This window comes from Jaculus jaculus, chromosome X, assembly GCF_020740685.1.
Source record: "Jaculus jaculus isolate mJacJac1 chromosome X, mJacJac1.mat.Y.cur, whole genome shotgun sequence".
In the NCBI taxonomy this organism is placed as follows: Eukaryota; Metazoa; Chordata; class Mammalia; order Rodentia; family Dipodidae; genus Jaculus; species Jaculus jaculus.
The window spans coordinates 136510461-136582549 of record NC_059125.1 but is presented as its reverse complement, the minus strand read 5'-3'; the positions used below and the strand labels follow the sequence as shown (position 1 = coordinate 136582549).

The 72089-nt window shown below is 39.0% G+C and overlaps 1 protein-coding gene and 1 pseudogene across 1 annotated transcript; one reads left to right on the top strand and one right to left on the bottom strand.

Annotated features, from left to right (window-relative positions):
* Positions 1 to 21799: 21799 nt before the first annotated feature.
* LOC123456750 (cyclin-dependent kinase 2-associated protein 1-like) lies at positions 21800 to 22158 on the bottom strand. The gene has a single exon (XM_045141110.1). The coding sequence runs from the start codon at positions 22156 to 22158 to the stop codon at positions 21811 to 21813; it is 348 nt and encodes a 115-aa protein (XP_044997045.1). The 3' UTR covers positions 21800 to 21810.
* Positions 22159 to 28324: 6166 nt separating this feature from the next.
* LOC101613133 lies at positions 28325 to 36615 on the top strand (annotated as a pseudogene).
* The last annotated feature ends 35474 nt before the right edge of the window (positions 36616 to 72089 follow it).

The window sequence follows — 72089 nt, the reverse complement described above, 5'->3', positions numbered from 1 at the left end:
ACCCTCAAAAACATCAACTTGAAGAGAGCTTTCATGAAATAGTATTCAGCCTGCAGCACATTTATGATGTTTTAAACATAATCCAGCTCAAGAAAAACTTATGGCATATTATTTATCAAATCAGGGAGCCAACATCTTAAGGAGCAATAAGTGGCTTGCTGTAGATACCTAAGATATAAATAGTACTCTTTTCATAGGCTTGACCACAACTTAATCAGAAAATTGCTTCTGCATGTTTGGGGTTGGGATTGTTATGGGTATTGCTCATAATTATTTAGTCTTTTACTTATCCTCCATAAATGCCAATGCAGATGCATTTCAGCTTTCTCAATAGATCCCTTTCTAGTTATATGAAAATAAAATATTTCATATTTTACGTACACTAAGAACTTTAGCATTTCAAATGAACCTTTTGAAGAGACTCCCAGTAAAGCAAGACATTTTATCTATGTAGCCATGTACTACTTGGAAATTTGCCAGTTGGATACTCACTAATATCTAGTGCTTCTTTGAAACTTTGACCAGTCTATGAATGGCTCCTCCTCAACCAACCATTTTACCTTGTTTAAAGGACTCCATATTTTGCCCAGAGCATAAATCCCCTTTCAATTCATCACCTCTACCTATTTTCTTACAGGTTCTTTAAACGATTCTGATGAAGAAATAACCACATATCCATCCATGGAGAAAGAGGAGAAGTAGAGAAAGAGGGGAGAGGATGTACAGTTTGGGTCAATGGCTTATAAAAAATTAACTCCATTTGTATAGGTCCCTCTGCATGTCAAAAATTAGAATCATCATACAGAATGATGTACCTAGAATTATCTATGCCTAAATTCAGTTTACATAGTGTATCTGTTCTCTTATTTTCCACATCTGAGTTTAGTTGCTTGGTGCAATACTGTTGAAAACCAACGATCCCTATGCCTTTTGAAATCACCCCAATTTGGTATCTATGTGTATAAAGTCTTCCTGTTTAGTTACTCTGGATTCAACCATCATGGTTTGTCCTTCCTAATCCCACATACTAAGAAGTCATTATTTACATATTTCACATTGTACTAAAAGATTCTCTTATCTATGGATTTATCTCTACTGTCATCCCTTCATTCTCCCTGTATAATGGCATGTTACTCCCTTCAAAAAAGGGCAATTGCAACCTCCCTCCCCTCAGTAATATGACTTTATATATCTTCTTAGTAGAAGTAATCCTACCTACACAGGTTGGGAGCAAACCTGGGACATTATTCCATTATGAAGTATGACTATTCCTCCAGTTCCTGAAATACCACAAGCTTGTCAATGCCATATGGCTACATCCAAGGGACATTTCTTCCATCCTTTGACTCAGTTACCTACTTCTTTCTTGAAATGTTTCCTGTCATTATTTATGTCATTTTATTATTTATTTGATCTTTATATGCATTTTTCAATTTTTTCAGTCATCTTTCTTCTGTCTACATTTTAGATGTTTCTCTCAAGTGTCAAGTTTGGCTTACATTTCTTTTTTATACAAGGTCTATCTTTGTAGCCCAGATATACCTATACCTCACTAGGTATCAAAGACTAGCCATGAACTTCTGATAATCCTCCTGTCTCAGCCTCTTACATAATAGGATGATAGGCATGCATCACCACACCCAGCTAGCCATTTTTTTTAATTGAGAAATTTAAATAGGGTAATATGTCATGAACTACTATGATTTTATCTCTCACCAATATATTTATCATCCTAAAAACTGTACTTTCTGTCTAGACTCTCTCCTGAGTGGTAGACATACCCAAGTATGCTGCTGTATGTGCTATGTATCAACAGGACAAAATTTCTAACTTCATATAATAATCAACTCATCACCACCCCAACTTCTAATTTGGTCCTCTTGTTGTGCTATTCATTACCAAATCTACCTCTTCAGTAGATTTTTTTTTCTATTTCATTGCAGTATTTCAAACATTTATTGTTTCTCAAATAGACCATAAAATTACTTCAGTTACTTATCCTACTTTCTAATCTATTTACATAAACTAGATTATAATTTTGGCCATTTCAATCTACTGCTTAAAATGCTGAGGAAGAACTTAGGTGCTTACAAAATAAAGTCCAATTCCTTCAGCATGACATTTTAGACCCTTATTATTTAATCTGATTGCCTCTCCCACCCACACAATGCTCTACTCTTTTCCCAAATATGTTACTCTATTTTATTCTTAAGCTTTCCTTTCACTAGAGTATTTTATTCATTTTCTTCACTTGCTGAACATTAATTATTTTTCAAAAGTTGCTTCAGGAATTAGCTCCTCCAATATGCCCTTGTTTGGAACTCCATCCTAAATTTGTATTTTCATGGTATATGTAGGTACAACCATAATTTATATTTGTTGAATGCATTTATTAAGCATTTCTCATGAATTGTAAGTATTTTGTCAGAATGCAAGGATGCTGTATTGGTTAATTTCTTGTTGCTGGAACAAACAATTTGATCTAAAGAAACTTTTTCAAGAAACAAAGTTTAATTTGGATTAGCATTCCAGATAGTAGAGTCCATAATGGCAGGGAAAGTATGGTAGGCATGATCAGTAAACCTGTATCATATCAGCATATCATCATGGAGGAAGGAGACACACACACACACACACACACACACACACACACACACACACACACGGGGGGTGGGGGGGGGAAGTAGGGTCAGATTGTTATACTTCAAATCCTGTCCCGAGTGACACACTTGCTCCAGCAAGGCTCTAACTCTTAAGGCTCCACAATCTTCCCAAATAGTGTTACCTTGCTGGGGATCATGTGTTGGAATATATTAGTCTATGGAGAAGGCATCATATTCAAACTTCTACTAATGTTATACTTGTCAGGTTATATATCTGTCTTTAGACAGCTCTCTTTCTCTCTCTCTCTCTTTTGTTTATTTGAGAGAGAAAAAAAGAGATTTGACATGACAGGGTCTCCAGCTGGTGCAAAACAAACTCCAAACATATGCACCACCTTGTGAATATGGCTTATGTGGTTCCTAGAGTATGGAACCTGGGTCCTTGGCTTTGTAGGCAAGCACCTTATCCACTAAGCAATCTCTTCAGCCCTAGACTGTATTTTCTTAAGTCCAGAGCATTGTCTCATATGCCCTAAATCCTTAGCATCTTAAAAAGAGCCTGATAATATAACAGGAGGATTCATGTATATGTAGTTTAGTACAGTCCTTTTACACCAATTCATCTTTTTGTGCAGGTCAAGCTTAAGTACATCCTCAAATTGATAGGAAATATGGCAGTGATATAGGTAAACTAGTAACCATACCTACATTAGGAAATTTGTGAATTAAGAATATGAGAGAAAATATAGCATTTCAGTTTGTTTTCACAGCCACTGGTATAGCCATACCTTCTTCCATATCATATACAATTTCTCTTTCTGAATGACTTCAAACTCTTGTAAACAATAGAGTTACTTAAACTTAATTGAAGAAATGGGTTTATCAGACTTTATGATGGTGACTAGAATTAACAATAATTAATGGGGAATCAACATGTTGCTGTGCTCTATCAGGAGGGGAATTGTGTAGATCATATTACCAACAGAAACCTACCACAGGTCTAAATCTGCACCTTGATTTCCTGATCTATGCAGTGATAACTAATTTGGGTAAGAAAAGGAAATGGAAATAATTAAAATGTCCTCTTAATACTGCACTTGTTTCAGAACTATTGTTTGGCAGAACTAGAATGGAGACTGAATTTTAGCAGATTACCATAAACTTAATCAAGACATAGCTCTAATTACAGCTGTTCTTCCAGATGTGTTTTAGTTAATGAAGCAAACCAGCATATTCTTTGATGGTAGAAATGCAACACAGCAGACTTTGGATTCTACAGGCATTTAGATCTTTATTTTGGTTCTTATTTGGTTCCAATGCATCCAATTTTGAAAAGATTTAGTTAAAATAAGAGTATTCCTAAGGTCTTAACTCTTATACAAGTTACTTAGCCACTTAGGCTTTATGAACTAGCATATCTGACTGTGCTTGAAGTGTCAGGATCAGATACATATACATATACATATACATATACATATACATATACATATACATATATATATTGGACTTCTGTCAGACTCCTGTTCGTAAATCACAGCATGCACAATTTTTTTTCTCTTTTCTGGAAACCACATAGCCTATTTCTCCAGTTATGCTTGCCATTACCCAATATTGGTCTAAACATAGTGGCTGTCCTTGTAGAATCAGAGGCCATGCTTGGGTAATGCAACTTGGACTTCAATCCAAGAAAAGTTCATCTGATAACAGGCAATTATGAGTGCCCAACATACCTAATGCAGAAATCAACAGTGATCCCCTAAAATGGTGTCGTTTCTCAGAGGAATCTTTTATATTTCTGGTGGTATATTTGTTGCATTGGGTTATCTGCATTAATGCAAGATGCAGTATAAGTTTACCCTGGAATACTTTTCTGGATGTGGCTTTACCAATTTTATCTCTAACCACTACCTGTGTTTTCTTACTCCTGTTTGTTTGTTTGCTTGCTTTGTTTTTCTTTTTTAAACAAAGAATTGCTCTGACCAAGGATTTCATTTGGTAAATAATGAGGTATAGTGATGGGCTCATGTGGTGAAGTACTTGTGACTTATCTACATCATTGAACTTGTTGGTGATGAGAGAGATAAAAGTTTCAGTTTACTTCACTGTTTCCAGATTGTATTCACAAGTTCATTTGCTTTTGGGATTTTCAGTTGTGGCTTAACAAGACAATTTGATTTTCATACATTCTGGCTGAGTTTCATGGGTTCCAGTTTTTCTCTCCTCTCCAGTTCATGGCCATCTTTTCTCCTATTTTCCTATGTCTTCATGTCAAATATTAGAGGCAGAAGCAACAGCCTTCCAATGAAACTCGGCCACACTATAGCATGCCATAAATTTTTCAAAATGAATCTCTTCTTTTGCCTTATTTCTAGTAGTTCTGGTTCTCTGGTCAAACTTTGACTCAATATTCAAGCTTGTTAATTTTCCTATGTGTTTTCCCATTTTTTCTGATCAATTGGTTTATTTGAAAGAAAGCATGTCCTTTTGTTTTGTTTTCTTTACCTTTATGAAGGAAAGGGTCATTTCTGCTTGTGACAATATAAGGATTTTTGTTCTTATAATGTGCTGCTTTTGAGCAAAACTTAACATTTCAGGTTCTAATTAAAATGGAAATGGACTGAAGCTTAAAGCAAAACTGAAAAATGGTTTGTCCCTTTGGCCTAAGTTTTCACATGGGTCAAATCAGTTCATGGCTGTCTTTACATAAATTGCCACCTCTTGATGTCTTTGTGGATTTAGAAAAATAACTATTTTGCTTGTGAGTAAAAATGCAATAATTACCAAAATGGGCACACTGGACTCTGCTTAATTATGGGTTGCAAAATATACATTATAGAGAATTTGAAATTAATCCCCTCACAGACATTCTACATGGGCTTTGTCTTCCTCTTGAGCTCAGTTTAACTATCCCTTGGTGATTGTAGTCAGCAGGAGCAACCATAGCAATTCCACAGATCATTTGGTAAGATACTTTGCTCTAACACTGTTGTTTCATTTGAAGAGGAGAAAGTTAAAAGCTTAAGTTCTCATGGGATGTTAAAGGTATCTTCTCTCTCTTCTGCCAGGATGTGAAAAGATCTCAGGGGAGCCATGAGATCTCTAGCTCTGGAATTACAAAAATGTTACACTAACTAAATCTCTTGCATCCATCCACCTTTACTCTACAAGCGAGCACATAAGTTGAAAGATCAGTATTGAAGTTAAAACTTCTACTAACTAGTACTTAAAAGATGTCTCAGTACCAAGTTAAAGAATTCCAGGAACTGATGGGGAAATAAAGGTGACCGTCTCAGTTTTCTTTCACTGATCATGTCCTGGCGCTGCCATGGGCAGGTCATTTAACAAACTACTATCCAAAGATGTTTGCATTCTAATTTCTAAGACCTGCAAGTAGGTTACATGGCAAAGGGGAATTAATGTTGTAGAATGAATTAAGGTTGCCAGTCAGTAAGTGAGTTTATTCTAGATTATCCGGATGTACTGAATATAAAATTGGACTTTAAAGGTGGTGGAGGGCAATGAAATTTAGAGAGCAAGTGAGAATAAAACAAGAGAAGGACTTAAGTGAATGTTGCTGGCTTTGAAAGTGATGGAAAAGGCCAGGAGAAAAGGAATGTAGATAGCATGTAGAAGGAAGAAAAGACAAGAAAAGACATTCTACCCTAGAGGCCCAGAGAAGAAACCTGGCCCAGGCATTGATTTTTAACAGGCAGTGCCAGTTTGGAGATCTGAAAACACAAAATGTAAGAATAATAAACACCTTATGTTTTAATAACTATTTTCTGACAATTTTTTAAAATTATTTATTTATTTATTTGAGAGCAACAGACACAAAGAGAAAGACAGATAGAGGGAGAGAGAGAGAATGGGCACGCCAGGGCTTCCAGCCCCTGCAAACGAACTCCAGACGCGTGCGCCCCCTTGTGCATCTGGCTCACGTGGGACCTGGGGAACCGAGCCTCGAACCGGGGTCCTTAGGCTTCACAGGCAAGCGCTTAACCACTAAGCCATCTCTCCAGCCCCTTTTCTGACAATTTTTATGCAAACACTTAAAGCAACAAACTTATTTCAACCTCCAACTGTATCCTGACTATGTTAATCATGATAAGGGGACTTCTTTCTGACGTTTTCAACTCTATTTTGTGTCAAATCTTATTTTTCAAAGCACTTTTGTTTAGTTCAAACAATTTTACTTCAATATTCTAAGTATGCTGTAACATGTTGTCTTGCAATTTCACCTCACTGAACCCAGACAATGCTTTTTGTATATGTCCTCATGTCCACACTAAAGACCACTGAGATTTGCCCATTCCTTAGTTCTCATTCCACTCCAGTTTTACTCTCCCACTGTATTAAAATCCTATTTCCTTTGCTTAATTAGTGTTAGAAAAGCAAGTTGATTAATCTGGTTCACACTGAGAAGGTTTCCACCAGCCACCTGAAGAGTGATATGCTAAGGAAGAAGAAAGAAATGAGGCATGTGTTTAGTGGTGTTGAAGTATGGAATTAGAATAAAAACATTACTTCGTTTTAATTTTATAGCATGTATTTAGTGCTAAAAAAGATACTTTGTCAAATTGCAGGATTATCACTTCACATTATCTCCCTCTTCAATTTTTATGAAACCAAAAGTTTCCTCTGATTTGATAGACATCCTAAACTACAAGTTATTTACCCACTAGAGTGATTTCTCCATTCCTCTTCCTATTACACCCAAATTACATCAGCAACACTATGTATTCATAAATTTACTCATTCAGCCACATCCAATGAATGTCTCTTCCATGTGAGGAGCTATCTGGTTATAAGAACTACAATGTTTAACAAATACCAAATCTCTAAAATGAATGCTTTTACTTGGCTAGGGGAATATGCAGCAAAAGAAAAGTGTTTTAAGCAGAGGGATCTTCACTGTAAAATGTAGTATCTGGAAATAGATAGATGTAACTAGAGCAGTTCAGAGAAGAAACTTTTTTTTTTTTTTTTTTTTTTTTTTTTTTTTTTTTTTTTTTGGTTTTTCGAGGTAGGATTTCACTGTAGCCCAAGCTGACCTGGAATTCACTATGTTGTCTCAGGGTGGCCTCAAACTCACAGTGATCCTCCTACCTCTCCTACCTCTGCCTCCCGAGTGCTGGGATTAAATGCATGCACCACCATGCCTGGCAGAAGAAATATTTTATTGGTAAATTATTATAATTATACAACTTGGACAAAAGGGAAGATATTTATAGAAATCACTTAATAAGCAAAATTAGAAGAAGTGATTGAATGAGAAAAATAGAGGCAGTGAAGAAACAGAAGATTATTGCTTTCAACTCACTCTTTAGGTACCTGGGAACACTGAGATGAAATTTACTAAAAAGGGTAGTAAGTAATGAGCTCAGTTAGAGTTCTGTCTAGATTAAGATATAAAAACTATGAAATATAGCATTAGGAATTTGTATCTAGAGCTCATGAAAGATGTTTGAGCTGAATATCTTATTGGATATAACATCAGTCAAACAAGTTAAGGCAAGAACAGCCAGTAAATAGAGAGCAGTGAGCTAAGGAGGGATGCTGAGGCAAAGAAAGTTTTAAGGGACCAGAGAGTTCCAATCATGATTCTTGAGTTTACCTAGCCCCCCAAAAATGATTGGTGAGTAAGACTGCAAAGAAAAGTTCAGAAAAATGAGAAAAAGGCTTAAAAACTGGTATTATAGATGCCAAAGAAATTGAATATTTAAAATAAAAGGAAGTAAAAACTAATGTCAATCATTGAAGAGAGATCCAATCACTGACATTAGATTTATCTTGTTTAAATATGTTAGCCTTGCTGTAAGTGTTTCAACAACAAATGCATGACAGATGAGAAAAATTGAGTAAGCAAGTGTAGAGAACCATTTTAAGATGAAAACGAAGAAGAGAACAATATGATGAGGAAGAAATATAAATGCAAGGGAAATTTTATTTATTTTGCAAAGGAAAGTGAATATCCATGCATATATGTATGAATAAAGAGAAAGTTGGAAATGGCAAGGACAGACAGATTATGAGGTAATTAGTAGAGAGTAACAAGAACAGATAAAATAAAGAATAATTAGCCCCAGAATAGTAATTGATTCTAGTTGGAAACAAGAAATAGGATCCAGAAAATGTTTTTGATGAAAAGAAAGTTGTGGTCTAAATCCACAATGAGCTGATGATGAGAGGAACCTACTAGGTCTCCCAAAACAAACAAGAATGACTTCTGTCAGAGCACTTGATTGTCCACCAGAGATTAATGGTAAGACCCTACTGCTGAAGACAACAAATGCTGTTTTGCAGGGACCATAGAGAGACCTGGTTGGAATCTGGAGGAGAGCCAGTCCCCAGACAATTAGTCCATCTAGGGCTGGAAGGAGCTACATGAGCTACCAGGGAAAAGTGGGAAACATCTGTCCCAGAAACTCAAAGTCTAAGATACTCAGAAGAAAAGAACCTAAAGTGATGCTTACACATGCGCAATAGTGGCACACAGCCATTGTGGGTAACAAACTACTAACTGATTGGCTGACAGATCCACTCAGTGGAAAAGAAACCACATCTGGAACTGGAAAACAAGTCAGAATCATATCCAGATAATGATTCTGCTTTCCATTGTTAAGGTCCCACTAAGCTTAGACTATAAGAGTGTCTACACCCTTTTAACTCTCTCTAAATCAATAATGGTAACTACTCTTGATTTCATTCCCCCTTGGAGAATCTTCTTCTCTTTTTCAGATGGGAGCTGGACCTGAGGAGATAAATGACCAAGTGAACTCCATCCCGACCCCAGCTGAAACTGCAGAGGAATTGGGAAAATGAGCCAGAGACCTGCTTTCTCAATGAATCTGATATCAGCACAAGGGTGAAGAAGATAGACATTGAGGACACCCAACACCTACCAAACCAGAGATCCAAAGGCTCCTGAGTGCCCATAACCGAATTAGACTTAAAATTCTCCTAGAATGGCTCAGGGAATTTTGTGGAAGAGGAGGTGGAAAGATTGTTAGAGCTAAATGACCCACAATCCTTATGGGGTTGACTTGCATCCCCAACAAGGAAGGCTTCATTTACCATTGAAAATGAAAAAAAAGAAAGATTGGGGAAAGAGGAAGTATAGTACAGGAGAAGGAAGAAGAGACTGCAGAAGCTCATATCTGATACCTAAGTCTCTTGGTGAAATAGTATAGAAACATCTGCTTAGGCCTAGATTGGTAGATAACTTGGGATACTAAGAAAAATTTGGAAAAAATAGTGACAGTTTCCAGCACTTGGGAGGCAAAGGTAGGGGAATCATTGTAAGTTTGAGGCCACCCTGAGAATACAGAGTGAATTCAAGGTCAGCCTGAGCTATAGTGAGACCCTATCTCAAAACCCCATCCAAAAAAGTAGTGACAGAAATAACATGTAAAAATGATGTCCAAGGACCATGGAAAACCTACCAGAGATTAAGATATCTTTTGTAGAGCAAACATGATCTAGGGAAAGTCCAAAGTAATGCACTGGGGAATTAATGTCAGATAATGTCTCACCTGAAGAGTCAAAATAGGAATGCTGGTACTATTCATTCAGAGGAGTGATCCAACAGTTTCTTCAAGCAGACGCTTTGGAAAAGAAAAATAGCAGACAGAAATATCAGAGTCAATGATTCTAGTTCTAGCAGGTGCTAGCTCTGAGCCTTGGACAATGCATTCCTGTCTTTAGGTCTTAGTTTCTACATTTAACGAGGGGTTAGATAATTTCAAAAGTACCTTACAGCTGTTAAAGGCTATGACTAAAAATATATGATGATTCCTGGAATCAAGACCAAGGAAATCTAAAAGCTGTGTGTGTGCATACTTTATACAACCATACTCAGACAATTTTACTGAACAATCTCATGACTGCTCTACCCTCTTCATTGATACAGATCCCTTTAGTCTCTCAAATCTCTAAGCCCAAGGCTGTAAGTACGGTTCACCACAAAACAATATGCAGGTCCCCACAAAAAAGGGCCTTTTCAAGTTGTAGCAATTACATAGTCCATGACTAAGCATGGTTGACATATTATGGAAGGTCCCAACATACAGACATACAGAGGCCAAATGCTCCCTTCTGCTTCTGAATGAGTTGTGACTGTGCTGCCCCTAAAGCCCTTAATCCTGTGATTTCATAGACACTAAGTTTACCCCAAAAGTTTGTTTTACTGGGATATGGCTAAGTTTTAGTTATGAGAAGCAGAATATTTTTCAGGGTTTCTGGCCTCAGTAGAATTTATCAAGACATTTTCAACTTTACTTGAAATACTAAGCCAAGAATAAAATGATTATCTCTGAGGTCACACATCTCTTAAATTGTATAATCTCTTTGAAAGATTTGAAATATGAAATTTATCTTCCTTAAAGGGTTGAAGGACTAGATATTTTTGTTCACTACTGAAGTGCTAAGGAAAATTCCTGGATGCATGTCTACTACTAAAACAAGTCTGATGATCTGGGTTGGATTTCAGACTTTACTTACCTTAGATGAAGTATTTCCTGAGTGAACTTGTTATGTGTTATTCAAAATAAGATAATCATCTATAGTCTGCTTCAGTCAATATTTTGATCTATGGGTGTTAACAAACCTCTGCTTGGCTTTCCCATTCATTCAGTTATCTAACTTGATAGCATGCACAATAGCACCCTACTATGTATTAGGTGCTAGTCTAGATGCTGAACCTACTTTTATTAATAAGATATTGCCTTTAAGTAGTACACTAGGCACTGGTAACTACAAGCACAAACATATGTCTTTATATTATAAGGGAAATGATAATTGCATGTGGTTAATAATCAGACCAACCTAGGTTTGATTTTAATACAGCTATTATGAGTCATCTGACCCATGCTAGGTACTTATCTTCAGTTAGTCTTAAAATCTTACATACACTTAAAAAAAATAGTGTTAAGGTTTATGGTAGAGCCTTGTGTTGAGGATTAATAGTTGGCATATGTTGCAGTCAGGTTCATATTGCTGGTAGAAATCACCCAACCAAGAGCAGCTTGTGGGAAAAAAAAGAGGTTTATTTTAGCTTATAGGCTAGAGGGGAAGCGACGATAGCAGGGAAAAACCATGGCATGAGCAGAGGGTGGACATTATCCTCTGGCCAACATAAGGTGAATAATAGCAACAGGAGAGTGTGCCAAACACTGGCAAGGTGCAACTGGCTATAATAGCCATAAACCAGCCCACAACAATACACTGCATCCAGGAGGCTTTAATTCCCAAATCTCCATCACCTGGGAACCTAGCATTCAGAATGCCTAAATTTATGGGGGACACCTGAATCAAACAACCACATTCCTCCCCTGCCCCCATAAACTGATAACCATCCATGATTTAAAATGCAATGAATTCAGTCCAACTTCAAAAGTACCCATAGTTTTTTTATCAATCCCAATGATGTTCAAACATCCCCATAGTCCCCATAGTCCAAGATCTTTTAACTGAACCATAATACCAAAAAAAAGAAAACTTTCAAAAAATCCATAAGGACACAGAAAAATAAAAATATTCACAATGCAAAAGATGGCATTGGACATAGCACAGAAATACTCAAGCAATACATTATTTAAACAGGGAAAACACCAAACTCTGTAGCTCCATGTCAAATAACTGTAGCCAGTAACAAGTCTCCAAGTCCGATAACTCTAACCAGCAATAAGTCTCTGGAGTTTCAATTCCGCCCCTTTGGCTAGGTTACTCTGTCCTGAAAAACTTCATCATGGCGGACAGCTTTATTTAGCAGCCATCTTGTGGTCCCAGCATCTCCACTGGGTCTGTACTGCAATCCATGGTTCATCCTCATGGCCCCAGGGTTCTCTGTTTAGGCAACCAGTAAAACTGCTTCACACCTCCCATGGCCATTTCCAAAAATCAAGACCGTGTTGCAAACACAATGACCCTCTCTTTCCTGCATTTTCTATACTCCACAATACCAGGTAGGATGCCAATTACTTAATCCGGGGTGGGGGGGATAAAGCACACTGAAAAACAGGATACTTCTTGAACACTCAGGACCCTTCATAAGAGTCTACATTCTTCCTGTTGCCCCAGTGCAGGTCAGCTGGCCCAATCTCAAAGGTTGTAATCTCTCAATTGCAGCTGAACAGGCTGCAGTTCACCCAAAGATTTTTCTTTCTGTGCAGTATCCCTCTGTTCACACCAGTTCATTTCTCCACAAAACAACCCTGCACAACTTCTCAGGACACAGGCATAATAGCAAGCCTCACAGAAACTGCTAGCTGCTCTTTCTAACCCTCGTAAGTCAAACCTCACAGTCCATAGTTCTTACTGCACTCAGGTCTTTCAACTCTGGCCAGAATAATCCATCAAGCTGTACTTACAGCACTCTAAGGCATCTCTTGGGCCAAGGTTTCAAATCCTTCCACATTCCTCTTGAAAATATTCTCCAAAAGGCAAAAGCCACACAGTTAGTTTTCTAACAGCAACTTCACTCCTCAGTACCACTTTACTGTTGCAGTCAGGTTCTCATTGCTGGTAGAAATTACACAACCCAAAGTAGTTTGTGGGAAAAAGAGGTTTATTTTGGCTTACAGGCTCTAGGGGAAGCTCCAAAATGGCAGGAGAAAACCATTGCACGAGCAAAGGGTGGACATCACCACCGGCCAATATAAGGTGGATAATAGCAACAGGAGAGTGTGCCAAACACTGGCAAAGGAAAACTGGCTATAACAACCATAAGCCCGCTCTCAAAGATACACTCCCTCCAGGAGACATTAATTCCCAAATCTCCATCAGCTGGGAACCTAGCATTCACAACACCTAAGTTTATGGGGGACACCTGAATCAAACCACCACAGCATATAATACTATCTAATAAATGATAGCACTTCAATTCTTATTAATAATAATGGTAACAAAAAGAATACTGATTCTTCTATGAAGCATGACTGATGGTAATCTTTACCACTTTTGAGTATGCACAGACGACTAAATGAAGTTTTCCACAAAGACAAGAAAGCATAGGTATTTGAAGTTTTTGCAATGATGGATGAAAAAACTAAAAATAGAAGTACTGCATGATCTACTTTTACCATGGCTAAGTATATACCCAAAGTAAATGAAATTAGTATATCAAAGAGGCACCTGTGGTTGTGACTATTACAGCTCTATTCACAATAGCTAAGATAGAAAATCAGCTTGGATGACCATCAACAGATGAATGGATAATGTTGTTTGTATATACAATGAAATTTTATCCAACCATAAAAAGGAATGAAAGTATGTTGTTTGAAGCAAAATAGATGGTACTAGAAGATAGACACCACGTGTTATTTCTCATTTGAGGAAGTAAAATAGCAATTACTAGTAATTGAGAAGGGTATAGGGCTAAGAGGAAGGGAGGAAGAAAGGAGGTTGGATTTGATCAATACATATACTCAGATATCACAGGAATCACATTAATACAAGTAATTTTTGTGTCAATAAATAAACAAGAGTATTAAAATATATGTAACTGTATTCCATATATTCAAAAACTTTAAATAGAGACATGAATAATTTAAGTGACTCGTATATGATCTTCATGGAAAAATGACAATATCTAAAAAATAAAAATATGCTGAACAAGATTAACAGTAGAAAGAATAATAAATTTAAAGACATACCAGTAAAATATACCCTAAAGAAAACATATGGAAAATATATTGCAAACCTGAGAGTCAGATCTCTCAGTGGAATGGGGGTTTGCGAGATGGAACATAAGAGCAAAACCCAATGGTAATATGATCAATATACAGTATGTTCATACACTATAGTGCTCAATAAAAATAGGGCCTGATTGGACCTAAGAGTGCTCAACTTTGATTCCCCGGCACCATTAAACAGCTGAGCATGTCCATCCAACCTATTACCACAGGTCTGTGATCTGAAAGTGGGGAATGGAAATGACTGGGGCTCACTGACTAGAAAATCCACAAAATAAAGTGACAAAACAAGAGTTCTGTGTCTCTACACACACAATCTCCTTGTGTCTCTCTGTCTCCCTACAACCCTCCCTTTTTCTCTCATAAGTAAATAATCAATCAATAAATAAAAATTAAATGTAAAATATGACAGGGTAAAATTCTATATAAAGCCAAGTTATCATTGAAAAATGAAGATGGACATATTTCAAGATGGTCAGAAACACCCAAAACCCACCTGACCATGAAAAGCTATGAGAACACTTGCAAAAACAATCAATACAGCAACGGTTTCAGGACTCTGGAAATGGTAACAAAGGATTTCAGTTATCACAGAGAGAGATTTTTTTTAAATAAAATATACATAAATCTCAGTAAGAGCTAAGAACTTTCTAGCTTTCTCTTTTCCCAATTCCTATCCCTCTTTCCTGAGTTGAAAGCCAATCTCCTCATAAACATGGTAGTTATGAAAAAACTGGTAGCCTCTTCAGAGGATGAATTGTGTTTGGAGTTCCCCAAAATCCCTACACAAGAAGATTTTCATGAATCATCCTGGCTATAAAATGACTAAAAATATCTACATTGGGGTTTTAACTTATTCAACCTGACTCAAAGCTCTTTCTCTTAGGAAAATTGGATATCCACATGTAAAAGAAGGAGAATGACTTCTATCTTATAGTAAATACAAGAATGAACTCCCAGTGATTTAAGGAATAAACCATATAACCTCAAACATGAAACTCCTATAAAATCATAAGGGAAAATTTCCTCTATGTTGTTCTTGGCAATACTTTTGGGGATAGGGTAGAGAAAGCACAAGCTATAAAAGCAAAAATGAGCAAATCAGATTAAATCAAACTGAAAAGTTTCTACACAGGAAAGGAAATAATCAACATAATGAAATTCAATCTATAGATTGAAAGAAAAATTTAAAAGAATTTATAATAATGTATTATAACACTATATATGTATATATAACTCAATAGCAACAACAAAAAATAATCCTATAAAGAAATTGGCCAGTTACCCAGACACACTTCTAAAGAATACATACAAGGGCTGGAAAGGTGGTTTAGCAGTTAAGGGCTTGCTTGTGTAGCCTAAGGACCCTGGTTCGAGGCTTGATCCCCCAGGACCCATGTTAGCCAGATGCACAGGGGGCATACACCTCTGGAGTTTGTTTGCAGTGGCTAGAGGCCCTGGTGCACCCATTCTCTCTCTCTCTATCTGCCTCTTTCTTTCTCTGTTTGTCCCTCCCAAATAAATAAATAAAAATAATCCATTTTTTTAAAAGAATACATCCAAATACTCAACACATATGTGAAGGATAATGAATCTTGGGAATCATGAAAGAAATTCAAATCAAAATCAGAGTAAGATATTACCTTACACATGTTAAAATAGCTATTATTAAAATAAGAAAGGTAACAATAGTTTCACATGATGCAGAGAAAAGAAAACTTTTGTACACCTACACAATATATGGGTACGTAAAAATATAGCCATTAAAGAAAATGGTAAAGAAGACACTCAAAAAATTAGGCCCTGGAATACCTATTCTCTGTCTCTGTCTCTGTCTCTGTCTCTCTCTCTCTCTCTCTGTCTCTCACTCTCTCTCTTCCTGACTCTTTCTCTCTCTCAAATAAATAATAAAATACAATCAAAATATATTTAGTGTTGATATTATCATTCTCTTTTACAAGAAAGACTGAAATGTTTTTGAAACATTTAGATAATAAGAACAGTGATAACTAAAGCTGAGGGATTTGGGGAAGTTGACTAAAATCTGTCTTGTTAATGTACTTTATAATGTTTTTCTATTATTAAAACATCCAAATCTACCTGGTACACACAGGAATGGGGACATATTTTTAAAATATATATTGTATGTCTCTAAGATTTAAAAATGTCACCCAAACACAAGGTTTTGAAAGGAGCTATTTTCCTTAAAATAATTTTTTTACTCAGTTTTTATGAAGAAACACACACCATGCTAAGTGCTTTTCCTAGCTAGGTAAAATAAAGCAAACATGCCCTAGGTCCATATTTTTCTTATCAACTTTGGCAAATGATAATACCAAATGAAACTCTTATTGCTTTAACCTACTCTACAGCAAAATATGAAGTGTATCTGTGACAACTACATGGGATGCATGTATGAATGAAAGACCAATAAGATCCTATGTTGATATTCAGTCAGAAAGTCCATATAAAATAATCCATTCCCTTTCCAAAGGTTTACTAGAAAAAATATTATTTCTCCCCCAAATAATTTCAAAAATGCTAAGATTTATTACTTCATCTCAATTAAGAAATCTCTAAGTTTACCAAACCCAGTGAGTATTCATCAGGAAAATGGTAAGGTCTTCTTTTCCCTCTCTTTCGAGAGAAATATCACACAATATTTGTTGAGGACATGTGACAGACTTTCATGGAATATGCATGGACAAGTAAGGAGTTTAAAAGGAACTTTGTGTGATGCCCACACAAGTGCAATAGTGGCACACAGCCATGGTAGGGAACCAAATGCTCTTGATTTGGCTAACTGATCCCCTCAGTGGTGCGGGACCCATAGCTGGAGCTGGGAAACAAGTCAGAAACATATCCAAACATAAGCCCAGTCTCCAATATCAAGCTACCATCAATCATGGGGTACAAGAGGGCCTACACCTATTAAACTCTGTATTAAAAATGTAAGGGTTATCTCATTTGTCCTGGTGCTAACTTACTCTCCGTTGGAGATTCTGCTTCTCTTTTTCAGATTGATGCAGATCCTAAGGAGAGAGCCAACCCATCATACCTCAAAAAGGCCCCGACTGAAACTAAGGAAAATAGGCAAAACAAGCAAAGGTGCTGTTTTCCTGATGAACCAGATACCAGGATGAGGGGGAAGGAGACCAACACAGAGAAAAATCAACTCCTACCAAATCAGAGAGCCAGAGCCTCAGAGGCCCCCAACACCTCATTACTGAAGCAGACCAAAAATGAACCCAACATACCTCAGGGAAATTATGCGGAAGAGGGGGCGGAAAGAATGTCAGAGCCACATGTTGGGTCCTGATATGCAGAGACATTTATCGTACCAATAACTGTGGGCTAACTCCACAATGCACGACCCATATACATCAACAAGGAGGGGCATTGGGGAGGGCTTAGGTCATGGATGAGCCTAATAATGGTACCAAACTGCCTGTATTTGCTGAATAGAAAACTAATAAAAAAGTTAAAAAATAAAATAAAAAAAAGGAACTTTGAAGAAGAGTTAAAACAAATGGATTTGGAAATGAAAGAAATGACCTAGAATCTCCACTCCCTTTTGTAGTTCAGGACTCAGCAATCAAATGTCCAAACATTTGACTTACAGAACTCAAACTTTGAAAACACTTTAGATCTTATTCATGGAAATGGCTTTATTTTTAAGTAGTTTTTTTTTAATACCTCTATGTATACAAAAATATTTATAAAACCAGCATGCCTTGAATGAAATTGGGAGTGGAGGTCCCCACATTCACAGCCACTTCCCAATCAAACTCCACCACCTCTTTTTGGACCCATAAAACGGCTAAAGAATATGCAGCCTTTTTGTCTAATAAGGAAAATGTGTCCCATAGAGAAGAAGAAACTTATTATACAGCACTAAAGCTGTAACAGAACTGTGACTAAAGACCAAGCTTTATGCCTAGAGAATTTTCTGTCATTACCACATGTGCTGGCGTCAATCCATTACTTATATCTCCTGAATGCTTGGTGTCTGTCTGATGGAAATTTGGAAGGTAGAGCCTTGGTGGAGGATGTGTGGGGATGGGGGTGGGCTTAAAGGTGTTATAGCCAGTTCTCCCTTGCCAAATATTGGCTCACTCTCTTGCTGCTATTTTCTGTTCTGTGTGGCAGAAATGATGTCCAGCCTCTACTCATGCCGTGCTTTTCCTTGCCATCATGAAGAATTCCCTTGAAACTGCAAGCAAAGGTGAATCATTTACTCCCATTAGCTGCTTGTGGTCCGGTGTTTTGTTGCAGCCACAGGAAGGTATTACACTACCATATCTCTGGAAAGACTACATATTTTTCAGAAAGCACACATTAATTTCTATTCACCTGATTTAGGGACAGTCCCTCAATGAGTGCTTTCATTCCTAAGTCATGGATTTGTATCTCATTTCCCTTGCTTATCTTTACTTGAGGTTCTTAACTTTCCTGGGTAGAAACATCCATATCATTTTAGGGAGTCATACATCCTAGTTAAAAAGCTTTCCTGAGCATTAAAGAATTCATCATTGTTAGGCTGGTACTTAAGTTGATTTTTAATAAGTAGACCAGAATAGTGTCTGGCACATAGTGGATGTTAAATAAATGTTAGTGCCATTTCTTTCTCCTCTTCACTTGACAAATGATCAATTGGAAGCCATTGTCCCAAGTGTCACCAAAAGCAAAGCACTTGTGAAGCAATTGGACTCTGATTGTCTAGATAAACACCCTCATTGGAACCCTCAAGGTCCCAGAAGGGCTGAAATATTTTGTTTAAAGTAATACAAGCAAAGATTTTCACATTTTTCTCTTCCCATCTGGCATCTAAGTGGCTCTCTCTCACTGCAAATATTCTGTGTTGGATAAATACTCCAGATCACAAAACAAAAGAAACAGCTAGTGTTACTTTCTTAAGTGCTCCATTGTGCTAATGAAATTAATCAGTAGCAATGACAGTCATAGAGCAGCAGGGAAGCTTAAAAAATGGTAGCAGTTAAGAAATGGATGCCGGGGAGAGAAGCAGAATGCAATCAAGGATGAAATAAAGTAAAACAAGATTGCATTTAAAAAAAAAAAAAAAAAAACAGCCAACAATCAACCGTCAGTAGAGCTTTACCATAATGGGAGTATTATAGAAGTCAAATGAAGAAAGGGTCTTCCGAGACTGTAAACCCTTCATTGCTTTAATGTTTGTTTGACAGAATTGCTTTATTTTCTGTAAATCTAACACATAGAAAAAATATTGTCATTAAAAGGTATGATTTTGGGTCCATGGTTAAGTTTGGTAAGTCAGCATGTAGAAGGAAGGAGATTGCAATGTGGAGCACAAGAATGGATTCTGCCACTTGTCTCTTTTCCATTGAACAAATTCTTTCTGCTTTTTAGGCATCAATTTCTCATACTTAAAAAAAAAAAAAAGGACATAGTGGACTAGACACTCTTAGATAAATCTTTCTAGTTTTAACATCCCTAAAATCTGGGCACATGGGAAACATTTTTATTATAAAACTGACTTTTCAGTGAGTCACAAGTACTTTTTGTAAGGTGGGCAGCTTTAGCTCTAAGAACTAAGCTCAACTTTCTTGATGAGGTTATGGAATATTTATACATTTGAGATCAAAATGCCCCATGAAGTAAATGGGTTAATGGTTATCTAAATGGGTTTGTTTTGAGTCTTACTTACATCTTGTTTTCCATCCCCAGACCTCAGCTCCTATCTCTAGGGATTGTGCAGCATTTTCCAATTCCACAGCTAATAGACTTCACTGCCAGGAAGCTTTGCATGGTGCTTATCGTAAATTTTCTCTCCTGCAATTTCGTCTGTTTTCTCCATCCCACAGCTTCAGCCCCTCCCTTTCTAACATCAGCAGAAGGATGACTCTTTGTTTTAGTTTTTCGGACTGCTATTCAGTAGTAGTCCAGGAAACTATAAGGGGAAATCTAGGAATGTAAGAAATATGGAATTTTGCACCATTAAAGAGGTGGAAAGGATCCAAGAAAATCATAAGTCTTTCTCTGGGTCCCTATTAGAGCTGGAAAACCACTGTTCAGGCTATATAAATCCTAAATGTGGGTAAGGGGAGGTGGTTCCAAGTGTGAGAGATAAGTTTCTGGGATTATTTTATCTGCATGTAGGCCTGGAATCATCTCTGAGGGGAGTTCCTAAAGACTGCTGGTTTCATTGTGCATACAAAGTGTATAGGTTCCATTTAGGGAATACTGATGACAGAATTGTAGAATAAATTTCATTTGGAGAAATTCAAATTTTGAATTTTTTGATTTCTTTACTGAAAAATCAAAGAAATTGATTGTTTTCTGCAGGATCAAGGGTTACTGAACTTCATTTTGCAGAAGTTTTAGGAACTTATATTGATTTGTTAGAGAAGATACTTTCACCAGTGGAAGAATAACTCCAGTTCTGACTTCAGCATACCAGACTGAACCTGGAGAAAGCACATGTGGTGTACAAAGATGACTGTTTGTTTCACTAGTACCTTCCTCCATTGGTATATTTATTCATTGGTTCAATAAGTAATGATAGCATTCCTTCAGTTTTGCAACAAAAATTATTGATAAGAAAAAAAAATCACCAACAGCATGAGTGAGCAGGAAATCCTGCAGACTACAAAGTCAACCAGCTACTCAAAAGGTACACCACTTGTGCAATAGTGGCATGCTGCATCTACTGGTAACCAACTGTTCTCCAATTGGACATGAGGCCCACTCAGTGGGAAAGAACCCATATCTGGTACTGGAATCCAAGTTACAGTATCATGGTCTGAAACCTCATACTCCAGAAAGAAGTCCCCACTTATCTCTTTTTTTTTAATGAAAATAAGCTTTATTACATCAAGCAATAAATACATACAAGGATGCAAACAATTTTAGTCACTTTCTTCCAGATGTTTTGACCAACTTACCATAAACATAGAACTGAAATCTACACTCTTAGTATGAAAATGTTCAGGGTACATGGTAAGTTTGGTAGATTGCTCTTTCTTTGTATTTATAACTTGTGCATCTTTAAGATTGACTTCAAAGCACGCAGTCATGCAAATGCTTAAGCAAAGCTCTGTTGAGCAGGATCTAGGGTGTGACAAGTGAACCAGCTAGGAGTGAAGCGCGCTGTTAGTGTGCACAACAGTCCTCAGAGTCAGACAAGATTATGAAAAGGAGAAGACCAATTCAGGTGATGGAAATGTGCTCAAAGAAGGTTAAAGGGAGACACTGGCTTTAGGACAGTTTGTTGTAAAGTAATGCCACATGCATCTTTAAGTCAATGCCAAAAATAATAAAATAAAGTAAAATAAACCTTGGGTCATTCTAACGACTTAAAATGCAAATTTTACTGCAAAATCTTTTCCCAATCTTTGAGGGTGTAGGTATAGAGATAGTGAACCATGGTAGAAAAAACTAAACGGTTACCATTTTGAAAACAAAGTTTTGTCTCAACAGGAGAGATGAACTGTGACCTCCCATCTTGTGGAAAGACAGGACCTTCAGATCTAATGAGACTAGGACCTGGCATTGCGTTCTGTCTCAGCCAAGCACTCCCGAACCAGCCCTCGGGCATGGATGATGCCTCGTTTGAGCCGCTCCATGGCACTCTTGCTCCCTGCATATGTGGGTCTGATCTCCTTTCCCTTTTCTTCAATGATGGCTAGCAGCCCGGTATATTTGCTGTGAGGCACCTGGCTGTTCCCGGTTCCCTGGGTACAGCCTAACGATGGTGGTCCATAGTCACTCAACAGCTGACGTTTCTGGGAGGATGTCACCCTGCTAGTGGAAGGCCAGTGGACGCTTCCTGAGGCATTGAGGGGGGCGGCGGGCATGTGCGCGGTCAAGTTCGGCTTGTAAGACATCCCCCCGAGGGGCGGGCTCGCCGGGGGCAGGCGGGCCAGGCCACGAGGGTGGCGGCGGCGAGGACGGGCGGCTGTGTGGTGGGCTCTGAGTCCCAGCACCCGCCCGTCCGCGCGTCGGCGGAGCGCCTGCTCAGGCCGCACCAGCAAATATCCATTGCTCTCTTGAAAAGACTGGGCTTGCATACCGAAAAATATCTGTGAAATAAATTTGCATACCCTCATTAACCAAAGCTGCTCTCACTCTTGTTTGGAGTGAATCTGCTTTATTTTACAGATGGCAGAAAAAACTAAGGAGAATCAAGATTCACAAATAACACAAGAAGATAACCAACTGCTAAAAACAAAATGTTCCACCTCTACCACAATTACCAGGGCCCAGGAGAAATTGCAGCAGAAGTGGTGACATGAACACTGCCCTTACTGCTTGCCTGACAAAAAGTTCCATGGCAATGGTGACAGACACAGTGATCAATCAAAACCTATCAAAGCAGAAATTGAGAGGTTACAGATAACTCAACACTAAATCAGACTGCCAAGAGGTTTGCTATGGCTCAGGGAACATTGTATAACTGGGGCAGAAAGACTATAAGAGAGAGAGAGTGGGTAGGAATACCCAGAGGCACAGTCCCCTGCTGCCCACAGGTGCTGACTGAGGCCTGATATGACCCCACAGTGAAAACCATAACCCAACTGAGAAGGGCCACCAGGACAATGAAAGCAGGAGTGAGAAGACCTGTTATAATTTATATGAAATAAAATAAAAAAATTAAATTAAAAACTTACTCTTCCCTAGGCACTAAGCAATCATTGTTAAGTAAAATAAATATGTCCCATAAAGTTATAATCTAATTAGGCAGACCTACTTTAATTTTAAAGTCTAAGTAATTACTGAATTTTAATTATAACACGTACTGTAATTTCAGAATGTTATCAGAGCATACAATAGGGAGTTCTGGCATAGGTTAGCCAGCACATGGAAATTTTCTCTCAAGGTGTGAAATTTGTCATAGCATCTGAAAGGCAAATAGAAATTAACCAGGTAAAGCAAAAGAAACTCTTTACAAAAACCTTGAACTTTGTTTAGATTGTTTGGGGCCAGAGGGTCTAAAGACAATGGAAATATGCTGCTAGCAAGAATTTCAGGTTTTATTAGAAGTGATGAAAATGTTCTGAAATTAGATTGCAGTGATGGTTATACAACATTTTGAAAATAGTAATATACTTTATTATATCTAAATGAAACTGTTGGAATGCCACTTGTTTCTTTGTAAACTATTCCTCCTGTCAATCAGAGCCTACCTGTGACCACAAGTGCTCAAGTCACTTCCTGTGTGAAGGAGAGGAGCTGCATCTTAAATTGTCCTGTGGCACAGGCGCAGAGCACCATCCAGTCAGTTGGCAGCCATTGAGTCTTAAGAGTGGTCAGTAGAGGTGGTAAGTAAGGAAAGCTCACTTTGGACTCAGAAATTCTGTTCCTTGCCTGAGAATAGGCAAGAAGGTTGCTCTAGGTTCCACTCCTAGCTCAGTTGGCTGGCTTTCCCTGGGCAAGGTGTAATATGGAATTTGTATTTTCATATTTGTGGTGGGTACTAGGAGCCTCAGAAAAAGTCAAACAAGGCAGATGGAAGAATCTGAGGCCACAGTGAAAGACAAACTTTAGTGCCAGCATGATGAGTAGTAGAACATGTGTAACCATGGTTGTGTCTGCACTGAGCCCACTCGAGAGTGCTGTCCAGGAGCTGGAAGCCCTGGAACAACCATTCTATCTTTCTCTTTCTCCCTGGTTCAATTCTCCAGGATCCATGTTAGCCAAATGCACAAGGGGGTGCATGCGTCTGGAGTTCATTTGTAGTGGCTTGAAGCCCTGGAGAGCTCATTCTTTCTCTTGCTCACTCTCTCTCTCTCTCTCTCTCTCTCTCCCTGTCTCTCTCTCTGACTCCAATAAATAAAAACAAAATAAATTTAAGAAAAAGGATACATGCTTATATTTGCTTCTATTATTAGAGTATAAATAAAATTTAAAACATCATATATCACATTAATTGAAAATCTATTCTTGAGAAGGCTTTAGACTTTATACTGAGGATGTTTAGTTAAAATCACCCAGTACCTCCCTTTGCCTGTATTTTCACAGATGTCCTCTATATGGAAGAGGGTGAAATATATTTCCAAATAAAGTAACAATAATTACAGTAATAATTCCAGTTTAGATGGATACTATTTTTACATTCCATTCATAGCTTCTTATGACTTAAAAATATTGTATTTTTATATATTTATTTGAGAGAGAGAGAAGGAGAGGGAAGGAGAGGGAGATTGGGCATGCCAGGGCCTCCAGCCACTGAAAACAAATTCCAGACACATGTGCCACCTTGTGCTTCTGGCTTATGTGGATCCTGGGGAATTAAGCAGAGGTCTCTTGGCTTTGCAAGCAAGAACCTTAACTGCTAAGACATATATTTTATTTTTATTTGTGATAGAGCACAAATTCTGTAGTATCTTATAAATGAACAGTAAGAAATATGGATGAATGATAATATATCAAATTGTCACAAGAAGTACCTTTTCCTCATAAGGCTATGAAAATCACACTCAAAAAAAAAAAAAAAAAACAAAAAAAAAAGTGCATTTAACACCTACCTTCCTTGTCCTAAAAGGAGAATCCCAACTCACTTTTCAGGAGAGATAAAAAGAATTAACCCATTTTGTGTTGTGTCCAATTTTGTCGGACTATTACTTGAAAGATTCCAGACTAAACCCCTTTTCTAGAGCTGAAATTTTTCCACTCTTCATAAATTGAGGTACTTAATCAGGCTCAACTAAATTTTCTTCAAAATATTCCAAGTGTGCATTAGTTTATATAAAGTATGACCATATGACAAAATTACTAGATCAGAATACATATCTTCTCAAAGAAATATAAATGGATTGTACAGTTTTGGGATATGCCCTATATAATAGGGCTGTTACTTGAAATGGTTGAAACTAAACTTCTTCTCTATAGCTGACAGATACAGTTGTACTTTTCCTAAGTTGTGACATATATACAGGTTGTCAGCTAAATTTTTTCAGCATATTCCAAATTTGTGTTTATTTCTATAAAGAATGATCATCTGACCAGTGGTTCTATATCAGAATGCATAGTTTGACCAAGGAGAATGTAAAAATACATGCATAAATTAAAGAGTAATGTATATTAAATGACAGTGTACGTTTACTATTTATTTACATTTTCAATTTGCTACACAACTGGAAATTATAAGTCACTCCTAAAATCTCCTTGTTAGGTCAGGGTGGGTAGCTTCATCATGGAAGCATTGTCTGGTGTGGCTCAAATTTCACTCAGAAACTACAGAGACAAAATTCAATGCAGACATCTAATTTTCTGGAGAAAAGAAGACTTTCATGGGATAAGTTACATGAAAATCTAATGCTGGGTAATAATTATGATTGAGTCTACTTTAAAATTGTTTCTTCATTTATTTGGGAGGGAGGTGAAAATAGAGAGGCACACAGGCACTGGGCATTCCAGGGAATCCTGTCTCAGCAAAGGAATTCTAGATTCATAGGCCACTTTGGGCATGTAATTTTTTGTGTCTACTAGGTAACTGAACCTGTCCCTTTAGGCTTTACAAGCAAGCAACTGTAATTGCTGAGCTATCTCTCCAGCTCTACACATTTTTCATATCATATATCCAATTATATTCCCTAGGTATTCTGAGGTGGCTATCTTGTCCTACAGTAGCACCATTTCACACAGCTCCAAGAATAATGAAGTGCATGGGGACATTTTCAGCAAGGTTGCAGAGGAAGAATGAGGCAAGGGTTGTCAGGGTTTGGCATTTACAAAAAGTACCTAGTACATGGGACAGACATGACATTAAACCTTGGATTTGAACACAATTATGCTACAACTGGAACAAGAACCCCTTAGAATATAAGTGTGTCACTGAGAGTTCTGTCTCAGGTAAAATTGGTAATTCCAGGAACTCTGCTCATATACTTGATGCTTTTGAAGGATCTAAGAGTAAAGGGGTAGGAAGTTCAGTTCAAATAAGATAATATCTCAGGTTTTCATATTGTTGCACTCATTGCCTCATTGCTGGACACACTATCTTAAAAAGCTTATGGGAGCAAAGGTGGTAATTCACATAAACAATGGATCATAGGAAACTTAAAACCACACTGTGGACCTGTAATTTTAAATTAAATTCAATTTTTTCCTGAGCCAAGTACCAATGAAGATCTCTTTTCACCCTTTTTAAAAGTAGGTTTGAGAGAGCCAGGCGTGGTGGCGCACACCTTTAATCCCAGCACTCCAGAGGAAAAGGTAGGGGCATTGCTATGAGTTCAAGGCCACTCTGAGGCTACAAAGTGAATTCCAGGTAAGCCTGAGCTAGAGTGAGACCCTACCTTGAAAAAACAAACAAACAAAAAAATGTGAGTGTTAGAGAGATTATATAAGAAGACACAGGGAATCTCTCAATTCCAAGACACTAGGCATGGAACTCACTCTATGTTCACTGGAGCAAGAAAGTTGGGGAAGAAAGAGGAGAAGGAGGGGTATAAGGAAAGGGAGGATCCATGAAAGGGTGTGGGAAATTTTGCATCATGAGAGGCTCAGGCAGGAAGGTGTATATATAGTAGGATGAGGAGGAGGAAAGCAGGGTGACATACTTAAAGCACAGCGAAGGATTCCAGGCTCCCCTGCATACTGAAACCAGAACACAGGCTTCTTAGCAAACTGGCACTGCTGCCAATCAGAGCCTCCCTGTGACCGAAAGTAGTTAAAGGTCACTTCCTACGTGAAGGGGTTGGACTGTGTCATAGTAGTTCTGTGTCTCAGCAGCAGTACACCAGTCACTTGGCGTCCATTGAGTCCTACAAGTGGTCTGTCGTGGAGATAGGTAAGGAAAACTCACTTCGTACTGAGAGAACATGTTCCTCTCACAGTCAAGAGGGATACTACAGTTTTTACTCCTATCAAACTTGGCTAGATTTCCCTGGACAGGAGGTAACATGGAGTTTGGCTTTTCAAGTTGTTGAGAGGTCACAGGGAACCTCAGAAGAAGCCCCACAAGGCAGGTGGAAGAGTCTTCGGTTATAGATAAAAACAAGCCTTGGACCCAGTGTGATAAGAATTAGAACATGGGTCATCAATGTTGTCTCCACACTGAGCCCACTCCAGGTTGTTGTTCCCGAGCACTTTCTTGGAAGACACTGGAAAAAATATAGCAACCTAACTTCATCACCCTGGAAGTTTGAGAGGTAAATCTCCCTTCACCCACAAAAATGTTATAAGTAGTCCAAGAGAATGTTGATCTAAAAAATGGAGAACACATGGTTTGTGCTCAGTATTCCTGGTACGACATTGACTGAGTGCACCATGTAGAGATTATTGTCAGACTTGGCGACCATCTTGATCCCAGAAGTGATATGTACAGAAAGAAATGGTGCCTGAAATGTACTTCATTTGAAACTGAGCATGCATAACATGTGTGAAGCCTTCCTTCAATGTTCAGAATGACATTGAAAAAGCAGACATGAGGTACAACTTCTTTTCCCAACACTGGAGACATAGGGGCTAGAGTATGACATGCAAGTAGCTACATGGCTACGCGCCAGTTCTTGGGCACGTTGGACTTCATGAGAACATGTACCTAAAAGAAAAAGCGATAAGATTGTGTGTGTGTGTGTGTGTGTGTAGATAGATAGATAGAGAGAGAGAGAGGGAGGGAGGGAGAGAGAGAAGAACTGTATCTCTTTACCAAATGTATGTTAGAAATTGGAGGTCTCATGGTTCAAGCAAGCCTGAGGATTCTGGTAGAGAAGAATGTGGGCAATGGGAGTGAGAATTATCAAAGGAATATTCATATGTGTATGAACATCATATTACCCAAATTAAGTGTATGGGTCATTTGAAAGGAAATAGTAAACTTAATACAAAAAATCATTTTGATATTGTTGTTAAAGTGGTGGAATATGATAGCAAGTCTTGGGGTAGCCTAGAAATTTCAAAAATTTTCAAAGTGATGATAACTAAATGAGATGTCCTATTATATCCCTGGGAAGTGGTCACAAATGGGCAGGCTTGGGTAAGGAGAATTGGTACACTTATGTGAAGCTGACTGATACCTGAGCATATTGAAATAGGGGAAACCCAAGAATGAGGGAAGAGAATCCTGAGGGAACAGAGGCATTTAGAAGCCTGGTCCTGTTGTGGTAATGGATGTGAGGGCAGGGTTAGACACAGACATATTGGATGGCACTTTCAACCAAAGAATGGGAGAGAAGGGATAGAGTGTTCAATATCCCCCCACTCCTTGAGTTCATTCCTGAGAGAGATATCCTCATTCTGAGGCATGCATACAGTATCCTGAGGAGGATAGTGCTGAACAGCACACAGTGTCAAAGAAAGAAGGCTTCTTGATATTGTAGGACACCAATGACTACTAGGACTCTAAAGACATCACTGAATTCCCAGCAGTCTGTTACATTTGTTAAGGAAGTAGATTGATGTTTCCAAAAGCTACCATCCTCTGAAATACAGGAAAAATTACCTATACAGGACACTATCACAGTACTATGAGTAGAAATGACAGGGCTGAAATGTCAGAAGACAAGGAACCTGGCTGTACCTCAGCAGAAATCATGGTCTGATCAGAACACTGTATGTGTGGGGAAGGGCAGTGGGTTCCAAGAGCACTGTACTCATGGAAATCAGGGAAGGGAAAGGGGTCAATGAGAAAGACAGTCTGCCAACATGATGAATGGATTCACACTGTCTCCTTTTCCCAATGCAGGTTTCTCAGTCACCTGCTCTGCTACCAAGTTTTCTGCCAGCTGTCATCCCTGGTCATACTCATCATGCCCCAAGGAAAGAACAGTAAGGCACTTGCTCAAGAGAGATGTGACAAAAACAGAGTTCAGCACCAAGAGCTCAAAGATGCTCAGCCCAGTGCACCAGAAGAAGGAGAGTCACCCTACTGCTCAGCACATGCTTCTGGAGATTCTCTTCCCAGTTCATCTACTGCTGGCTTCCTCCACACCTCTCAGTTACCTGTACCTCCCAACTATGCTGGTATAGGTATTACTATCACAAGGTCTGGTAAAAGGATCAAGAACCAAGTCATATCAAGGGTCAGATCAGCTGGGTCTCCCTCCTCTAGTGGACCCCAAAGAATGTTATTTTAAAGAGCAAGACAGAAATGCTAATGTATTACATGCTCAGCAAATACACAATTAAGCAGCCCATGATGTGGGGAGATATGGTGAGAGTTATCAACAACAGACTCAAGGAACAATTGTCCTAGATCCTCAAAATAGTTTCCCAACTGTTATATTTGGGTTTTGGCCTTGAGTTGAAAGAAGTGGAGCCCAGTGGAAAATATTTCATGCTAGTCAGCAAGCTACATTTCAAAATTAATAGGAGCAACGTCCTCCAGCTGGGTGTCCCCACCATGAGGATTCTGATCCCTCTCCTGAGCATCATCTACTTAAAGTACTACCTTGCCCCTGAGGAGAAATCCAGCACTACATGAATTGCATAGGTGTCTATGATGGAATCCCACACATAATCTTTGGGGATGCCAGGAAGCTCATCACACAGTTCTAGTTCTGGAAAAGTACCTGGAGCACCACCAGGTGCCTGACAGTGATCCTCCCCTATATGAGTTCCTGTGGGGTCAGAAAGCCTGGTCTGAAAACTGCAAGGAGGAAGTCCTGGATTTTCTGATCAAGAACCATGAGTCCATCATAAAGGCCAATGAATTCCCTCATGAAGATCTCACCTGGGAAGAGGATGACAAAGACCAAGCTGAGAATGCAGCCAAGGGTGGCACAAGATACAAGACCAAGGGACTAAGGACAAGTCTTGCTGCCTAAGCTCAAGTGAAATCTCTTGATTGGTATGTGTTAGGAAAATCTTTATAGAAGGTCAGAATTTTACCCGTTTCATTATTGTTGGCCCACATGAGTGATGCAAATTTTTCTCTCTGTGTAATGTACATTTCAGTTTCATAAGTAGAATACATAAACGTTGTGGACAGTAGGACAATAATATTTGAAAATTTCTTAGGTCTTTTCAGATCAGTCAGGTAGTATGTCTTAACAAATATTACAGATGTGTTCCTATATTTGCTCTGTTTATTAAAGAATAACTTAAACACATTACGCTTCAGGTCTTTTGGGTTACTTTTGCACCTTCTCCACGCAAATGTTGAGTATCTCTTTTGCAGAGGTCTTCACACTTTGTACACTGGTTGTTTAGTTCAAATGCACCAGGTCCTACCTTTGACTAGATTTTCAGATGCCCTCACTATGGAAGAGGGTGATATATGATCTATTTGTAAGAAAGAAAAATACATCATTTGAAATTTATGGGCAATACTTTTTATGTTAAGCTACAAAACAAACAGCTTTTTTCCAAGAATAACATTTTACTTGTGATACAAAATGTACACATTTTGTACTGTTTTCTAAATTAACAGTAACAAATTTAGTACAATGTGGATGGATCACAAAGAATAGGTGAAATCTATCACATCAATTAGTGTCTCTCATAAGGCTTTACATTTTGTGATGTGTCAAATTTCATAGTCCTGTTTTGAGTTTACAGTAAATCCTTGTCTAGAGCTGACAGACATAGGTCAACTTTCCCTATGTTGATGAACATATCTGGGCTTTTAACCCAATTTTTATCAGCATATTGTGAATGTGTGTTACTGTTTATCAAGCACTAGCATGTGACAAAAGGTTTAGTCCTAAATTCATAGAGTGCCCCAGGAAAATGACAAAATGCATGCATAAGTAAATGGAAAATCAAGTAGTAAAAGACACTGGATGTTATAAAGAAAAACTGCTTGGCTTCCATATAAGCAAGTTTCACTCCAAAACTCTTTCTCTGTATAATGTAAACTTCTCATAGCAGAAGTCACAAGAGAATCTAAAGTTGGAAAATAAATTCAAGGTTTCAGTATACTTCTTTATTTCTTGGTGCTGTTTGCATTTTTTGAAGTATCTTGAGCAGGCTGTCCTGTCTCATGGCTTCTACATGTCACACAGCTTCAAGCAGGGTTTGGCCTTTCCAAAAAGGAGGTAGTCCATGGGGCAAGTATGACATAAAGATTGGGATGCAAACATACTTAAATACCACTGGGACAGCCACAGAATCAGAATATGAAGTGTATCACAGAGTTCTGCCCCATCTATTCTTTGAGACAGAGTTTCTTGGAATTGGTAAAATAAGCAAACCCTGCATATACTCTTGATGCTCCTGAAGGTCTTAGAGTCCTGTGGTAGCTTTCCCATTTCAAGAGAGAAGAAATCTCAGGCTTACATATGGTTAGGCCATAAACTAGTATGAGGGTGATATATGCCCCAGCAAGAACAGAGATGTTCAAAGGGGAAGCTTCCTGAATAAAGCTAATCAGAGAACTGGGGAAGCATTACACATTTTACCCCAGGCTTCCCAGGAGATGAGCACATCATTCCAGTGGAATTTGGCAGATGAGAGGTGGACTCAGAAATAGGAATACTTGGCTGAAGAGATGGCTTAGCAGTTAAGGTGTTTACATGCAAAGTCAAAGAACCTTGGTTCAATTCCCCAGGACCCACATAAGCCAGATGCACAAGGTAGCACATGTACCTGGAGTTTGTTTGCAGTGGCTAGAGGCCCTGGCATGACCATTCTCTCTCTCTCTCTCTCTCTCTCTCTCTCTCTCTCTCTCTCTCTCTCTCTCTGTCTGTCTCTCTTTCTCCCTCTTTCTCACATTCTGTCAAATAACTAAATATATAAAAATTTTTAAAAAATAAATAGGAATACTTAGACTTGCAAGGGAGGCTACACTGAGCAGAGGCAGAATACTGACCTCACACTTGCCCATGTAGTGATAGGAAGTGTGTGTAAAGAGACCTCCCAGGAAGAAAAGACTCATATGTGACCATAAATCTGCTTACAGAACTAAAATTCATGGTGAAATTCACATCAGAATAGATTTGGAATTCCAGTCTAAAGATATGCAAGGTACAGTAGTTTTGATTAAAGTTCTGCCTTGTGCTCCTGTAATGTGCTTTCTGGTGAGGTGATGTTTTGATCTATAAAAAGGGTCCCAAGTGTTTGTTGTTGTTGCTGTTGTTTTTGTGGGGTTTTTCTTTTGCCATCTTGGAACTTACCCTGAATCAGTAAACTTCAAATAAATTTCCTGACTTCCATAACAGTGACTCATTTAGGAGTACATCCCAGTGACCTGAAGCTGTCTACTACATACATAATTTCTTTCTGCATTTATGTATAGTGATAATACTCATGCATGAATCCATTATCAGAATAATTTTGTTCTATGTCTTTTTATGATAAATATTTCATTGATGAACCTAGAGCACAAAGCAATTTTTTTCATGCTCATTTTATGTCAAGGTTGTTTAACCATAAGAAGCATTTTTGTGAGCTGGAGAGATGGATTAGCAGTTAAGTTCTTGCCTGCGAAGCCTATGGACCCGGTTCAAGGCTCGGTTCCCCAGAACCCACGTTAGCCAGATTCACAAGGGTGCACATGCACCTGGAGTTTGTTTGCAGTGGCTGGAAGCCCTGGCACGTCCTCTCTCTCTCTCTCTCTCTCTCTCTCTCTCTTTCTCTCTCTGTCACTCTCAAATAAATAAAAATGAAAAAAACATGTAAAAAAGATGAAAGAAGCATTTTTGTGTTGTATACTGGATTTATTCATGTTCTGTTGAACTGTCTATATTTTATTGTGGAAACAAGTGGTATTTCAAAATCCCAACTACAGGATACAAGAGTTTCATGTTCAGCACAGACAAAGCAATATTTATATGTACTTAATTTGTTTTTGCTCTGGCTCCCTTCTAACACTACAACCTGCAAAATCATCCCACAATTCAAGTTGCATTCAGTTCTACTTCATATACCACTATAGTCTTTGCCAGCTATTATTTTGTCCCAAAGTCCCAAGTTTTATCTGATATTTAAGACTGACACATGCAGATATAAAAGAGATGTTACATACATGCAAAGGCATCGTGACAGAGACTACACATTCCCATTGCAAAATGGTATAAAAACAAAATTCTCTTCAGTGGAAGTGCAACAGATGTAAGCAGTGAGGAAAGATTCCCAATTCCACCACTCCAACTGGGATTGTCAGAGCCTGGAAAAGATTACTTCCCAAACCAGCAGTTTCCCAGTGCTTGTGTATTCAAACATCTTTGGGTCTACACTGCAGAACACAGTCCACCTTCACAGCTTGATACAGTCGCCTTATTTGAACTCCATTAATGCATCTACACCATGTTCCATACCACACATCACCATCAGCTTCTGGACCCAATTCACCATAATGCCATGGCTTTCAAACAGGGATTTCAATCTTTTTTTCAATTTCCAATTTCAAATAATAAATAAGGTCCATTTTCAAACAACAAAATCATGTTGTACTTCATGACATGCATCTGTGCACTTTTTTGTGATTCCAAAAGCAGCACTAGGTGTAAGGTATAGCCAAATTTTTAACTTTAGGGTTAAATAAATGTCATTGAATAGAAGAAAAATCGTCCACCAGACTTTCTTTCAAGCCACCTCCTTTAAATGGTTCACACCCAGGACATCATTTCCATTGTTTCAATGCAAAGAGTTGGTCCAACATAATGGTAATAGTCAATGCAAACAGTAAAGCTTAGGTTACCTAAAACCAGTCTGTATCTCTATAGCTATAAATTTGGTTCAGTTCTTCCTGTGATGAAGGCTACATCATTTATATTTTCTGATCCCTGTTTTTGGGTGTTTTTTTTTTTTAAGCACACTAGCCAATACTTTTTCTTTTAAATTCAACCTTGATGAAATTCTTTGAGAAAGGGCAGAATACAACTCACGGTTCTGCTAGGAGCCTATTTCCAATATGGTTCTCAATTTACCTTTTAAAAATGCATGGACAAAGATTTTAATTTCCACAATTCTTTCTGAAGTTAACATTTCAAACACTGCCCAAGTAACCCATCAAGTTCTGTTTACAACACTGAAAGATTTGTCCAGTCCAAAGCACCAAATCCTTCCATATAACTCCTGTAAACACATTGCACAACACAAAAACCCACATGGGAAGATTCTTCACAGCCACAGCCTCACTTCTCACCATCATTTTTCCTGTTACAGTGACATTCTCAATGCTTGTACAAAAAGTTGACAAGAAACAACTTCTTGGAAAAATGGCATGATTGCAGGCTTATAAAATCCATGGGAAGCATCATCAAAATGGCAGAAGAAGCACTTCCAAAGGAGAGAGACACCAGCAAAAGTCATCCAACAGGAACAGCAGAGTGCAAAGAGTTCTTTACACTTACTTAGTAGGGACAGATGAAAGGAGTACCCCCAGTGACACACCTCTTCCCCATCAGGCTGCTGGAGACACAAGAAGAAAAAATAATGAAGCAATAAAAAATCCCTGAGGGCACATGTGGCAAACATTCACAAACACAGCACCAAAAGCTCAACAGGCAGTGGACTGAGGAAGGTGTCAAAGTGTTGGAGGGCTATAGGAAGAGGATGGGGTACAAGCTGTTATGACACATGAGAGATTCTGGCAGAGACACCTTGTGTAACAGTCTAAGGACAATGTTGTGGGAAGGGATATGTAATAGTAGGTATGAGTTTCTGATAGATAATTCAAGAGCATACAAGGACTAGTACCCATCATAAGAAACTAGGCATTTAGCTGTTTGTCTACTGCAGTGAGTAAACAATTGCATGAGTAGGGAAAGGTAACGAGAGAGAAGGGAGCCTGAAGGGCCAAGACATAGCATCAATCAAGAGAAGCTGAGGCAAGGATGAGCAAAGATTTGGGAGGAGGAGTTGAGGAACAATAGGTGTGAATGTTAGAGAGATTATAGAACATGATATAGGAAATCTCTCAATTACAAGACACTAGGCATTGAACTCATGTTATGTTCATTGGAACAAGCAAGTTGGGGAAGGAAGAGGAGGAGGAGTGTAAGGAGCGGTGTCCATGGAAGGTTTTAGCAAATTTTGTATCATGAGAGGCTCATGCAGGAAGGTGTTTGTTTCTTAGGCTGAGGAACAGGTCTGGCAGGGTGACATGCAAGAAGAACAGTTAGGGAATCCAGTCTCTCCTCCATACTGAACCCCACGGAAAAGGCTTTTCTTTATACATGTAAATTTTTAGTTGTTTTATTTTATTTTAATTTTAGCAAAAGAGAGATACCAAGAGAGACAGAGAGAGAAACAGAGAGAGGAGACGGGGAGAGAATTGTCGAGCCAGGGAAAACAGTCACTGTTATCAAGTCCTGACACTAACACCACCTAGTGGGCATGTGCATCCTTGCACATATCTCACCTTTGTTGTTCTGGCTTTTATTGGGTCAGGAGAGTTGAACATGGTCCCTCACGCTTCAGAGGCAAGCCCACTAACTGCTAACCCATCTCTCCAGCCCAATACAGGCTTCTTAGTAAACTGGCCCTGTTGCCAGTCAGAGCCTCCCTGTGACCAGAAGTAGTTAAAGGTCACTTGCTACTTGAAGGGGTTGGACTGAATCATAGATATTCTGTTTTGCAGCAGCAGCACATCCGGTCGCTTGGCGTCCATTGAGTCCTACAAGTGATTTGTAGCAGAGGTAAGTAAGTAAAGCTCACTTCGTACTAGTAAAAGGGTCAAGAGCCAAGTCATCTCCAGGGTCAGATCAGCTGGGTCTTGCTCCTCTAGTGAGACCCCCAAAAATGATCTTTTAAAGAGCAAGACAAAAATGCTGATGCATTACATGCTCAGCAAGTACAAAATTAAGCAGCCCATGATGAGGGGAGAAATGGAGAGAGTTATCAACTACAGACTCAAGGAACAATGTCCCAAGATCCTCAAAAGAGCTTGCCATCAGTTGTATTTTGCTTTTGGCCATGAGTTGAAAGAAGTGGAGCCCAGTAGAAAATACTTCAGGCTTGTGAGCAAGCTACATTTCGATGTTAATGGGAGCAACATCCTCTAACTATGTGTCCCCACCATGGGGATTCTGATCCCTCTCCGGAGTGCCATCTACCTGAATGGCTACTGCACCCCTGAGGGGGAAATCTGGCACTAACTGAATCACATAGGCCTCTAGGATGGAACCCCACACATCATCTTTGGGGATGCCAGGAAGCTCATCACCCAAGTGCTAGTTCAGGAAAAGTATCTGGAGTACAGCCAGGTCCCTGACAGTGACCCCCCCCTCTATGAGTTCCTATGGGGTCAGCGAGCCTATTCTGAAAACTGCAAGGAGGAAGTCCTGGACTTTCTGATCAAGTACCAGGAGTCCATCATCGAGGACAATGAATTACATTATCCAGATATCTCCTGGGAGGAGGACAATGACAAAGTTCAAGCTGAGAATGCAGCCAAGGGTGGCACAAGATGCAAGGCCAAGGGACAGACTAAGGACAATTCTTGCTGCCCTTGAATTCCTTCTTGACTTGTCTGGAAAAGGAATTGATGGGCTGAGTTCTATCAGAATGGAATTGCCAACGAAGGATGCAAGAGAGATGCTGGCCAAGGAGGGCCTCCCTTTCAGAAACCTGTGTTGAGGACGATTTCCTCTGACCCTCCCCCCACGCCTAGGGGGGAAGAAAAGTAGTCTCCTTATTCAGCTAGGAGAGAGAACATGAGAGATCGAGAAGAGGAATGGACAGATCCAGGCAATGGGCACACCGGGCACCCTAGCACACACAAGCGCCCCCTTGTGTGTCGGGCTCGCGTGAAATCTCTGTTGACGTTTGCTTTGTTATTTAACTGACTTTCTTATTTGTTCTTTCTGTGTGTAAATATGTTTTAGTAACTTGTTTGATGAGTATTAGCAGAGTCATTATAGAAGGTCAAAATATATCCAGTTACATGATTGTTTGCCAACATGAGTGATGCAAATTTTTCTCTCTGTGTAATTCACATTTCAATTTCATAAATAGAATATGTAGACTTTGTGGACTTTGGGACAATAATGTTATTTGAAAATTGCTTGGGTCTTTTCAGATCAGTCAGGCAGTGTGTCTTAACAAATATGAGAGATATGTTCCTATGTTTGCTCTGTTTATTAAAGAATAAATTAAACACATTATGTTTCAGATCTCTTGTTTTACTTTTATGCCTTCTCCACACAAAAATTGAATACCTCTTTTTCAGAGGTCTTCAATCTTTGTACTTGGGTTGTTTAGTTCAAATGAACCAGCTCCTGTCTTTGCCTAGATTCTCACAGGTGCCCTCACTGTAGAAGAGGGTGATATATGTTATATTTGGAAAGAAGCAACATATGCCATTTTGAATCAGATGGACAATTCTTTTTAGGTTAAGTTACCAAACCAACAGCTTTTTGTCCAAAGATTATATTCAATTAGTGATATAGAATGTTTACTTTTCTTACCTTTTTTCTAAATGAACAGTAAAAAAAAAAAAAAAAAGCACAATATGGATGGATCACAAAGAATAGGTGTAAGTTATCTCATTACTTAGTGTCTCTCTTAAGGTCATGCTAGTCATATAATGTCACAAATGTTCATTTCACATAAAGTTCCCTTGTCCTAAATGCAGAATCCCAACTCACTTCTCAAAGGAGAGTAAAAGGTTCATACATTTTGTGATGTGTCCAATTTCAAAGCCCTGTTTTGAGTCCACAGTAAAACTGTCCTCTAGAGCTGACAGATAAAGTTCCACTTTTCCTATGATGATGCATATATCTTGGCTCTTAACCAAAATTTCTTCTACATATGCAGAATGTGTGTTAATGTGTATCAAGCACTATCATCGGACAAAAAGTCTAGTTCTGAATTCATAGTTAACCCAGGAAAATGCCAAAATACATATATAAGTAAATGGAAAACCTCAGAGTAAAAGACACTGGATAAAGAAAAACTGCCTGGCTTCCATATTAGCAAGTTTCACTCCAAAACTCTTTCTCTGTATAAAGTAAACTTCTCATGGCAGAAGTCACATGAAAACCTAATGCTTGGTAATAAATTCGAGGATTGAGTACACTTCTTTATTTCCATTTACATTTTTGGTTCCATTTACGTTTTTTAAGTATCCTGACCAGGTTGTCCTGTCCTACAATTTTTCCATGTCACACAGCTCCAAGAATAATGAAGTGTATCAAGCCATTTTTTTTTTATCAAGGCTGCATAAGAGGAATATTTAGAGTTGGCAGGATTTGGCATTTCCAAAAAGGGGTTAGTTCATGGGGCAAGTATTACATAAAGATTGGGATACAAACACACTTATGAGACAACTGTGACAACCATAGAATCAAAATAAGAAGTGTATCACTGAGAGTTCTGCCCCATCCATTCTCTGAGACAGAATTTATTGGAAGTGGTGAACTAAGAAAATCCTGCATATACTCTTAGTGCTTCTGAATGTTTTAGAGTCCTGTAGTAGCTTGTCCAGTTCAAGAGAGAAGGAAATCTCAGGCTAACCTATGGTTAGGCCATAAACCATTATGAGGGTGATATATGTCCCAGCAAGAACAGAGCTGTTCAAAGGGGAAGCTTCCTCAGTAAAGGCAAACAGAGAACAAGGGAAAGATCACAAATTTTACCACAGGATTCCCAGGAGACAAGTAAATCATTCCAGTGAAATTTGGCAGATGAGAGGTAGACTCAGGAATACCAGGCAAAGCAGTTAAGGTGTTTGCCTGCAAAGCCAAAGGACCTGGGTTCAATTCCCCAGGATCCACATAAGCCAGATGCACAAGGTGGCACATGTGACTGGAGCTCATTTGCAGTGGCTGGAGGCCCTGGCATGCCCATTCTCTCTCTCTCTCTCTTTATCTCTCTCCCTCTTTCTCATGCTCTGTCAAATAAATTAATTAATTAAATTTAAAAAAAAGAAATAGGAATACTTAGAGTAGTAAGGGAGGCTACACTGAGGCAGAAGACTGACCTCACACTTTCCCATGTACTGATAGGAAGTGTGTAAGGAGACATCCCCAGGAAGAAAATATTCACATGTGACCCCAAATCTGCTTTCAGAACTGAAACTCAAGGTGATTCTGATATCATGAATAAAGTTCACCTTCCAAGGCATCACAGAGCAGGATGGTTATGACCTAAGCAATTTGAAGGCATACTTTTGTACACTGGAACATTGCCTACATTGAGCTATCCTTGCATATTTCCTCGTGATACCCACATATATTTAGACATTTAGTCAGAACCTTCCACCACAAGTTGCTACAGTTTCATGGCCATCTCATCATTCAAATGAATTCAGCCCTAAATGGGCAGGGTAAAACCCCAATCCTGTAGCTCTATGTCTTTCAACTGAGAGTCATGATGGAATAATCTTGGCTTCAAAAGACTTTTGCTACCTGAAGCCTTTCTAGGGGACCAGTTTGGTCCCAAAGCTACAGCTTCTCCTTGCAGTTGTCCCATGGTCCTCTCATTTATTAACAACCTGTGATTTCCATGACACCATAGGCTTTTCATTCACAGCTTCACTAGGTGGCATCACAGTGTTTCTTTGCAGGGACTATGAACATGCCTCACATTGCTTAGACTCAGCATCTAGAACCAGAGTACAATGCTACATGAAAAACTCCTCAACTTTTATCTGTCATTATTCCAACACCAGTACCTTGTGTGTAATGCAGCAAATTTCTGCTAAATTATAGAGACGAATCCTATTGCCCATGAAACCTAGATGTACCAAAGTATATACTTCTGACCTAGAAGAGCAGGAAACTCTTTTAGCATTCTTACTTCAGACTTTTCTTTAAGAGCAATTCACATTGTTCCTGTCCTGAACTTTCAATGTGTTAGGTCTTAGATTTGCAGCATCCTTGCAATGGTCTCAGGACAGAAGAGTAGAGTCTCTTTACTGATTATAAACTTTTTTACAACTACAGCCCAAAGGGCATCTATTTCTATGAAGAGAACTTTAAATAGGTTTCACATTTCTTTCCTTGTTAAATTTTATATTTTTTCATTTCTTTCTGAAGTGTATTTTGTTCACTTTCATTGTAAATTAGATTCAGACACCTAAATGAATCTATTCAATAGTCTTCACATATTTCTGCCATGAAAATTCCTCTGCCCAATAATATTAGTACCTTACCATTATAACAAACTTCACTCAAGTTCTCAAGAAGAATATTTTATGAGTCATCTGTGGCCCAGTTATCAACTAGGACTTCTCTACTCTGTGTCAAGTCATGAGTAAATCTCCAGTGTCAAAATGTCTCTAGGCCTCCTAGTATTTCCAACCAGAATGGACCATTAACTATTGCATACTGATGTAAGATGGAAGTCCTTTCTAGTTCAAACTTCAAAATCCTTACATATAATTGCCACTAACTGATTTCAAGCCCATGAGAATCACATGATCAATTATATTGCAGCAAGGACTCAGCTGTGGATACAAATTTCCTGTGGGCATTAATTTCATTACTAAGAAATATACAAGAAAAAATTAGTTTAAGGGAGGAAGATTTGGTTCTTTCAGCTTACAATATGAAGGTACAGTCAAACATTTCAGGGAAGACATTGCCACGTAGTCAATTATGTTCACCTCAACATTGACAAAGCAGAACTGGAAAAGATATTATTCACATACCTCTTTATTTGACAAAGTCCAGAACCCTAGCAAGTGAAAAGAGGATGACCATAGTTAATGTTTTCTTTTACACTATAATTGCCCTAATGAAGATAATCCCTTTCAGAGATGTCCAGAGGTTCATCTCTAGTACATAATAAACCAAAGGTGATCATTTGTCTTGTCAACTTTATAATCCATATAATACATGGCAGAGTCCAAATGAATGCAAAACTCTGTTATGGTAATCCCCCTTTGTGTTTAGTTTGTGGTTAAACATATCCTGTATAATGTCCTTGAAGTGGAAGAAGTGAGCTAAACCAGTTTCAGTCAATTTAAGGTATATGAATACTATGGAAAACTGTGTCTTCAGAGTGGGATTTTGTTGAAAATAATCCTGTTTATCAATTATGTCTTCTCAAGATTGGATATAAATATTTCATGACTTTTGTTGGTCTTGGATGTGGGGTGGGTTCACATTCTAGCCAAAACTGATCTTGAACTCATTGTGAGCCTCCTATTTCAACCTTCCATGTTCTGGGATTTAAGACGATTAAAACAAACTCAACACATGTTCTTACCATCAGCTCTTTCTCCTCTAAAACCCAGAGAACCAATGCAGGAGGAGTCGTCAGCAATCTCTATAAAAGTGCTCTAAAACAGTAGTTCCAGTTTCAAGTAAAATTCTTTTCCTTACTGCTATTTTTGTGTATGGTTCTTGAATTCTGTAAACAAGATACCAAGATTTTTATAAGGAAGTACCAGAGGTGTATACTACCATGGTGTGGTGGTTTGAATCAGGTGTCCCCCATAAACTTAGGTGTTCTGAATGCTAGGTTCCCAGCTGATGGATATTTGGGAATTAATACCTCCTGGAGGGAGTGTATTGTTGGGGGCGGGCTTATGGTCTTTATAGCCAGTTTCCCCATGCCAGTGTTTGGCACACCCTCCTGTTGTTGTGTTCCACCTTATGTTGGCCAGGGGGTGATGTCCACCCTCTGCTCATGCCATCGTTTTCCCTGCCATCGTGAAGCTTCCCCTCGAGCCTGCAAGCCAAATAAACCTCTTTTTTCCCAGAAGCTGCTCTTGGTTAGGTGATTTCTAACAGCAATGTGACCCAGACTGCAACAGTAAAGTGGTACCGAGGAGTGGGATTGCTGCTAGACACCTGACTATGTGGCTTCAGCCTTTTGTAGCTGATTTTCAAGAGGAATGTGGAAGGAGTTGAAATCTTGGCCTAAGAGATGCCTTGCAGTACTGTAAGAACAGCCTGATGGACTAATCTGGTCAGAGCTGAAAGACCTGAATGCAGTAAGAACTATGGACTGTGAGGTTTGGCTTATGAGGGTGAGAAAGAGCTGTGCCTGGACTGGGCTAGCAGTTTGTGTGAGAAGCTTGCTCTTATGCCCACGTCCTGAGAAGTTGTGCAGGGTTGCTTTGCGTAGAAATGAACTGGTGCGTGCAGAGGGATATGGCACAGAAAGAAAAATCTTTGGGTGAACTACTGCCAATTCAGCTGCAACTGAGAGATTACAACCTTTGAGACTGGGCTAGCTGACCTGCGCTGGGGCAACAAAAAGAATGTCAACTCTTTTGAAGGGCCCTGAGTGCTCAAGGAGTATCCTGTTCTTCAAAGTCTGCTTTATTCCCCCCTGGATTAACAAATTGGCACCCTACCTGGTATCGTGGAGTATAAGAAATGCTGGAAAGAGGGTCATTGAGTTTGCAACACGGTCTTGTGTTTTGGAAATGGCCATGGGCAGTGTGAAGCGGGTTTGCTGGTTACCTGCATAGAGACCCCATGGGGCCATGAGGATGAACCGTGGCTTGCAGTGGAGACCCAGTGGAGATGCCGGGACCATGAGATGGCTGCCGAGGAGCTGCCGGCCCCGATGAAGTTTTCCAGGACTGTGAGTAGCCTAGCTGGAGGGGCGGAATTGGAATGCCAGAGACTTGTTGCTGGTTAGAATTATCAGACTTGAAGATTTGTCACTGGCTAGAGTTGCTGGACTTGAAGCTACAGAGTTTGATGTTTGCCCTGGTTGTTTTAAATCTTGTATTGGTTGAATGTTTCTTTGATATGCCCAATGCCATCTATTACAGTGTGAATATTTGTTCTGTGCCATTATGGGTTTTTTGAGGTTATATTTTGGTATTATGGCTCAGTTAAAAGATCTTGAACTATGGGGATGTATGAACATCTCTGGGATTGATAAAAAATATGGGACTTTTAAAGTCAGACTGAATGCATTGTATTTTACATCATGCACGGATATCAGTTTATGGGGGCCAGGGGCGGAATGTGGTGGTTTGATTCAGGTGTCCCCCATAAACTTAGGTGTTCTGAATGCTAGGTTCCCAGAGGGTGATGTCCACCCTCTGCTCATGCCATCATTCTCCCTGCCATCGTGAAGCTTCCCCTCGAGCCTGTAAGCCAAATAAACCTCTTTTTCCCAGAAGCTGCTCTTGCTTAGGTGATTTCTAACAGCAATGCGACCCAGACTGCAACACATGGTGACCATTGAAAACTGGCAGGACTCATGTCAGCAAACCTTTTGTGCTAGGAACTGGATAGGATGCCTGCACATAACACTGGGCTCTACTAATTCCATGCAGGGACCCCACTCTATCAGAGGTTCTAAACATTAAAATGTAGTGTGAAGTCCAGTGGTACCATAAGTAGTACAAGGGGTCTTTACAAGGTCACTCAAATCTGTGGACTTAAGCCGTGTGTGGTGGTGCACACCTTTCATCCCAGAAATTTACAGGGAGAGGTCAGAGGATTGCTGTGAGTTCAAGGCCAGCCTGAAACTACTTAGTGCATTCCAGGTCAGCTAGACTAGAGTGAGGAGACCCTACCATTAAAAATCTAATAAAAAATGAATAATATGAACTCTGTGGACTTGTGACAGTGAAGTTCTGTTGTCAAAATAATGTGAGCAGGAATTCAGAGACATTCCTCTTGGTTGTAATCTGAGTTTGCATTCAGGAAGGATTTACTGTAGGAGGAAGTCCTTCCTCCACAGTGAGCCTGTCCCCAAGAGTGGGCAGTCCTCAAGGTGGTGACTTTCTGTAAGGAAACCCTGAGCGGAAAGAGCCCCTTCTTTCACCTTGGCTGTATGTGCTGCTTTTGGGATAGTACCTTCCTCAGATAACCTTTGTAGGTATTTGTTGAAAGTTTCCTCAGCCTTCCAACATGGACTGAACTCCAGTAGTTCTCCAGGAAGCATTCAGGCCTTTAGTGCAAGATTAAGACTACTGAGGCACCCACCCACATAGACTGAGCAACACTTGGGATTCTTGATCTCAAGCCTGCAGGCTACTATGGTATACTGTCATAAGCCTGTGCTAAAAACCCTTTTAAATACATGTAATTTTATCAGTCCTGTCCTCCAGAAGACCTGGAGAACTACAGGAATATTGGTGGTGACTTGAATGTGTAATGTACTCCATAGCCTCATGTGTTTACAATTAAGCCTCTTCCTTGATCCACACCTGGTAGACCGTTTTGAACATGAAACTTTGCTGGATAAAGTGTGTCACTTGGGCGATACACTAGGCTCTATTAGTCAACCTTCCCTGAATATAGGTAGCTCACTCTTGCTGCTTCTTCCAAGCTACTTATAAAAGTTGTGAGGCCCTGGCTGCCTGTTTTACCATGGTTTCCCTCTCCTGGTTAAGTAATTAACCCACACTAAAATGTTAGCGAAAATATGCCTCCACCTCCCCTTATGTGCTTAATCTCAAACACTTGAAGCTATAAGGTACATATTATATACAAACCATGACAATACTCCCCCGGCCCCCACAGACCCATCCTTCAAAGGGTATTCAGTCTAATTTAATAGTCCCTGTAGTTTCTACCAAGGTTATTGCTATTCAAAACTCAGTCTTTTATGACCATCAGGAAAGTCTCTTTATTTCAAGCCCTGCATAATCATGACACAAGTTACACATAATAACACAGAGTATAAGTTCTCATTACAAAGAGATGACATCACAAGGAAAGACTGAATGAAAGCAAGATAGGAACCCAGCAAGGCAAACATCAAGTCCTTAAGCTCCATGTCCAGAGTAAAGGTTGTGAAGTCCTGTGGGCTCCAGTACACCCTTCTAATCTACTGATGACATTCAGATACATCCACCCAAGCAAGAGTCAGCAGCTTTCCATGGTGGCCATAACATAGTCCTGGCATCTCCAAAATCTCAGAGTCTCCACTGCAACCCATCTTTCATCTTCAAAGCTCCAGATATCAGCCTCACATGTGTGTGTCAGGGTCTTCAGCCACTGCTAAGAACTCCACATGCATGTGCACCATGTGCATCTGGCTTGTGTGGGTCCTGAGGAATAGAGCCTAGGTTCTTTGGCTTGACAGGCAATCTTCTTAATTGTTAAACCATCGCTCCAGCTCCACACAAGTCTCATACGTCACATTAAAGATATCTCCCTGTAGACACAAATAAGGAAGTGATGGGAATTCTGGAGAAACAGCTCAGCATGTCAGATAGCTTAATGTGAAATGGTGAGATTCTGACTTCCCCAGATAGACAAAGGTTTGAAGCTGGTTGTATCAGTCAACTTATCTTTGCTGGAACAATGTAACCTAACAGAAGCAGCTTAAAGCAGGAAAGATTTATTTGCAGCTAACATATTCAACAGATAATTTGTTCTGACAGGGAAGATCAGAAAGTAGCTGAACTTCAGGGTCATATGACAGCAACATGGAGAAATTGAAATGAGTCACAGGAGGCTGAGCTTCAAAACTACAATGTGGGACCCAGTGACATATCATCTACAAGAAGACTTACCTCATAAAAGTTCCAAAACCTTCTCCAACAGCACCAACAGATGATTAAAGATTGAAGCACATCAATGCATGGGGCATACCTTAAATCCAAAGTACTATGTTGGTATGGTTACACCAGCCTGTAATTCCAGTGCTGATTTGGGGTGAGAAAGGAGAAACTGTGTGGTTCCCTGCTCAGCCAGTCAAACCAAAATCACTGAGATCTATGACTCAGTTTCAGAGGACTAGAAATGAGAGAGCGGAAGAAGACCTGTCTCTTCCTTTGGCCTCTGCATGAATGCACAAGGAAAAGGCATCTGCCTACACATGTGCATGTACCCCCCACACACATACAGGCAGATGAGGGACAATGAAAGTTAAATCTCTTTATCTTATAGTGTTTAATATGCCCTAGAATCAGTAAATATGTCTAAATACTTCCAAATGTCCAAGTTCAGGAGAGTTCCATGTCTACAACTGGCCCTATTTTTTCTTCAACCAAAACTATCACATGCCATACTTTAGTATATCTGCTCTATTAAGCCAACAGTCTATGCACTGTATGTCCAACCACCACAGGTAGTGAGATGGTATCTCCTTTTGTCAACCCCTCCATGTGGCTTCTAAGAATTCCCAGACTATTTGTACATAATAAATTTACATTCTTCCTTGTAATTCCAGAGCCCTGTTCAGACATGTTAAGCTGACATTGTCTTTTCCTATTAATGCATATTCACTATGTGGGTATTACTGTGAAATTTTATATATGTATAGAGTGTTCTTTGATCTGCCTTATCATCATTACTTTACTTTTTACCTCCCTTTCATCTGTAGGAATATTCCTTTCCTTGAGCCCAATAGTTCTGGGGGGAAACTTAGGATTTATATATAGATCTTACTGCATTCACGTACTTTTAAAATATCTTATTTTATTTTATTTTTTTTTAATTTTTCGAAACATTTACCATGATTATAAAAAATATCCCATGGTAATACCCTCCCTCCCCCCACTTTCCCCTTTGAGATTCCATTCTCCAACATATCCACTCCCCATCTCATTAACTCTCTTTTATTTTGATCTTTCCCTCCTCTTATAATGGTCTTGTGTAGGTAGTGTCAGGCACTAAGAGGTCCTGGATATCCAGGCCATTTTATGTCTGGAGGGAGCACGATGTAAGGAGTCCAACCCTTCCTATGGCTCTTCCATTCTTTCCGCCACCTCTTCTGCATTAGACCCTGAGCCTTGGAAGGTGTGATCGAGATGTTACTCGGTACACTAGTCATCTCTTTCCAGCACCATGATACCTTCTGTGTCGTCCCAAGGTCACTCACTGCCATCTGAAAAGAGAAGATTCTTTACCCAAAGTGAGAGTAGCATTAATATAAGGGTATGAATTTTAAGAGAAGTACTTACTGTGCAGTTTGATAAGCATACTATATACACTTATCTACACATCAGCAGATGTTACACCCCTAGGGCTCATGACTATCCCTATCTTAAGTTTTCAGTATCAGGGATGTATTCCCTCCCTTGGAATGGGTCTCTAGCCCAACTGGAGGGCAGTTGGTTTCCACCATGACAGACATGCCACTATTGAACCCGTTGGCTCATTTGGCCAGGCTGACCAATTATAAGGCTTTCAGTGTCCACTGTTGAGTATCTTCACTGCTGGTATCTATTTCCCCCATTGAATGGTATGTAGAATGGCTTCATGCAGCTTTCCCTCAGCTGTTCTACATGGAGGAGGTTATCAGCTCATTTCCAGCAGGATTGCTCAGTGGTCTTGCAGCCCAAGTATGTGGAGTCTTTCCCAATAGGGTCTTACCATCTATTCCTTGGTGGGAAACCAGGGCTTCAGCAATGGTCTATAATGTTTTGGGGGCATCAAAGGCCTCCCTGGACAGCAACTCACTGGAAGGTATCCCATCCCTGGGACTGAAAATTTTCTGGCAAGGACCTATGGCTCCTGTATGTTCCATTGTCCAAAATCGGAGAATTCCATATTATTTATTTATATCCTTTAGATTTTGATTAGCCCTCCCTCCACCTTTCCTTTACTCAAGGTCGTCCTGTGACCCCACTTTGGGCCTTTTTACCCCAGATAATCTATTCTTCTACTGATATATATAAAATACCAACCTACTAAGTACACTCCTCCCTTCCTTTCTCTTTCATTTGTATCTCTTTTTTTTAGCTTACTGGCCTCTGCTACTGAGTTTTTTTCTTCTCACACAGAAGCCCAATCATCTGTACCTAGGATATTCATATAAAGGAGAACATGTGGCACTTGGCTTTCTGGGCCTTTGTTGCCTCACTTAGTATAATCCTTTCCAAATCCATCCATTTTTTCTGCAAATTTCATAACTTCATTTTTCTTTACTGCTGAGTAGAACTCCATTGTATAAATGTGCCATATCTTTGTTATCCACTCATCAGTTGAGGGACATCTAGGCTGCAATAAACATGACTAAGCATGTACTTCTAAGGAAATTAGATGAGTACTTAGGATATATGCCTAGGAGTGCTACAGCTGGGTCATATGGTAGATCAATCGTTAGCTGTTTTAGGAACCTCCACACTGATTTCCACAATGGCTGGACCAGATTGCATTTCCACCAACACTGTAGAAGGGTTCCTCTTTTTCCATATCCCTGACACAATTTATGATCATTTGTTTTCATGATGGTAGCCAATCTGAAAAGAGTGAGATGGAATCTCAATGTAGTTTTAATATGCATTTCCCTGATGACTAGGGACATAGAACATTTTTTTAGATGTTTATAAGCCATCCGTATTCTTCCTTTGAGAACTCTCTATTTAGCTCCTTAGCCCATTTTTTAATTGGCTTGTTCGATTTCTTATTATTTAACTTTTTGAGTTCTTTGTATATCCAAGATATTAATGCTCTATCAGTCATATAGCTGGAAAAGATTTTTTCCCATTCTGTAGGTTGCCTTTTTGCTTTATTCACAATGTCCTTTGCAGTACAAAATCCTTGTAATTTCATGAGGTCCCAGTGGTTAATCTGTGGTTTTATTGCCTGAGCAATTGGGGTTGTTTTCAGAAAGTCTTTACCAAGACCAATATGTTGAAGGGTTTCCCATAATTTTTCCTCTAGCAGTTTTAAAGTTTCAGATCTGATGTTAAGGTCTTTAATACATTTGACTTAATTCTTGTGCATGGAGAGAGAGAAGGATCTATTTTCATCCTTCTACAGGTGCATATCCAGTTTTCCCAGCACCATTTGATGAAGAGGCTATCTTTTCTCCAGTGAGTATTTTTGGCATTTTTATCGAATATCAGGTGGCTGTAGCTATAGGACTTAATCTGGGTCCTCTATTCTGTTACATTGATCTATATGTCCACTTTTGTGCCAGTACCATGCTGTTTTTGTTACTATGGCTCTGTAGTAGAGGTTAAAATCAGGTATGGTATTGATACCACCCGCCTTATTTTTGTTGCTCAGTATTATTTTAGATATTTGAGGTTTTTTGTGATTCCAAATGAATTTTTAGATTGTTTTTTTCTATTTACATAAAGAATACCTTTGGAATTTTGGTGGGGATTGCATTAAATGTATAGATTGCTTTTGGTAAGATTGCCATTTTCACAATATTTATTCTTCCAGTCCAGAAACAGTGGATGTTTTTCCACTTCCTAGTGTCTTCTGCAATTTCTTGGTAGAGTGTTTTAAAGTTTTCATTGTAGAGATCCTTTACTTCCTTGGTTAGGTTTATTCTAAGGTACTTTATTTTCTCTGATGCAATTGTGAATGGGAGTCATTCTCTGATTTCCTCCTCTGTGTGTTTTTTGTTAGAATATAGGAATGCTACAGATTTCTGTGTATTTATTTTGTATCCTGTTACATGGCTGTAGGTGTTTGTCAGCTCTAACAGTTTGCTGGTAGAGTCGTTAGGGTACTTTATATATAGAATCATGTCATCTGCAAATAATGATAACTTGATCTCTTCCTTTCCAATTTGTATCCCTTTTATGTGTGTCTCTTGCCTTATTGCTATGGCTAATACTTCCAGTACTATATTAAATAAAAGTGGGGACAGTGGACACCCTTGTCTTGTTCCCAATTTTAGTGGGAAACCTTCTAGTTTTTCCATATTTAGTAATATGTTGGCTGTATGGTTGTCATAAATAGCCTTTATTATATTGAGATATGTTCTTTCTATTCCAAGTCTCTGTAGGACTTTTATCATGAAGGGATTTTGGATTTTGTCAAATGCTTTCTGTGTCTAGTGAGATGTTCATGTGACTTTTTGTCCTTTAATCCATTTATATAATGTATTGCATTTATTGATTTGTGTATATTGCACCATCCCTGCATCTCTTGGATAAAGCCTACTTGGTCAAGGTGAATGACCTTTCTGATATGTTCTTGTATTCTGTTTGCCAATATGTTGTTGAGAATTTTTGCATCTATGTTCATGAAGGAGACTGGTCTGTAATTTTCTTTTTTTGTTCTATCTTTACCTGGTTTTGGTATCAGGGTGATTCTGGCTTCATAGAAAGAGTTTGGTAGAATTCCTTCTTTTTCTATTTTGTGTAAAAGCTAAGAAGCAATGCTGTTAGCTCTTCCTTGAAGGTCTGGTAACATTCAGCAGTCAATCCATCTGGGCCTGGGCTTTTTGTAGTTGGGAGATTTTTGATAATTATTCATATCTTCATGCTTGTTATAGTTCTATATGTGTGACTAATCTCATCTTGATTCAATTTAGGTAAGTCATTTAGATGAAATGTCCTGTATATCTGTTAGGTCCACTCCTTCTATGACCTCATTTAGTCCAGATGTCTCTTTGTTTATTTTTTCCAGAGATGACATGTCAATTAAAGAGTGGGGTGTTAGCCGGGCATGGTGGCACACAGCTTTAATCCCAGTACTCAGGAGGCAGGGGTAAGAGGATCACTGTGAGTTCGAGGCCACCCTGAGACTGCATAGAGAATTCCAGGTCAGACTGAGCTAAAGTGAGAACCTACCTTGTAAAACAAAAAAAAAAAAAAAAAAAAAGAGTGGGGTGTTGAAGTCACTCACTACCACCACGTTTGGTGTTATCTGTGTCCTTAGTTCTAATAGCATTTGTTTATTCCCCCCATGTTAGGTGCATATATGTATAGGATTGTAATGTCCTCCTTTTGGAGGGTGTCTTTAATCAATATAATGTGGCCTTCCTTATCTTTCTTACCTAATGTTGGACTAAAGTCTAACTTATCAGATATTAGGATAGCAACCCCTGCTTGTTTTCTAGGTCCATTTGTTTGAAACACTACTTTCCAACCTCTTCCCCAAGATAGTGTCCATCCTTTGTAGAAAGGTGGGTTTCTTGGAGGCAACAAATTGATGGATTCTGCTTTTAACCAAGTCTGCAAACCTATGTTTTTTGGTTGGTGAATTGAGGCCATTGATATTAAGAAATATTATTGAAATGTGTGTATTCCTTTTTGCCATTTTTTGTAGTTCTTCCGGTTTTACCTTTGCTCTCTTGTGCTAACTAGTATTTGAATATTTTTTGTTTTTTCCAAGTTCCTTACATGTGTGCTTTTCTTTTTCATCAGCATGAAGGATTCTTTCAAGTATTTTCTGTAGAGCTGGTTTTGTCTTCAAGTAGTCCTTTAGCCTGCTTTTGTCATGGAATATCCTTATTTCTCTGTCTATTTTAATGGATACCTTTGAAGGATAAAGTAACCTTGGTTGACAGTTGTTATCTTTCAGAACTTGGAATACATCACTCTATGCCCTTCTGGCTTTTAGAGTGTGTGTTGAGTAATCTGCTGTAATCATGATAATCTTGCCTTTGTAGGTAACTTGTTTTTTCTCTCTGACTGCTTTCAATATTTTTTCTTTGGTTTGTATGTTTGGTAGTTTAAATTATAATATGGCGAGGAGAGGTTCTTTCCAGGTTTTGTCTGGCTGGTGTACTAAAGGATTCCTGTATCTGCATTGGCACCTCTTTCCAAATTTGGAGGAATTTTTCTTGTATGATTTTGTTGAAGATGCCAACTATGTCTTTGGAGTGGAATTCTTCCCCTTCTACTATGTCCTGAATTCTTTTATTTAATGTTTTCAAAGTATCCCAAATATCTTGAAATTCCTACTCATACTTTTCTATAAGTTTGTCTTTCTCTTTGTTGGACTGTATTAGATCTGCCACCTGGTCTTCTAGCTTAGATATTCTGTCCTCTCCTTCATCCGTTCTACTGGTGAGATTTTCTACAGAGTTTTTTTTTTTAATAATTTTTTCTTTATTTATTTGAGAGCAACAGACACAGAGAGAAAGACAGATAGAGGGAGAGAGAGAGAATGGGCACGCCAGGGCTTCCAGCCTCTGCAAACGAACTCCAGACGCGTGCGCCCCCTTGTGCATCTGGCTAACGTGGGACCTGGGGAACTGAGCCTCGAACCGGGGTCCTTAGGCTTCACAGGCAAGCGCTTAACCGCTAAGCCATCTCTCCAGCCCATCTACAGAGTTTTTTATTTCATTAACTGTGTTCTTCATTGCTAGTAAGTCTAACTGGTTTTTCTTTATTATTTCTATTTCCTTATTTATGTCTAGTATTAACCTCTTTATTTCATTGAATTGTGTCTTCTTTGTTTCCTTTGATTTCTTCTTTGTGTTCTTTGAACATATTTGTAATCATTCTTTGAAATCTTTCTCAGGCTTCTTCTTACTTCTTCTCACTGGTTGTCATTTCTGATGCATTAATACTTTTGTTGGATGTATATTGTCTTTATTTTTGGTGTTTATTGTGTTATAATGTATATATTTTTCCATCTTGGATTATTTTTTTTTAATCCATCTTGGATTATTTAATGATTTTATTTTCCAGTTAGCTGTGTATTATGAGATGTATCAATCAATCTGATGTTATATATCTTTAAGGTAGGAGCTTAAGGCATTAGGTGTGGCTCTGAAGACTCTCAATGTATCTACAAAAGTGACTCCAGGTGTTGTGTGTGCCCACTATGAGAGTATTCAAGTAGGCTAAGTGGAACAAAATATAGGCAGATTCTAAAATTTAACTATACAATGTACACATTCAGTGCACAAGAACACATTATATTTATCCAAGAGTAGGTATTATGACAACCAGGTCCTCTGTCTGTCCCTTAGGCTGTGTGGTGCCTCACCCACTCCCTTAGTCCTGACAACAAGATGGGTAAGATTTATGGTCTGTAGAGGGTTCCAAGTCAGCTTGTGACCAGGTGAGACCCTTTCCTAATTTATAACAGAAGAGTAAACAAAGCCCCTATAATTCAAGAACAACAAATAACAAGCCCAAAATACTGCTTATTTAAGAATGGAAAATTTGACCATACATTTGATTTAACATATAATTTATCCTGATATTGAAGGTGCAATTGTCACTTCTGGTTCAGGCATATATACCAGGTTTATTAGGCAGGTACTGACCTGGTGTGATCCCAGTTATCTTTTGGGATGATTTTGGTCTCAGCTGTGCTCTTGATTGGTTTCCTCTTTGGTGCTTTGTCAGTTCAAGTAGGCATGGCTGGGTCCCTGGACCGCTGCTCTGTTCCAGAGGGCTGGGCACTGGTGGTGGGGAATGGGAGGAAGCCAATGCTGCTCTAGTTCGCCCACTGTTCCACGTGTTCTTCTACCTTGTGATCTGCTCCTCCGTTGATCACTGCCGCTCTCCCTTCACATTTCTTGAGTTTGCGGAGAGCTGCGGTGTGAGTGGAAAATCCCCTTACCTGCTTTTTCCTGCAGCTCAAGCCAAGCACCACTGCTGCATTCTTGAGCGCAGACTTGCCCGTGGAGGTGCTTCTACCTGCCTGTGCTGGCTCTGGATGCTCTGGATCTCTCCTACTTCTCCGGTGCTATTTCAATTTCCTATACACCGCACTTTTTAGCAAAAAAAATTTTTTTTTTGTCTTTTTCCTCCTAGGCAGCTTTGGTGTGGTACCTACATCACCATCTTAACCAGAAGTCCCCAGATTCTGCATTCATGTACTTTGGTATATAGGTATGTAACATAATTTAGGTAAGTATGTAGGTAGATAGTCTTATACAACATTGTCTCTAAAAAATTATGTAACCCAGGATGACTTTGATAGTGTTATTTATTCATCAGCCTCCACCTCATAGAAATGTGGTGACAGTCATTTGCCACAATGTATACCTTTCCTTTGCTGAGCATGAAATCCTGGTTTTCATGCATGATAGGCAAGTGTCTTATAAAATAACTTATATCCAAGCCATCGTTTCTGTTAGTTTGCTTGCTTGTCTGCATGCTTAGTTTGTTTTCAGTTTTGTAATGACATTGTATTGATATCAGGATGACTTGAAAATTGGAGTGTTACCCCTACATAAGACTAAAACCCTGATATGTTTGATGTCCTGAGCAACTGTGTCAGGACTGAAATCATTATCTTCTCCAGGTATTGAGATTTTTCTACCCAATATGGCAGGCTGACACCCATATTAAGGGCTGTGTTAATGAGACATTTGTGCTTTTATGTTTTCTAACATTTTCTTCATTTATACACTATGTTTAAGGTTCTTTGGACTTTTATTGTGATTATATTTCTTACTGTTCATTTAGAACATGCTAGAGATTGTACATTCTATATCACACATGAAAATGTAGTGTTAATTAAAGGCTTGTCATCATGGAACATAAAATATTTTCCACTTAACTTATAATTACATTTGTTTGTACTTTGGAAAGAGACCAGAATTTTACCATCTTCCACAGTGAAGGCCTCAGTGAAAATTGAGATAAAGGGAGAAACTGCTTCATTTTTAATGAACATCCCCAGTGCAAAATCTGAAGACTTCCCAAGGACAGATGTTCTATTATTATGTGCATAATGCCCCAACAGTCACCAAGAAATCCAATACATGATCATTTATTTTCTGTTTATTCATTAATAAAAAAGAAAATGTATACACATTTTATAATTGGTTAAGAAACACTACATGACAAAAGCCCTAACAAACTTTCAAATAATGTTATTTACACACAGATCTGAAAGTATAAGGAGAACTGAAATGTACATTTTACAAATGAAAAATCTGAATCACTCAAGTTGGCAAGTAACAATGTCTTTGTTTACATTCTGAACTTTAAGAAAGTCTTTGTTAATACAAACCAGAAAACTTGTTTAAAAACATATTTATGAACATAGTAGTGTAGGAACCACTCCAAAGCAACCTAGGGGAGAAAAAGCAAAAAAAAAAAAAAAAAAAAAAAAACCAGCAAAATACACTCTTCTACTGAAAAGAGAGGTGTAAAACAAATTGCTGATAGCAGCAGAGAAGTAGGAGAGATCCAGCACATCTAGAGTTCACATAAGCAGGCAGAGGGGCTCCACCAATGAGGGACCAGGTCCAAGAGGCCACACCAGCCAGGCTTGGACTGAGCTTCAGTAAAAGCCAGGTGAAGTGACTCTCCACTAACCCTGGCCTCCTCACAAACTCCAGAAATGTGAAGGGAGGAATGCAGCAACCAATGCAAGAGTAGCTCCTGAGGAAGAGGATCACATGGACCAGCAGGATCACTAGAGTCACCATCCACAGCCTCCCCTCCTGCAATGCCAGCACAAGTGCCAGAAAGTACCAGAGACAAGGGGAAGGGAGCTCACCTACACAGCACCCAGGACCAGTGACAAGAGAAGCGATACAATGACCCAGCCAGCCTACCTGCACCCACAGCAGAGCAGAGACGGATCCAGTGGAAGAACAGCATAACTAAGACCAAAACCATCACAAAATGTAACTGGGATTACACCAGGTCAGTAACCACTAAATAAGCCTGGTATGTAGGCTTGAATTGGAAGAGCTAATTGCATTTCCATGTCAGGATAAATTATATGTTAAACCTGATGGGTGGTCATGTTTGCCATTCTTAAATAAGCTATATTTTGGGTTTGTCATTTGTTGCTTTCTGATTTATAGTGCCTTTGTTTCCTCTTCTGTTGTTCATTAGGGAAGGGTCTCACTTGGTCACAAGCTGACTTGGAACCCTCAACAAACCAGATCTTAGCCTCCTAGTTGACAGGATTAAGGGTGCGGGGCAACACATCCTAAGGGACTGTGATTTTGTAGAGGTTCTGATTGTCATAAAACCTATTCCTGCATAAATACTCTGTGTTGTTTTTCATTGAATGTGTACATTGTTTAGTTAAATTTTAGAATCTGCCTGTATTATGTTCTACCCAGCCTACTTGAATACTCTCATAACAGGCAAACCCAACACCTAGGGTCACTTTTGTAGATACTCTGAGAGGCTTAAGAGCCATACTTAGCATCTTAAGCTCCTACCCTGAAGATATATAACATCAGATTGACTGATACATCTAATAATACTGGAGCTAATTAGAAAAATGCAAGCATTAAATTAATCCAAGATGCAAAAAATATGTACATTATAACACAAGAACACCAAAAATCACGACAACATAAATCCAGAAAAATCAGAAATGACAACTAGTGAGAAGTATTTAGAGGAAATGACTGAGAAAGATTTCAAAAGAATGATTATAAATATGTTCAAAGAAGTCAAAGAAGAAATCACAGGATTCAAAGAAGGCACAGGAAAACCAACTAATGAAATAAAGAGTTCAATACAAGACATAAATAAGGAAATGTAAATAATAAAGAAAAATCAGTCAGAATTACTAGTAATGAAGGACACAGAGATGCCAATGCAGATACAGGAATCCTTTAAAAAACAGACAAAACCTGGAAAGAGCCTCTCCTCACCATATTATAACTAAGCTACCAAGCTTGCAAACCAAAGAAAATATATTGAAATCAGTTAGAGAGAAAAATAAAGTTACCTACAAAGGCAAGCCTGTGGGGATAATAGCAGATTACTCAACACACGCAAAGCCAGAAGGGCTTGGGGTGATATATTCCAAGTTCTGAAAGATCACAACTGTCAACCAAGATTACTTTATCCAGCAAAGCTATCCATTCAAATAGACAGAGAAATAAGGACATTCCACAACAAAACAGGCTAAAGGAATATGTGAAGACAAAACCAGTTCTACAGAAAATACTTGAAAGAATCGTCCATGCTGAAGAGAAAGAACAAATGCACATATAAAGAAACTGGAAAAGACAAACCATACTCAAATACTACTAAATACAAGACAGCAAAGGTAAAACCAGAAGAACTACAAAAAATGGCAAAAATAAATACGCACCCTTCAATAATATCTCTTAATGTCAATGGCCTCAATGCCTCAGCCAAAAGACATAGGTTTGCAGACTGGGTTAAAAAGCAGGATCCTTCAATTTGTTACCTCCAAGAAACTCATATTTCTATAAAAAATAGACACTGCCTTAGGGTGAAAGGTTGGAAAATGGTGTTTCAAGCAAATGGGCTTAGAAAACAAGCAGGGGTTTTGGTCCTAATTTATGACAAGGTAGACTTCAGTCCAACATTATTTAGTAAAGATAAGGAAGGTCACTTTATATTGATTAAAAGCACACTCCCGCAGGAGGACATTACAATCCTTAACATATATGCACCTGAGATTGGGATTCTCAACTTCAGCAAAAAAAATGCTATTTGAACTAAGGTTACAAATAACAACAAACACAGTTGTAGTGGGTGACTTCAACACCACACTTTCATCAATTGACAGGCCATCCTGGCAAAAAAAATAAACAGAGAGGCATCTGGATTAAATGAGGTCATAGAGCAAATAGACCTAACAGATATATACAGGACATTTCACCCAAATGATGCAGAATACACATTCTTTTCAGCAGCACATGGAACATTCGCTAAAATAATCCATATATTAGGATAAGAATCAAACCTTAAATACAGGAAGATTTAAATAACTCTTTGTATGCTATCTGATCACAATGGAGTCAAATTATAAAACAATAGCAAGAAAAGCTATAGAGCATACAAAAATCATGGAAACTAAGCAATACACTACTAAATGATATTCAGAGTCAAATAATAATGACAGCAAAAAATACCAAAACTTTGGGACACAATGAAGGTAGTCCTAAGAGGGAAATTTATAGCTTTAAGTGCCTATATTAAAAAACTAGAAAGATCGCAAGTAAACAGCCTAACGCTTCACCATAAAGGCTTGGTTAAAAAACAAAAAAACAACAAACAAAACAAGGCAAACTGATATTCTGTATACTGGAAGAAATAATAAAGATTAGGGCAGAAATTAATGAAATATAAGCCAAAAAAAAAATCCAAAGGATCAATGAAACAAAGAGTTGGTTCTTTGAAAGGATAAACAAGATTAATAAACCCTTAGCAAATCTGACCAGTAGAAAGAGAGAAGAGACACAAATTAATAAAATTAGAGATGAAAAAGGCAGCATCACAAGAAATACCAGGAAAATTCAAAAAATCATAGGGACATGCTATAAGAACATATACTCAGCTAAATTTGAAAATCTGAAAGAAATGGATGATTTGCTTGACCTTTATGGCCTACCTGAATTAAATGAAGATGAGAATAACCACTTAAATAGACCCAGAACAAGTATAGAGATCCAAGCATTTATTTAAAAAAAATCTCCCAACCAAAAAATGCCCAGGCCCAGATTGATTCACTGGTGAATTTTCCCAGACATTAATGGAAGCACTGACACCAATGCTTCTTAAGCTTTTTTATAAAATAGAAAAAAAAAAAAAAAGAAAAAAGAAATCCTAGCAAACACCTTCTATGGAGCCAGCGTCACCCTGACACCAAAACCAGGCAAAGATAGAACAAAAAAAGAAAATTACAGACACATATCCCTCGTGAACATAGATGCAAAACTTCTCAACCAAATACTGGCAAGCAGAATACAAAAATATATCAGAAAGATGAGTCACAGGCTTATATTTGAAAGCTTCGCTTATGAACTTTCTAAGGGGAAGGAACTACAACAGAAAGACTTCTTATAACTAGGCTGAAATCAAGGCATGTTTGCCTGCTAGACATAAGGACCCATGTTTGATTCCTTAATATATGTGTACACCAGATACATAATGTTATACATTCTTCTGGAGTTCATTTGCAATCACTGTAAGCCATGGTCCACCCATTCTCTCACTCTCTCTCCCCCACCATCTCTCTAATAAAAAAGGGAAAAATAATTAAAAAGTATATGGTTGTGTCCTGCACAACTGTTATTGATTTTGGAAGCATAAAATATTCATTGAGTGGCCATAAAACACACATGGTTCAGGAGCCTCTTCTGAGATTCTGCATATAGGCAGAACATGATGACCCTAAGAAAAAGCTGACAAACCTATTGAAACATGGACTGTGGTTTTCATGGAGACCTGAAGAGGTTTTGTATATACCAGGACTGTGCAAGGACTATTATGGTGTGTTTTTGGCTTGGGATAGAACTTTTCCCTGCCTATTCAGCCCAACTACAGAGGCAGAACTGGAAGATACTGAGACTGTCAGTCATTGGTTATGATATCAGACTTGAAAGTTCCAATTTGATGTTTGTTTGATGGTTATTGAGTGTGAATTCTTCTACTCCCCTTTGGGAGTTGAAGGATTTTAATCTGTGCCTTTTTATGTTGAAATTACCTGATTTTTTTTTTTCCTTTTGCAGCACATAAGATAATCAACGAACTTAAATCTCAGATTAGACTTGGGACTTCAGAATAATCTTAAATTGTTTAACACTATAAGGGCCTTTGATGTTGGACTTAACACAAATTTCAACTTGAGATGGATATAAATTTACAGGAGTGGCAAGGGCAGAATGTTGTAGCATAAATGGTTGTTCCCAATATCTTCAGGAGTTTATTAAAACCTGTGATTTGAATCTCCATCCCCCAGGCTGGGGGAAGTGTCATTTGGGTAGGTCCTAGGGTCTTCCTCTAATATGTGAGAATCAATTTGGAAATCCACTATAACGATATATAAGTTAAGGAAGCTTTGATGTAGTTCTGCCTTGTGTTCCTGTAGTGGGCTTTCTGGTGTGGTGGTGTTTTCTTTTTGCTTTTCTGACTCTTGATAAAACTGAGAATGACAAAAGTTGCTCTGTGCTCTAGGTTCATCAATGACATATTTATCATAAAATGACATAGAATGAAACATATTCTGATAATGGATTCATGCATGACTATATCACTATACATAAATGCAGAAAGGAATGATCTATGTAGTAGACAGCTTCAGGTCACTGGGATGTACTTCCAAATGGGTCACTGTTATGGAAGTCAGAAAATTTATTTGAAACTTACTGATTCAGGGAAAGTTCCATAATGGCAAAAAATAAAAACACCTGGGACCCTTTTCACGGATCAAAGCCCATAGAAAGAGTCATTTTTGTGTTGTATACTTGATTTATTTATATTCTGTTGAACTGTCTATATGTTATTGTGTAAATCAGTGATATTTCACAATCCCAACAACAGGATACAAGAGTTTCATTTTCAGCTCAGTCAGAGCAATATTTATGTGCACTTTATTTGTTTTTGCTATCGTTCCCTTCTAACAACCTTCCTAATATTACAGTACTGCTGAGGGTAGAGAGGTCAATCAGGGGAATACACTACAAATACACTGCAAAGTCATCTCACAATTCAAGTTTCATTCTGTTCTACTTCATGTGCCACTGTAGTCTTTACCAACTATTACTTTGTTCCAAAATCCCATGTTGTATCTGATATTTAAGACAGCCGTGGAAAAGTAAAACAGATGTTACATACATATAAAGGCATAATGAGACAGAGTATACATTCCCATTGCAAAATGCCATAAAAAGGAGAAACTGGACCAATGCAAAATCCATAATTAGCTGTTAAACAAACATTCTCTGCAGTGGAAGTGCAACATATGTAAGCAGTGAGGAAAGGCTCTGGATTCCCAATTCCATCACTATACTGCAGACCACAGTCCATCTTCACAGCTTCATACAGTGGCCTTACCTGAATTTCATGAATGCATTTCTACACCATGATTCATACCACACATCAACATCAGTTTCTGGACCCAATTAACTATAATGCCATGAATTGTAAACAGGGATATACATCTTTTTCAATTTCCAATTTCAAACAACAAATAAGGGCCATTTTCAAACAACAAAACCATGTTGTACTTCATGACATGTTTCTGTCCATTTTTTGTGATTCCAAAAGAAGTATTGGGTGTAACACATAGCCAAATTTTTAACTTGAGGGTTAAATGAATGTCATTGAAATGAACCATAATCCCCCACCAGGCTTCTTTCAAGCCACCTCCTTTAAATGGTTCACACTCAGGGCATCATTTCCATTGTTTCAATCCAAATATTTGGCCCACCTTAATGGTCATAACCAATGTAAACAAAAAAGCTTAGGCAACCTAAAACCAGTCTGTATCTCTATAGCTATAAATTTGAGTCAATTCTTCCCATCATGAAGGCTACATCATTCATATCTTCTGATAACTGTTTTTTTTTTTTTTTTGTAAGCACACCAGGCCATGACTTTAAAAAAATTTTGTTCAGTTTTATTTATATATTTGAGAGTGACAGAGAGACAAAGAGGCAGATAGTGAGCGAGAGAGAGAATGGGCATGCTAGGGCCTTCAGCCACTGCAAATGAACTCCAGATGCATATGGCCCCTTGTGCATCTGGCTGGCGTGTGTCCTGGGGAACTGAGCCTCGAACCTAGGTCCTTAAACTTCACAGGCAAGTGCTCAGCTGCTAAGCCATCTCTCCAACCCTACCACACCATGACTTTTAAAATCAACCTTAATTAAACACTTTGAGAATGGGCAGAATACAACTCATGGTTCTGCTAGGAGCCTATTTCCAATGCAGTTCTCACTTTACCTTTGAAAAGTGCATGAACCAAGCTTTCCATTTCCACAATTCTCTGTGATGATAACCTTTCAAATACTCACCAAATAACCCATCAAATTCTGTTTACAACACTGCAACATTTGTCCAATCTCAAGCACCAAATCCTTCCATATAACTACTGTACATACTTTCCCAACACAAAAACTCACATGGGAAGATTGGTCCCAGCCACAGCCTCACTTCCACCATCATTTTTCCTGTTACCATGGCATTCTCAATGCTTGTATAAACAATTGACAAGCAACAACTTATAGGAAGAATGGCTTAATTACAGACTTATAAAATCCATGCAAAGAATTCTTTACACTTACTTAGTAGGGCCAGATTAAAGGACTGCCCCCAGTGACTCACCTCCTCCCCAGAAGGCTGCTTGAAAGATAAGAAGAAAAATTCAAACGAAAAAATCTCTGAGTCTACAGGTTACAAAAATTCACATACACAGCACCAAAACCTCAGCAGGCAGTGCACTGAGGAAGGTCTCAAAGGTGTTGGAAGGCTATGGGGAGAGGATGGGTTACAGGCTGTTGTGACACATGAGAGTTTCTGTCAGTGACTGCTGTGTGCAACAGCCTAAGGACAATGTTGTGGGAAGGGATATATAATAGTATGTATGAGATTCTTATAGATAATTCAAGAGCTTACAAGGACTAGTACCAATCATTAGAGACTAGGCATTTAGGTGCATGTTCACTGCAGCGAGCAAACAATTCCATGAGTAGGAAAAGGTAAAGAGAGAAAAGACAGACTGAAGAGGTAGGGCATAGCATCAATCAAGAGAAGCTGAGGCAACAAAGATTTATCTGCAAGAATCAGGAAGGATTTGGGAGGGGGTGTTGTCAAAAACAAAGTGTGAGTGTTAGATTATATAAGAGGACACGGGAAATCTCTCTATTTCAAGACACTAGGCATGGAACTTAACCTATGATAACTGGAACAAGCAAGATGGGGAAGTAAGAGGAGGAGGAGTATAAGCGGTGGGGGGGGCATTGTAGGGTTTGGCAAATTTTGTATCATGAGAGACTCTTGCAGGAAGGTGTATGTGCAGTAGGCTGAGGAACAGGTTGGGTAGGGTGACATGCCATGAAGCACAGTTAGGGATTCCAGTCTCTCCTCAATACTGAACTGCAGGACAAAGGGTTCTTTTTAAATGTAAATTTTCATTTTTGAATTTTTTTTATTTTAGTGAGCGTGAAAGACAGAGAGATGAAGGGGGGTGGAGAAAATTGGCCAGCCAGGGTCAATGGTAACTAACTCCTGACACTCGGGCCACCTAGTGGGCATGTATGACCTTGCACTTGCCTCATATTTGTGCATCTGGTTAGTGTGGGATCTAGAGAGCAGAACATGGCTCCTCAGGCTTCATAGGCAAGTATCTTAAATGCTAAGCCATCTCTCCAGACCAACCCAGGATTCTTAACCAACTGACTCTGCTACCAATCAGATCCTCCCTGTGACCAGAAGTAGTTAAACATCACTTGCTACATGAAGGTGCATGACTCCATCATAGTCGTTCTGTGCCGCAAGGGCAGCACATACAGTCACTTGGCATCCCTTGAGTCCTACAAGTGGTTCATAGCAGAGGTAAGTTAAGGAGAGCTCACTTCGTACTGAGAGAGTGTGTTCCTCTGACTGTCAAGGGGATGCACGTGGTTCCACTCTTAGGTCGCTTAGCTAGCTTTCCCTGGACAGGAAGTAACAAAGAGTTTCACTTTTCAGGTTGTTGGGAAGGGCCTGATAACCTCAGAGCAAACCCAACAAAGCAGGTGGAAGAGTCTTTGGCCATAGATAAAAACATCTTTGGACCCAATATGATAAGAATTACAACGTGGGTCAAAAAGGCTGTCTCCACACAGAGTAGACTTTGGTGGAAGACCCTGGACAAATTATACCAACCTAACTTCATCACACTGGAAGTTTGGGAGATAAATCTTCCTTAACCCACAAAAATGTGATAAGTAGTCCAAGAGAATGTTGATTTAAAAAAAAATAGAGAACACATGGTTTGTTGTTAAATATTCCTAGTACAACATTGAACGAGTGCGCCATCTAGAGGTGATTGTCAGATTTGTTGACCATCTTAATCCCAGAAGTGATATGTACAGAAAAAAATGGTGTCTAAAATGTAGTTCATTGGAAACCAGGCTTACATAACATGCATGAAGCCTGCCTTCAATGCTCAAAATGGCATTGAGAAAGCAGACATGAGGCACGAAATCTTTTCCCAACCCTGGAGAGATGGGGGCCAGAGTATGACATGTTCAAGTAGGTACATGGCTATGTTCCAGTTCAGTTCTTAGGCACATTGGCACATATATATATATATATATATATATATATATATATATATATATATATATATATATATATACACGTATATGGAAGAACTGTATGTACTTATCAAATGAATGTTAGAAATTGGAGTGTCCCATGGTTCAAACAAGCCTAGGGATTTAGGTAGAGAAGAAAGTGGGTAATGGGAGTGAGAATTATCAAAGGAATATTCATACATGTATGAAAATCACATTACCCAATTCAGTGTAAGAATCATTGAACAGGAACTAGTAAACTTAATACAAAAAAATCATTTTTATACTGTTGTTAAAATGGGAATATGATTGCAAGTCTGGGGCAGCCTAGGAATTTCAAAATTTTCAAAGCATTGCTAACTAAATGAGATGTCCTATCACTTCCTTGGGAGGTGGTCACAAATGGGCAGACTTGGCCAGATAGAATTGGTACACTTATGCACATATAAGTGATGCCTGAACTGATTGAAATATGGGCAACCCAATAACATGAGGGAATGGAGTCCTGAGGGAAGGGAGTTAGTTATTTAGAAGTCTGGTCCTGTTGTGGTGATGGATGAGAGAACATAGTTAAACACAGTCACCTTGCAGGGCACTTTCAGCCAACGAAAGGAAGAGAAGGGCTGGCATGTTCATCATCCCCGTATTCCTGGCATTCATTCCTGATAGTGATATCCTCATTCTGAAGTGTACATACAGTGTCCAGAGCAGGGGGTTACTGAATGGGACATGGTGTCGAAGTTAGAAGGCTGCATGATAATGTAGGACACCAATAACCACCAGGACTGTAATGGCATCACTGAATTCCCAGCAGCCTATGACCCTTGTTAAGGAAGTGGACTGACATTTCCCAAAGCTTACATCCAATGGACCTGAAAGCATAAGGAGGACAATATCACAGTACTATGAGCAGGAGTGACAAGACTCAAACATTATAAGACATAGAATCTAGCTGTACCTCAGCAGAAATCATGGTCTGATCAGAACACTGTGTGTGTAGGGAAGGGCAGTGGGTTCCGAGAGCACTGCACTCATGGAAATCAGGAAAGGGGAGGGGGCAATGAGAAAGACAAAGGCTGACAAAATGCTGAATAGATTTACATTGTTTCATTTTCCCTATGCAGGTTTCCCTGTCACCTGCTCTGCTACCAACCTTCCTGCAAGCTGCCATTCCTGGTCATACTCATCAGGCCCCAAGGAAAGAAGAGTAAGGCACGTGCTCAAGAGAGATGTGACCAAAACAGAATTCAGACCCAGGAGCTCAAAGATGCTCAGGGTAGGGCAGAAGAAGAAGTGGAGTCGCTCTCCTACCCTGCTCATGCTTCAAGAGATGCTTTCCCAAGCAGATCTACTGCTAGCTTTCCCCACACATCTCAGTCACCTGTACCTCCCACCTATGCTGGTAGAGGCCTTACCCTCTTAAGGTCTGGTAAACTGATCAAGGAACGAGTCACTTCCAGTGTCAGATCAGCTGGGTCTCACTCATCTATTGAAAGCACAAAGAATGATCTTTTAAAGAACAAGACACAAATGCTGATGTATAACATGCTCATCAAGTAAAAAATTAAGCAGCCAATGATGAGGGGACAAATGGTGAGAGTTACCAACAACTTACTCAAGGAGCAATTCTTCGAGATCCTTAAAAGAGCTTGCCAACAGTTGTATTTTGATTTTGGCCTTGAGTTGAAAGAAGTGGAGCCCAATGGAAAATACTTCAAGATTGGCAGCAAGCTACATTTCGATATCAATGGGAGCAACCTCCTCCAGTTGAGTAACCCCACCATGGTGATTCTGATTCCTTTCTTGAGCGTCATCTATTTATATGGCTACAGCACCCATGACAGGAAAATCCGGCACTACTTGAATCACATAGGCATCAACGATAGAATCCCATACATCATCTTTGGGGATGCCAGGAATCTCCTCACCCAAGGTCTAGTTCAGGAAAAGTACCTGGAGTACCGCCAGGTCCCTGGCAGTGATCTATGAGTTCCTGTGGGGTTAGAGAGCCTATTCTGAAAACTGCAAGGAGGAAGTCCTGGACTTTCTGATCCAGTACCATGAGTCCATCATTGAGAACTATGAATTCCCTCATGAAGATGTCTCCTGGGAGGAGGATGACAAAGTTCAAGCTGAGAATGCAGCCAAGGGTGTCACAAGACACAAGGCCAAGGGACAGACTAAGGACAAGTCTTGCTGCCCTAAGCTCACATGAGATCTCTGTTGACCTTTAATTTTGTATGCATTTAACTGAATTTCTCTTTTGTTCACATTTCTTTCCTTGTGAAACTTTATATATTTTTTCATTTCTTTCTGAAGTGTAGTATGTTCACTTTCATTGTAAATTTTATTCAGAACACCAAAATGAATCTATTTCACAGATTCTACATATTTCTGCCTTGAAAATTCCTTTGCCAAACAATATATGTATCTTACAATTAAAATAACCATCACTCAAGTTCTCAAGAAAAATATCTTGTGCATTAGCTGTGGCCAAGTTATCAACTAGGGTTTCCCACACCCTGTGTAAAATCATGAGTAAAGCTCCAGCCTCAAAATGTCTCTAGGCCTCTTAGTATTTCCAAGCAGAATGGACCATGAACATTAAAATACTGATGCAAGATGGGAGTCCTTTCTAGTTCAAACTTCCAAACCCTTCCAGTTTCCTTCCACTAACTGAATAGAAACCCATGAGAATCACACAATCAGGTATATTGCAGCATGGACTCGGCTGGAGGTACAAATTTATTGTATTAATTTCATTACTACGACAAAATACTTCATAAAATTAGTTTAAGGGAGGAAGATTTGATTCTTTAAGCTTACAATTCTAGTTTATAGTCAAAATGGCAAGGAAGTCAGTACCACAGTACCCAATCATGTTCACTTCATCAGTGACAAAGCAGAACAGGAAATGATATTAGTCTTCACATACCTCTTTACTTTGGCACAGTCCAGAACCCTGGCATGTGAAAAAGGGATGACCATAGTTAATGTGGGTCTGTTACACTAGAATTGACCTAATGAAGATAATCCCTCACAGAGTTGTCCAGAAGTTCATGTCTTCTACATCAGAAACAAATGATGATCACTGGTCCTGTCAACTTTATAATCCATATAAAAGAAGGCATATTCAAAATAAATGCAAAACTCTCATGATAATCCCCCTTTGTAGTTAGTTTGTGGTTAAACATATCCTGTAAAATGTCCTGGAAGTGGAGGAAGTGAGCCAAACTGGTTTGAATCAATGTAAGGTATATGTATACTATGGAAAACTGTGTCCTTATAGTCGCATTTTGTTGAAAATAACCCTATTTATCAATTATGTCTTCTCAAGATTGGATATAAACATTTTGTGACCTATTGTTTGTCTTGGATGTGGATTGGAATAGCATTCTGGTCAAAACTGACCTTGAAATCATGGTGAGCATACTACTTCACTTTTCCATTTTCTGGGATTCAAGGAAGAACTTCCATTTCCATTTAGATATGCATATTTAAAACCATGGGATATATGATAAACATATATGCACAGGCTCAAGGTTACATCTGACAATCAAAACAAACTCCACACATGTACCTAACATCAGCTCTTTCACCTTTGTAACCCAGAGAACCAATGCAGGAATCTTCTGAAATCTCTTTATAAAACTGCTCTAAAGCAGTAGTTCCAGTTTCAAGTAAAATTATTTTCTTTATTGCTATTTGTGTATGTCTGCTTCTTGAATCCTGTCAACAAGATACTGAGATTTTTGGAAGGAAGTACCAGAGGCATATACTACCACAATGACCATTGAAAGCTGGTAGGCCTCATGTCAGCAGAGGCGTGACTAACTTGTGTGCCAGAAACCTGATAGGATGCATGCCGCCCATAACACTGGGATATACTGACTCCATGCAGGAACACCAATCTATCAGAGGTTCTAAACATAAACATGTAGTCTGAAGTCCAGACATATCATCAGGTAGTACAAGGGGTAATTACAAAGTCACTGATATCTGTGTACTTAAGCCATGCATGGTGGTGCACAGCTTTAATCCAAGGACTTTCCAGGGAGAGTTAAGAGGATTGCTGAGAGTTCAAGGCCAGCCTGAAACTACATAGTGACTTCCAGGTTAGCCTGGGCTAGAGTGAGGAGATCCTACCTTTATATATCAAATAAATAAATAAGTAAAATGAACTCTGTAGACTTGTGAAGGTAAAGTTATGCTGTCAAATTGATGTGATTAGGAATTCAGAGACATTACTCTTGTTTGTAATCTTATTTTTCTTTCTAGAAGAATTAACTGTAGGAGGAAGTCCTTCCTCCAGAGTGAGCCTTTCCCCCAGAGTGGGCAGCCCTCAAGGTGGTGACTTTCTGTAAGGAAGCCCTGGGAGGAAAGAGCACGTTCCTCCAACCTGGCTGTTTGTGCTGCTTACTTAATGGTGCCTTTAGTAGCATGTGCATTTTTCTAGTTCACATAACCTTTGGGGTATTGGTTGCAAGTTTCCTCAGCCTTCCAACATGGACTGGACAACAGTAGCTCTCTAGGAAGCATGCAGGCCTTCAGTGCAAGATTGAGACTACTGAGGCATCCTCCCACATGCTCTGCACAATGACTTTGACCCTTGATCTCAAGCCTTCAGGCTGCTATGGTATACTCTCATGACCCTGTCAAAAAAAACCCTTTTTAATACAATTCATTCTATCAGTCCTGTTGCTCCAGCAGACCCAGAATACTATAGGAATATTGGTGGTGGCTTGAAGGTGTAATGTCACCCACAGCCTTATGGGTTTATGATTAAGTCTCTTCCTTTATCCACACCTGGCAGACCTTTTGGAACTTGAAATTTGCTGGAGAAAGTGTGTCACTTGGGACATACCTTGGGCTGAATTAGTCAAGCTTCATTGAATACAGGTATCTCACTCTTGCAGTGCCCTCCGAGCTACTGTGTTACATAAAACAAGGTCAGTTTTGGCCAGAATGCTATCCCACCAACATCAAAAATAAACAAAAGGTCATGAAATGTTTGTATCCAGTCCTGAAAAGACATAATTTATAAACAGGGTCATGTCAATCAAATGCCACTCTGAGCATATAAGTTTTCCATAGTATAATTTTCCTTAAATTTATTCAAACTAGATTGGCTCACTTCTGCCACTTCCAGTATATTTTGCATCATATATTTAACCACAAAGCTGTGACTCTCTCGCTGCCTGATTTACCATGGTTTCCCTGCCCTGGTGAAACTTCCACAATAAAATATAAGTCAAGCTATATCCCCACCTCCCCTCAAGTGTTTAATCTCGAACACTTGAATATATAATAGACATTTTATATTCAAATCACAACAATCCACCTAGGGCATCCACAGACACATAGTTCAAAGGGCATTCAGCCTATCTAAAATAGTCCCCATAGTCTCTACAAATGTCATTACTATTCAAAACTCTGTCTTTTCTGAACATCAGGAAAGTCTCTTAATTTCAAATATTGCATAATCATGACCCAAGCTACACACAATGCCACAGAGTATATGTTCTCATTACAAAGAGATGACATCATAAGGAAAGACTGAACAAGAGCAAGATAACCTGGCATGGCAAACATCAAATCCTGAAGCTCCATGTCCAGAGTAAAGGATATGAAGTTCTCTGGGCTCCAGTCCATCCCTCTACTCTACTGTTGGAATTCGGAAGTATCTTCCCAAGCAAGAGTCAGCAGCTTTCCATAGTGACAGTAACATAGTCCTGGCATCTCCAAAATCTTAGAGTTTCCAAGGTAACCTATCTTTTATCTTTAAAGGTCCAGATATCAGCTTCATATGGACAGCATGCCTTGTATCACCTTCAGGTTCAAGAGTACTTCTTGGCCCTATTTCATAATTTCTTCATGCTTCCAAAATCAATGCCAGGTGTTTTTTGCCACTGTGGTAGGTTGAATGTATGCCCCCCATGAATCAGGCACAGACTCACTTGTGCTTTTGGCAGTATTTTCAAAAACATTTAAATGCAGAAAGTTGACATTCATTCCCTTGTAGTCACAGTCCTGTGCTGGCTTGATTTCTGGGGGCTGATCCAGTATAGGAAGGCACTTCTCACCAGCAAGGGCTTTACCCTTCACATACCTGAATGTGGGGGGGAAGCTCAGGGAGAACATGTAGAAGAATGGGGTAAGGAACATGTAATGGAAAAAAAAAAACTCTACAAGGAAAATAAGATATTTGATCAAACTCAACACGTTGTGAGAACATTGCCTTTAATCAACATTTCACTCCTTTTCATTGATACCCACACAATCCGTGCTCTAACCATCACCACACACCTGTTCTGATGATCCCCAATGTCCTCCTAAGGTCCAGTCACATTCACTGTCTTCTCATATTTCAGTCGTGTCCCCTTCACTCAGAGCCACTACATGCTGCTCTGCTTTCCATAAGAATATTTCCACATACTACTGAGGAGAAAGCCTTTCAGTAACTTCAGCCCATTTCCCTTCCCCCAAAAAGAGTGCCTAGAATTCAGCAGTTTTTTCAGCCTTGGGGATTGCATAAACTTCAGTTGTTCTTCATATTCATTTGGTCAATTTTGTGTAAATCTTCCTATCACAACCTTCTACTTGCTGGTCTTTTTTTAAAGGAAATATATATATATAATTCTTAAGTATTTATTTGAGAGAGGGATAGAGAGAGAGAGAGAGAGAGAGAGAGAGAGAGAGAGAGAGAGAGAGAGAGAGAGAGAGTAAGGAAGTGAGGAAGTGGCAGAAAGAATATGGGCATGTCAGAGTCTTCAGGTACTGCAAAGGAACTCCACATGCACATGGCAACCTGTGCATCTGGCTTATGTGGGTCCTGGGGAATAGAACCTAGGTTCTTTGGCTTGGCAGGTAAGCATCTTCACAGTCAAACCATTTCTCAAGCAACACACTGGTCTTATGTGTCACTTTAAGGATATCTCCCTTTAGAGGTAAATAAGGAAGTGATGGAAAGTCTGGAGAAATGACTCAGCATTTCAGAGTATTTGCTATGCAATGGTAAGATCCTGGTTTCCCTAAATAGAAACAGCTTTGAATCTAGTTGTATCAGTCAATTTCTCTTTCTTGGAACAATATAACCTAACAGAGGCAGTTTAAAGTAGGAAAGGTTTATTTTCAGCTAACAGGGTAAAGAGAAAATATGTCATAACAGGGAAGATCTGATAGTAGCTGAACTTCAATGTCACATCATGACAGCAGCATGGAGTAACTAAAATGATTCACAGGAGGCTAAGACTCAGAACTTCAATGCTGGACCCTGGTGCCATACCTTCTACAGTAAGGCTATGCTCTTACCTCATAAAAGTTCCACAACCTTCTCCAACAGCACCAACTGGGGATTAACGATTGAAGCACATTAATGTATGGGGGCATCTTAAATCCAAACTACTATACTGAGCATGGTCAGAAAGTCCTGTCATGCCAGTGCTGATTTGGGTTGAGATATGAGAAACATTGTGGTTCCCTGCTCAGCCAGTCTAACCAAAAATCAGTGAGATCTATGGTCAGGGAGAGACCCAGTCTCAGAGTACTAAGGATGAAAGAGCAAAAGAAGACCTGTCTCTTCCTTTGGCCTCTGCATGAGTGCACAGGGAACAGGCATCTCCCTACACATATGAATGAACCTATTTGCATGTACCCACCCCCCCACACACACAGGTGGACAAAGAATAATGAAACTTAAGGCTCTTTTATCTTCTAGGGTTGAATATGCCTTAGAATTGGTAAATATGTCTAAATATTTCTAAACGTCCAACTTCAGGAGAGTGCCATGTCCATAAAAGGCCCTGTTTGTTCTTCCAACATCAATATCACACACCACAGTTAAGGGGATCTACTCTCTTAACCCAATAGTCTGTCCACACAATGTCCAACCTCCAGAGAAAATCAGAGGGTACCTCATTTTGGTAACACCTCCTTGAGCCTTTTTAGAATCCCAAGCTATTACACCATGTAGATGCAAATTCTTCCTTTTAATTTCAGAGCCCTGATCAAACATTTTAAGCTGACATTGTCCTTTTCTATTAATGCATATTCACTGTGTTGTTATTATTGTGAAAGTTTTATGTGTATAGAATATTCTTTGATCTGGCTTATACTCATTGCCTTATGTTTTACCTCCATTTCATCTTCAGTTTCATCTCTTTCTTTTCACCCCAATATTTCTAGTAGTATCATAGGATTTATATATAGTTCTTATTGCATTCATATACATTTCTACATAGGTTTGCAATGCAATTTAGGTAGGTTAATATGTAGGTAGATATTCAGAGCCCATATTCACATTATGGGCTCTAGAAAATCATGTAGTCCAGGATGACCTTGATACTGTCATTCATCTGCCTCCAACTCACAGGGCCATGTTGACAGTTGTATGCCATATTGTGTACTTTTGCTTTGCTGAGTATGGAATCCTGGTTTTCATGCATGCTAT

Bases quoted from the DNA above. Each gene is read 5' to 3' on its own strand.
- LOC123456750 (XM_045141110.1), bottom strand. From the start codon at position 22,158: ATGTCTTACAAGCCGAACTTGACCGCGCACATGCCCGCCGCCCCCCTC.